Genomic DNA, 67870 nt, shown 5'->3' with positions numbered 1-67870 from the left:
GATCTTTGTTTTTTATTAGATGTCAAATAAACAGTAGAGTGAGCCTTAGGAGGATTTTAATGGTGGATATCCATTACAGGAAACAGTGTTGAATGAACTTTGACCATTGGGGGCCATAAAAGTTTTGGATCAAGCTGATCTTTGTTTTTTTCCATTCATCTGGGTCTATATGACCTAATCAACGGATTAGATGTCAAACAAACAGTAGAGTGAGCCTTAGGAGGATTTTAATGGTGGATATCCATTACAGGAAACAGTGTTGAATGAACTTTGACCATTGGGGGCCATAAAAGTTTTGGATCAAGCTGATCTTTGTTTTTTTCCATTCATCTGGGTCTGTATGACCTAATCAACAGATTAGATGTCAAATAAACAGTAGAGTGAGCCTTAGGAGGATTTTAATGGTGGATATCCAATCACTACTGTTTTACTGTGGTGTGGTCCACCTGAGATTTATATTCCTATAAATTTTGGTATCAAGCCTAAAATGATCTGTAAAAAGGGATGAATGGAATGGATTAAGAACATACATCATGGTGGGGCCCACAGAGCACTGACCATCAGCCACGGGGCTGGAGGCAGGGTGAGGAGCCAATCCATTCCCGTCTTATGTATATACAAATGCATGGCCCACCTAATGTACCAACCATCCTGATTGCCTCTCAGGTGGGGGTTACCAATCATCAGCTTAAAATTCATTTCCAATGGATTGTGGAGATCTGACCGTGCATAAGGTGGACACAATTTTAAAAAAAGAAAAAGAAAAAAGAAAGATGGTCCACTTATTAGGGAAGGGATGTTTATATGTTGAATGTGGACCGTTGGTTTGATGTGTTTAAACAAAAAAAGGTATATTTTTTTTTTTCATAGTGGTGAGAGTTGTCCACTTGATGGTGAGTCCAATGTGGTGATAGCACATGGGCATGTTGTTGAGGGGCAAGATGATCGAACGGTCAGATGTTCCCCATGAGAGAGGGGTGGTGTTGGGTGAGTGAGGAAGGGATGGGGCCGAGAGAGAGCACGCACCCAGCCGACAAATCCCGTTTGAATGGGAGAAGGTGGGGCTTTGTAAGGAAGGAAAGTAACATGTGTTTTTCTTTTCTTTTAACGTGGGAGATCCATCTCACTATCGAGGCAAAACAGTGTGGTGGGCCCCACCAATATCAGCTCTTTTACATCATGAGGATAGATTGACTCGCTCTGTTGACTAGTCTTTATTACTGAGTCGACTCGGATGGTTCTTTAGAAGATTGCAGTATTTGAAGATTTTGTAAAATAAATTTCTTTAAAAAAAATAAAAAAACTTTTTGAAATGAATAATATAAAATTTGCTTTCTAGTAAAATAACGTGTAAGGGTGTTTGGAAAAATGTTTTTAAAAAATGAAAATAATGAAAATGTTAAATAGTCAATGGTTAAGATGTATTGTTTAAAAATAGTGGACTAACTTTTCTTTTAAAAAATGATTTGTGCATGCTTTAGGAAAAGCATAACTATAGAAATCAAATAATATTTAATAGAATTAAGAGCTTCTTATGCAGCTTGGAAAGTATTTGGGTGAAAAAACACTTCACGGTTAAATGACATTTTACCTTCATTTGGCATTTATTCTTTTTGGTAGAATTAAGCACCAAGAAGTATGTGTTTTATCGGCCCAGTCCATTTATTTTTACAAATCATTTTAGAATATCAATCAAAAAATAAGGCAAATACAAATCTCATATTAGACTATAACATATGAAACAATAGTAATTGAACACCCACTATTAAATGCCTCAATGAGTTGGATGGCAAATAAATGTTACCGTGGGCTAAAGAAGTTTATAACTATGGGTGTTCAATTACCACTAGTTTCTTGTAGTATGGTCCACTTGAGATTTTAATCTGCCTCATTTTTAGATCATGCCTTCAAATGATTTGAAAAAAAAAAAATAACAATGTGAATAAAACACATACATCATAGTAGGGCTCACAAAGCTCTGCCTAAGTAGCTACGTTCACTATTATCAATGTCGGCACGCAATTAGTGTGGATTTTTCTTGGATAAAAGTCTTATAAAATTTTCACAACCTTCTCTTTTTTGTTCCCCTTTCTAAATTTTCTCCAAATGCTTTCCCTAAAACATAACTTTTGAAGAAAATATTATTCTCTCCTTTTAGTTTCCAAAACATTTCCTAAGTGAAAGGTGGAAATTTTTTAGTGGGGAAGGAACCAACAGTTTTATTGCTTCCATTGTGACTTAAGATCTCCATCATGTGACACCTTATTGGGGTGCATATTCAAAGATTCCAATAATCAAAGGCATACATGTCCTGAATTCTATGCTATACTGTTCATAGTGGAAAACATATATAGAAGATGCTTCTGACCATCGCTATGTGTTGATGAGTATAGAACCTACAAAAGAACTCTCGCAATGGCCCACATTTAACTTCTAAAATCAATGGTTGAGATCATCACTGAAGCATGATAATGAGACCATGGCTAATTTATGGTAGCACAAAAGGAGAATGAAATTTGAATCATGGTACTTGTAAAAAAAATTACTAAAGAAAAACAAAAAATGATATTAGTCCATCAACCGAAGGATCCTATGGTGGGTGAAAAAGGATAAAGATTGGAAACCCTAGAGGACTACAATGTTCATCCAACCGTTGGTGGAAAGGGTGGCCCCCACTTGAAAAGATATCAAACAAACATGGAGAACAGCTAAGTGAACTTGCTAGACTGCAGGCTTTGTAAGTGGACTGTATCATGCACGGAGATGAGGCCCATGTTTTCAGGATCCGAGCGGTATATCAGGTGGTCCCGACTGCATAGATGCCATGACCTGAAACTCAAGTCAGTATAAACATCAAATGGACCACACGAGTACAAAACAAATGAATATTTAAGAAAACTGACCGTTGATTCAAATTCCACATAGATTTGCAACCTAATTTTATAATCAGAAGAGCCTAATTTTGAGATATAGCATTTAAACGGTTCAGATCATGTGGTGAGAATCTCTATCCTTATGCACATGTGCCACATTTCCACGTGCGAGGCGAGTACACTCACATAATCAATTGTATTTTTATTCAGTTTTGTGGATTAATATGGTCTTTTTTTGGTAATATATGGGAATGAAACGGGCCCATGCCAGAAAAATGGCATGAAACTCAAATGTGATATGTTCAGCACCATACGGTGGGGCCCACTGAAAAGAAAAACAAAACCAATGATGCAGGTCTGGACATATCACCCATCACCGCATGTGCTGGTCCCTTCATATATATTTTTTGGGCCTACTCGATCACAACTAAAGCTTTTGATATGAGCCAAACGACAATGAGTCACTTACCTGAGTTTCCAACTAGCTGAGTTGACTCGTTGGGAAATACCTTGAAACGAAGGCCACTCCTCTACTCTATATTACAAACATGGTCGAGTGCATGATTGTGTGATGATCTGAGTTCCAAACATTTCATTGATCAAAGAACACTACCATATAAGGAGAATTGCTCATATCTACATGAGTTAGATTATAAGTTGCCGTCCACGTAGCAAATAACTTCTAACTTATTATATAGCATGACATCTAACCGTCCAATAAATTGACCTAGGAGGATCGCTTTGTGCAAAAATCAGTCCGGCTCATTCATCAGGTAGGCCCCACTACGAAAAATAATGTTTATTCATTGATAAAATAACAAAATATAAGTATGGTTCGCCTAAGTGAATAAGGTGATTTTCTTTACATGGTGGAGACAACATATTAGATGGTTTACATGTCACACACACACACACACACGTGACATGTTGGAAGTCATCAGTTTGGTGAACACGAACTAAAATTCATAGTTATCAAGGAATCTTAATATAGGGTGAAAATTAGGTTGTACGAGGGGGGACTCACCTAAGTGACTTGATGAGAAAATCAAGCTTGTCATGTCTCTGCGTGACAGAACCTTATTTTATGAGTTGACACGGGGAAATCCCTAGATGAATTTGTATCTGCAAGCTATGATCTTAATCATTTAAAAATGATGTATAAATTTATAATTTGGTTTACATTGCCTACTTAGTTGAGATTTTTAGGGGGTGTTTGTTTTTTCATTTATTATTGTAAATGGTGGTAAATAAGTAATGATGATATTTTTATGTTATTTGAAAAAGAGAGAGCACAAAATGACATTTTTTCAAAATTGATCTATATTTTTAATCGATGTTGTCCATCCATTTTACTAGCTCTTTCAAAAGTATAAATCTTAAAATGAAGTAGATTATAAGCTCAAGTGAACCACACCATAGGAAATAGCGTGTATAATGTCATCCATCATTAAAACCTAAAACCTTCTTAGGACTCACAATGATGATGATTGGTCATCCAACCTACTCATAGGGTCAGAAAGAAATGGATAAGGGAAAACACGAATATTAACTTCATCTAAAAATTCCGTCGCATCTAAAATGTTTTCAAAGGTATGTGTTCAATTCCCCATTTTTCAAGTGGTGTGGTTTACTTATGCTTTGGATCCTTTTCAATTTTTAGGCTCCTGGACTAAAATGAGCCAATTATAAAATGGATGAATGGCATGGATAAAACACATACATTATGTTGGCCTGTACAGATTTTCGTTTTTCCTCCTTGTATTATTGTTAAAACAAATAAAAAGACTGTTGCCGTTGAAGTCTTAGGGGCAACAAGCATTAATTCTTTATATAAATAATAATTACTTATTTATCATTATTTAGAATCATTTATTAGGGTAAATGGATAAACAATATATAAGCCCCCTTAGCCTATAGTTCATTTGAAGTCTTATAATAAATGAACGGTTTTGATTGACCTATGACCCATTTAAGATGCATGGAGTGCCATGTAAAGAGTGCTGCAGCACTAGTGCTCTTTAGGGCAACAATTGTGTTGGGTGACATCCTCTCCAAAAGACTAGCCCTCTCAAGCTAAGGGCATGCATGATGAGTGGATGGGGCTCTTTTCTTCACACAAGCTGATCCTGATGGTGGGGGATGGTTTACATGTCACACACACATGACATGTTGAAAGTTACCGGTTCAGTGTACAAAGTAATAATCGTAGTTATCAAGGAATCTTAATGTAAGTTGAAAATTAGGTTGTTCAAGGGGGGACTCACCAAAGTGACTTGATGAGAAAATCAGGCTTGTCATGTCTTGGTGTGATTGAACCTTATTTTCTAATTTGACTAGTGAAAATCCTTGATGAATTTGCTCTTACAAGTTATTATCTTAACCATTTAAAATCCGTGTATAAATTTATAATTTAGTGTATATTACCTATTTAATGCTTTTAAGGAATGTTTATTTTTTTCTTCTTTCAATCTTAAATACTGGTAAATAGATAATGATGACTTATTTATACTATTTGAAAGAGAATCAGTCGAAAGCCTTTTTTTTTTTTCTTCTTTTTAAAAATTGAATGGAGATTGTGTGTGTTAAACATGCAAGTCCCATCGTAATTTGTGTTTGATCGGTACCATCCATCCATTTTATGAGCTCTTTTAAGGGCATGAGCCTAAAAATAAAGTAGATTATAAGCTTAGGTGAACCACACCACGGGACATAGTATGTAGAATGACATCCATAGTTGAAATCTAAAACCTTCGTTCCATGTGACCCACCTGACCAGTGGATTGGGTTTGAGTTTTTTTTTGACCCATGGCCTAACATAGAGGAACATTGAGGGGAACACCTGATGGGCGAAGTAGATGCCACGTAGATAACACAACGAACCCACGAAGCTCGGTGGTGTACCTCCGCACAAGGACGTGGATTCAGTGGTTCCGTATGGGGGAACCGAGGTAAGCGGATCCGTGACTGTGGGGCCCACTGTGATATATGCGTTTTATATCCATGCCGTTAATCCATTTTTCGAGATCACATTAGGGCATGATCACAAAAAATTGAAGTAGATCCAATTCTCAAATAGACTACACCAAAGGAAGCAGTGGTGATTAAGAGCTTCTTGTGGGTGAAATATATTTTGGATCAAGCTTATATTCGTGTTTTCCTCCATCCAGGTCCGTATGATCTTATCACAGGTTGGATGGTAAATAAAGTTATACTGGGCCCAAGGAAGTTTTTAATGGTGGGCGTTCAATCAATCGCTGTTTTCCTGTGATTTGCTTCATTATTGAAACGGATGGACGGTGCAGATTAAAAAAAGATACATCACGGTGGTCCACAGTCAGGGATCCATTGACTTCGGTGTTTCCCTGGATCCACACAATCCTAGCAATTTGAATCCTAGTCTCACCACGTGAGCCTGTGCGCGTCAGACAGCGGATCCATGGCTCTGAAAATCAGATACTGATACAGTAATCAGGTCAGCCAAAAGCGTTCACTAGCACGGAGCATTAATTTCTACTTTATACCTAATTGCTTTCTATATGCATTTGTGGCCCATCAGATGAACGGATAGATCTGATTTCGGGCTTGGCACAAACAATCTTCACCAACGTAATGGACGGTTTAGATTGTGTACACAAGTGTGGAGCATATCTCTAGTGAGAAATGGCAAAGGCAATGGTCACCGACGTGATGAAAGGATTGAAAGCCCACCGTTGAGAACTTAGTGGTGGTCACGAAGGTTTGGATGAAACTGATATTATAACGCAGGGGAGGATGTGAGGTTGAGCATATCTTCATCTTTTTCTATGGATTCCTTACAAAGACTCTTCGTATCCACGGGGAAAAGGAATTAGAAACAAGCTATAACTACAACTCTCGCGTGGGTGCATCTGAAACCCAAGAGAAGAGTTATAATCAAATTAAAACTTAAATTTTATAGTAAAAATAAAATTAAAATAGGGAAACTATTGTAGATCTAGTGGTATATCACAAATTCTGCTTGTGCAACCCGGCATAGCGGGGTTGGGTGGCTAAAGTAGCTTGTTCTATACCAAAATTATATATTTTATGCTCGATAGCTCATTCCAGATTGCGAGATACGTCTGATTTAAGGTCTAACGGTCTGGATCACTTCTGTCGCCAACTGGGCCTTTATTGATCCATCTTGGCCATTTGTGACCTACTCTACATCATATTAGTATTTTTCCTTCATCAGGTCTATCTAACATTGTGAATAGGCTGGATGACAAAGTTACATCTATCGGCCTTAGAAAGGTTTGATAAGTGGATGTCATCATCCCCATTGTTTCCGTAGTTTGGTCCAATTGAGCTTTTGATATGCTTTGATCTTGGGTTCCCTAAGGTGACCTTAGAAAACTATTCAATTATCATTGATAAAACAAATCAGCATCCTATACTTGGCACAAGCAGTAAAATCTTCCTTTCCAACGGCTTGACTGGTCGTGACATCACAGGCGTTGTCAGCACTGCTGCACTAAATTGTGTGTGTGATGTTGTTGTCCAATTAGATTGCAACAAGCAAAATTTTTCTGCGGTGCAAGCAGAGGATCCAAATTATATTAAAACACATACATTGAGGTGGGCCCAAGGCATCCTTGCCTTTTTTCTTTATCCCAAGGCCAGGTCCACTGCAAAGGTGGGGGTAGTTTGGACTTAACTATAACAAGATATTTGGAGTTCACCTTAGACGTCTGAGTGAAATCCAATCCATCCATCATGTTCTTCTTCTCACCTTCCACATTACCCAAATTTTATGCCAATAAAAAATTCATGTGGGCCATCCCATGTAAAATCATGCACAAAACCTCTAAAACTGTGTTGTAGCTGGACTTAGTTTTGGAATTACCTAATTTTTTGAGTGTCCATTCATCCTGTTGGCGTACATATTATAAATTCAAATGGGGTGCAAGTGAAAAATCTGGTGGGACCTAAACACAACATAAAATAATCTGACTGGGCTTTTTCATCTTAACCGTTCCTTGTGTTTTGACCCAGATGAGTATGAGATTGCCTCATTTATATGCTCAAAGGAGAGCATTAGGGTTTTCACATGATGGACAGATTGGATGTAATGAAGACATCACATTGGATCCCACACTTAGCGTTGTAAATTATATGCTTGACCTACCTTGTCTTGTGGTAGGAAGCGTTTTGCAACTCAGTAGCTTATCATGCTAAGGCCCATTTTGTTAAATCTGAAGTATAAAGACCGAATTTGAAATCTCAAGTCTGAATCTGAAACCTACAAGTAAGAAGGAAAAAAAAAAAAAAAAACTTGTTTAATAATTATGGCTAGAGTTTGAAAATTAAATATTAAATTCAAAACAACCTATTTGTTAGCAAACATATGAAATGTCTAAAATATGTTAATTTAACACATTTGTCTTTATCTTCCGTTTGGAAATGTTTTACTTAGTTTTTATTAAATAAAAATAAAATTAATATATTTAATTCAAATAAACTAAAATACTCAATAGAAAACTAAAATATCATTATTCGTAAGGCTCTCAATCCACACACATGCGGATTGGGCAGGACGTGGATTTTTTGGAAAAACTTTAGGAGGAAGCTCTTGCGATAAGAACCAATGTAGCGCCCACCATAATGTTTTTGATAAATCCACCATTTTGTGAGTTCATTTTAAGGGAAGAAGCAAAAAATGAGCCGGATCCAATACTCAACTGGGCTGAAAAGTAAGCTCCGAGTGACTCACAGTGATGTATGCTTCACTGTTGATCCATTTTATCAGTTCATGATAGGAGATGAATAAAAAATCTTAGCATATCAAACCCGAGTAGATTACACGGATAATGCCATGCACCATTGAAACCTTCCTAGGGCCTGTGGTGATGTTTATTTGTACAGGCGTAAGGGGAAAACACGAATAATAGCTTGATTCAAAACTTCTCCAGCCTTTTAAGGGTGGACGTTCAATTCAAATTGTTGCCTGTGGTGCGGTCCACTTAAGCTTTTGATATGCTTCAATTTCAGGATCATGCCCTAAAATTACTTATAAAATTAATGGACAGCATGGATAAAACACATAAGGGCCGGCAATACACGATCCACTTCCCCCACAGGGGTTTCATTGATACTCTGGTTATTTGCGACCCTTGATATGCTGTCACTTTTAAATGAAAGCCACTACTGTCGTTCGCAAACCAAAACTCAGGTTAGCTGAACAGCTCTAACATCCGATTCTCATACGTTTGCTGAAATTCGGCCATTGAATATTTTCATTCTTAAAAAACCAATAAACATCCACCATTCTGATGATCATTATCAGATTATTAAATAAGCGTACGCTTTAGGGTATGGTAGTCCTAAACAGTTGGATATATCTTCAACCTTTTAATTAGAATTTATTAAATGCTATTTGCATAATTCTTAGGCATTTTACCAAGTACGGGTGTATCGTCCATGACACTCTCCCGAGTATTAAATGTTTTCTCCTTTTTCTCTCTCCTTTTTTTTTTTTTTGGCCTTTTTGATTTCCACAGTGGTCATGTCATTTCATAAGTACCTATTGTCAGATCTCATTATCACAATGGCTATAATTCTGCTGTAACTTAGGTATTTGGGACACCCCACATCCAAAATAGACCCACTAGATCAACAGCCTAGATCACCTGAAAGAATGGGCCCCATGGCAATCAACCCAGGCCTAGGCCAATAGGAATCTATACATATCTTCGTACCAGAATCATTTAAGTCTTGAAGAGTATGGTACACCATACTCATGCATGTCTCGACCGTTTGAATAGAATATAGTAGAATAATCACATGATCAGGTAATCCTACCCGTCCAGTCAAGAAGCATGGCCAATTGAATTGAGCTTCTCAACACTGTTTCCACCGACCAGCAGTTTATAACCGTCCAATCACTATAATAGCGAATCCGGTCCCACAAATCAATTCGAAATGTACAATTGTATATTTTATGCCACAGATACGATGTGAGTACTCAGGACAGAACTATGCCTGAGTAATATTCTGTTGGACCCTACGATAGATGGGCCAATACAAAAGATTCTTCCTTTACAAGAACTGATCAGATCACCTGCAGGCACTGTACCATAACCAGTACATCGCACTATCTTTCCTGCCAACAAGCCATTTCTGTAGGGCTTAAGTTCGGCCAAAGCTAATGGCCCACCATGAAGATCACCTGGTAAAACAGATCAGACTATTCTGCTCATCAACGTGGGCCATAATGTTATATCAATAGACAACCAACGGTCTAAATCAACATACAGGTGTAGGCCACTAGGTGAGCGAGATCTGCTTGATTTTGGAGAATGGCTATCTTCATGATGAGATCTATCGTTTTCATGGTGTTGATTTCATGGACAGGTGGTATATTCGCAGAAAAAATGACACCATGCCTCAAGTTGTGTTATAATTTCCGGGAGGTGGTCAGTTCTCCGTTGAAATATTGAACCTGTGGAATAAATGTAAATAAAGTGAACTTGGATCCTCTTCTGTGTTTGGATGCCTGTAGCTAAAATACATTGTAATCCAACAATTGTATTTGGAATTCTGTAATTGGTATTTTTTTAATAAATCAGTAATAATATTTTAAATTATTATATGTGACTTTTAACATAATAATTGTAATAAGCTCAGGGCCCGTTTGATTTTCCAAATAGCATGTAAATGCTGTGGGAATTAGTATTTATTACTCCTACACCTGGTTGAAAATGCACTTTCATTTTTGTTTCAAAAACCGAGTAAAAAAAAATGGTTTAGATTTTTGGGCCCTACATGATATATATGATATATTTATGCTGTCTATCAATTTCAGTGTAACATTTTGAGGCATGAGGTAAAAATTGAGCCTATTCCAACATTCAAGTGGCCCGCACTAAAGGAAACAGTGGCACCCATATGTTTTTAAGAGTAGATATTTGATTTTCTAAATCTTGTGGTGTGGTCCACTTGAACTTTCTATCACCCTTATTGTTTTGGTCAAGCCCTAAATTTAGCCGGCATAACAGATGGACGGTGTGGATAAGACATACATATCACGGTGGGCCTTACATATATTTGGCTGTCTTCATTTTAAAGCGCTAAAAAGTGAGTGTCAAATCAAGAATCGATAATAATACCGTGATTACACAGTGAAATAATTATTATCTATTCGCAACATATTTACCAAAGGTTTGAAAAATCAAATAGGCCCTCATTGAAATATATGCTTTAGTAAAAATTAAGGAAATTTTAAACTTTTGGTGGGCCATAAAAGTGGGCCTATGTTTTTTTAATCATTTGCATGGGATTCTCAACTTGTTTTAAGAGACTCTAATTCACATATTTTTACTGCATCCCATTTTATATTAATTCCAATTATCATTATTTACCATAAACCAGACTCCTTTTACCCATTTACATCCATTACAGCTATTCACAATCGTATACCACCAATCAAATGGCCCAGAATTTTGACTTGGGACAAACAGGTTAAAAAGACAAGAAGAAATGGTCCACCTTCAACTGAAAAGTGGCTCAACGTATTATAAATTATGTAGAAATTGTATTTTCTGATTACACATTGAATTACAAGTACGATCTGCTATATGTAGGAAAATTAGATAAGATAGTTGTTTAGAAGAGGTAGAGGAGGTTGAGGTTAAACAAGAGACGGTTGCGATTAGTTCAATTCATTTCATGGCAGGCTGCCGTGCTTTCGCCATCAATCATAGAATCAGTCCGGTCCAAGACTCGGACAACCTACCAACTAGTGAACCTTTTAAAGTAAAATCTTGCTTCGAAACTATAAATTCTCATGATCTGGCTTATACGAGTCTTGAAATGTCCTAACGGAGAATCTATTAATCTTGCATGACAAGTTTCATGAGTTAATTAGAAATTAAATATGCTCTGTGTGGGTCCATTTCTAATAATAGCATGTGGTCCAATCAAACCTCAGCATGTTAGGTCACCAGGGATATCTTGGGTGATTGCTTGCCATGGCCACGTATGATTAGGCAGATTCACTTGAACATTTTAAGTGGTAAGGAGTCCTGAATGGAAAATGCTTGCAAAAACTTGCCAAGGACCCAGTATGCCAAGGGAAATAGTTGAGATAGGAAGTCCCACCATTCAAATAATACAAATCACCATGGTGTGTGAATGCCATTTAATCCACTCATATGATGTACTACATAGGGAGAAATGGATTCTAGTGTAAGAATTCTATGAGGTTAGTCTTATTGATCAATGGTCTACATTGTCCTAAGGGTTCGATAATATGATTGGGTGTACTAGTGGACTCCAATAAGTTGTGATGTTTCTACGTAAGGGGTGAAACACTATGACCGTAATACACAGACATGTTTCTATGTAAGGGGTGAAACACTATAACCGTAATACACAACAGTAACCAAGTGGAATTAGGATTGTAAATTGTAAATTGGGGTAGAGCCTTTGGGAGAAGAGTTTTGATGAGTTTCATACTCCTTTACTATCTGCATTATAAATCAAGGTTGGGTCCCTAATCCAAAACAATCCAAAGAAGCTTCAGCCCCGTCACAACTTCTCTAAGAGTGTAAGGAGAGGTGTACTTTAGTATCTCATCTATAGCAACGGTATCCCAACGAGGCAAGTCATCAAGTCCTTCGTATCGCCATATCTAATGAACAGTGATATCTTTTGACAATTCCACGATCAGATCTCACATCTAGGACATTTCAAAACTCAATTGCAACAAAACACATGAACTTAGTGGTTTTATGAATGAGTTTACTTCGTTGCCTCTGATGTGATTCAATTAAATCTTTAATTTAAACTAATTTTCAAGATCCGTGGTGAAAATGTGATGTGCACCTGATGGACACCTTAGTTTTGATGCATTTATGTTCCAATCAACCATAAGTTAACACAATTAATACTTTTAGCACAGCCTTAAGAAAGTGAATGCAAATTTGGTGAATCTAAGTAACCACCGATCTAAGTGAATCTGTGACTATAGAGCCACCGTGATGTATGTGTTTTATATCTACATCGTGTATCTATTTTGCCTAATTATCCCAAAGTGTGAGCTGAAAGATGAAGCAAATCTAAATTTCCAACAGAACTTGGGATAGGAAATAGTTTTGATAAGGTCACGAAGACAAAAATATCAGCTTTATTCAAAACTTTTGTGGTTCCGAAGAAATTTCTAATGATAGACAGTTAATCACTTATTATTTTCAATGCTGTGGTTTGCTTACGATTTGAATATCTGTTGTTTATTTATTAGTATTATATTTTTTTGAGTTCGTGCTGGAAAATGAGATGGCAAAATAGGTGAATAGTGTGGATATAAAATACATAGAAATATAAGCTCCACGGTCATAGATCCACTTCTTATTAAAGGGAGGCTAGCACAGTCACTACTCGCTACCGAACCCCCTATTAGTACCTATAACCTTGTCCCTGTTCTCAGGCAAACCTTAGATGCTCTAGCAAAGCGTGATACATGATAAGCAGGCGCTCAGAAATTATGTAGAAATCGGAGGCATGGAATTTGATTAATTCAAATTAAACTGTTTAACTTATGGGTATAAGTTTAGATGTCTCATTAATAAATAAATAAAATTATTTAATATTTTATTATATGGATGATTAGATCTGAAAAGTATCCAATATTCTATTTTAACAACTGTCCGCCAATTGGAGGTTTCTAGCTTTATTTTGAGTTTATGTATCCCAAGCCTATAATTGCTTAGGGATCCGGTTCATCTGAAACATGGGCAGAAAACACTGTGAGCTACCTTGTTATAGGTGTAAAATTTACATCGTCCATCAAGTGAAAACGAGTAAGTTCACACGGTGTGGCCCACCTGAGTTTTGTATCAGGCTGATATATCTATTCTCTTTTCATCATGGTGGGTTGAACCTCATTAACGGGTTTGATTAAAGACACACACACCATGGTAGTCCCACGGACAAACAGACACGGATTAGGTACTATCCTAGCCAGGACCTAGCTAGAGATGGGAACCGGATTGGCTACTCCCCCTGCCACCAGCCAATGGCGGGTGGCCGGTGCTCCGTGGGCCTTACTATGATGTATGTATTTCATCCATGCCATCCATATATTTTTCTAAATCATTTTATTAAATGAGACAAGAATGAGGTATATCTCACTCTCAAGTGGACCACATTACACCAAACGTGTGTTGAATGAACGCTGATCGACGATAGAAGTGATCCGGACCGTCGGACCTTAGATCGGGCGTATCTCACAATCCGGAATGAGTTATCGGGCGTAAAATATATGATTTTGGGGTAGAACGAACTACTTTAGCCAACCAACCCCACTACGCTGGGTTGTGCAAGCCGGATTTGCGAAATACCCCTGGATCGACGATCTTTTCCCTGTTTTAATTTCGTTTTTACTATAAATAGTAAGTTTTAGTTTGATTATAACTCTTCATCCGTCGGGCTTTAGGAGTTGCGTCCAACGTGAAAAGAGCTTAGAATAATTAGGAGAACTGTTTGGTGAAGCCAAATAGGACACTTACTATTTTTGGCCGAAAACCTTATGCACTGGTAGACATCACGACTGTCTATAAATAGTAAGTTTACTATTTATAGTAAGTCATGGATTCTAGGAGTTTGAGTTGTAGTTTGATTATGATTTCTTTCCCATTGCTTGATACCCTTATTTAAAGGATTGTGAACTCGTTTTTAATTATTCATTAATCAATTTCGAATTTATTAGAATTTATTTCTATTTTCTCGCTTTCTTTACTCGTGGATTCGAGAAGTCTTTATAAGGAGTAAGTTCAGTGGATTCGGAATAGTTATCCTCTCGAGGAAGACAGTGCTTGACCTCACGTCCTCCCATGCCATCCATATATTTTTCTAAATCATTTTATTAAATGAGACAAGAATGAGGTATATCTCACTCTCAAGTGGACCACATTACACCAAACGTGTGTTGAATGAACGCTGATATTTGTTTTTTCCCTTCATCTGGGTCTGTATGATCTAATCAACAAGTTGGATGTCAAATAAAAAATGCAGTGGGCCTTAAGAGGATTTTAATGGTGGATATTAAATCACTATTGTTTTCCTGTAGTTTGGTCTACCTGAGATTTATTTCCCTCTAATTTTTGGGTTCAAGCTCTAAAATGATCTTTAAAAATGGATGAATGGCATGGATGAAATGCATACATCATGGTGGGGCCCACAGAGCACCGACCATCAGCCACCGGATGGTGTCACAGGGAGCAGCAAATCCGTTTCCCATGGCTCTGCGGGTCCCACCGTGGTTTATATGTTTTATCGACGTTGTCCATATATCTTAATAGATATTTTTAAGGAATTTGCTTAAAATGGAGACAGTTGTAAGCTTCGGGTGAACCACACCATAAGAAGCTGCGATTGAAAGCCTACCATTAAAAACTTCTTAGAAGCCACATACGTTTTTCCATGAAGCTGACATTTATGCTTTCCTGCATCCATGACTACGTAACCTCATGAACATGTTGGATGGAAAATAAACATAATGTGGGCCTGAGGAAGTATTCAACCGTAAGAGTTTAATCTCCAGCTGCTTCCTGTGGTGTGGTCCACTTGAAGCTTCGACCTGCCAAAATAGATGGACAGTGGGGATAAACACATATACATCAAGGTGGGCCCCACAGAGACCGTCCGTCTCTAGCGAGGTCCTTAGGGTAGTACCCAATCCTCATTCTTCTGCTTTCCCTACGACCTAACATCTAAGGGTATAACCTGATAGACAGAGTGGATATTAGATATAAAACACGGTATTGTGCGGAGGTTCCGGTCCACCGCCAAGTGCCTGCGTATCAAGTGCTATACGCAGCCCGAGTATTAAATGACTGCTCTTCACATAATTCCTCACTAGTGGTACGGCGACAAGTATGCGTCTGATGGAACCTCGAGAAGTTAACAATTAAAAAAAATTAAAAATTGAAAATTAAAAAAGAGACCCGAATAAATGAGAAAATGAAAATGGCGGAATTATTTGAGTGAGATTTGGATCAGACTCTATTAAAAGGGGGAGACACCGGCAGTCTGCGAAAGAGAGAGAAGGGAAGAAAAAAAACCCAAATAAACTCAAATTTCCGACTGTTTTCGCAACTCAAAATCCGAGAGAGAGAGAGAGGGTTTTTCTTTCCTTTTCTTTCGGTGCTTCAGACGCGTTTTCCCTCCTATAAAACCCGTTTCGGATTTCACGTCCTTTTCTACACAGTTCTCGAAATAGCAGCAGAGAACAGAGCAGCTACTTCGTTTCTCTCCCTCTCTCTCTCTATCGTCTCTTTCTTTTGTTTGCAGCATTTCAGCAAACGGAAACCGGGCGGTGCGGTTTTTTCGTTTTCCGTTACGAACTGTACCGGCAGTGAGCATTTGAGTGCTTTTTCGGCCGAGATTTATTGTAATATCGGCGCACTTAAAACGCCTGCTGTAGAATCTCTTGGATTGGATGAGTCTTTATCTTCACTCCCTCTTCTCCCAACGCTCTTCTATTTCTAGCTTCCGTTTCTCGTTTTTCTTGTCATAAAGCAAAAGGTGAGAGAGAGAGATTCATGCATTTGTATTGAGAGATTTCAGATCTTCGATACTTACAAGAACGAGAAGAAAAGTTTCTCTCTTCTTTTCTCTCAGGTGAGAGCAGTTGATTTCTCGTTTCTCTATCAGATCTTCTTCGTTTTCTTCCGTTTTTTGTATTTCTTTTTCTCTTTTGGGGTTCGGATCTGAGTTTTCGCTTTCGGTTCTCGAGTTTTCTTCGATTTTGTCTTTTTTACTGTCAGTTTTCTGTTTGAAGATCTTGACGGATTTTGACGTTCTGGAAGGGTTTTTTCTGCAGACCGACGTCAGAGATAACGGAAGGATGTTGCCGCAGAAGCAAGCGGAAGAATCGATTGTAAGCTACAACGAGACGGAGAATGAAGGAAAAGAGGAAGAGAAGGAAGACACGTCGATATTGAGCGTCAAAAGCTTTCTCTGGCATGGAGGCTCCGTTTACGACGCCTGGTTCAGCTGCGCTTCTAATCAAGTAAGCCAAAACAGAAATTTTCAAAAAGAAAAAGAATGAAATTGAAACTTCTCGATTTCTGCAAATTCTAATTTTTTTTTTCTTTTCTTTTGTTTTGGGAATTTTCGTTTTTGCAGGTGGCGCAGGTTCTTTTAACGTTGCCGTACTCCTTTTCTCAGCTGGGGATGCTTTCCGGAATCCTGCTGCAGCTCTTCTATGGAATCCTCGGGAGCTGGACGGCGTATCTCATTAGCGTACTCTACGTAGAGTACCGGAGCCGAAAGGAGAAAGAGAACGTTAGCTTCAAGAACCATGTCATTCAGGTATGTGTACCGTATCTGTACCGTATACATACTCCAAGTAAGAGAAGATACTATCATTTTCCCAAAATACCCAGAAAAATCACAGCCATTTCCTGCTTTGATCTAATCTTTACCGAAAGTCCAAGAAAGCATTAGCTTGAAAAACCAGCTTTTAAGATATTGAATTTTGGAGAAATTGCTGCATTTTTTAATGTATTTACGGAAATGCCCTTGTTGGATTGCAGTGGTTTGAAGTTCTGGATGGGTTGCTGGGGCCTTACTGGAAAGCAATGGGGCTGGCCTTCAACTGCACTTTCCTTCTCTTTGGGTCTGTCATTCAGCTCATAGCTTGCGCAAGGTGAGTTGGGTGAATTCAATACCGAAAATGAAAAAAACAATACCTTAGAAACGTTCTATCATATCTTTGGTTTTTTTTTTTTTTTCATTTCAATTCCTTTTTTGCAGCAACATATACTACATAAACGATCGTTTGGATAAGAGGACATGGACGTATATCTTCGGAGCATGCTGCGCTACTACTGTTTTCATACCGTCCTTCCACAACTACCGAATCTGGTCTTTTCTAGGTCTTGGGATGACGACGTATACGGCCTGGTACTTGACGATTGCAGCTCTAGTCCATGGCCAGGTATTGAATTAAAAAAGAAAAAAAAACCATTTGGGTGTCTCTCTTTTTTACTATTTTTCTTCTTGGGAATGGATATCTACACCCACCTTATTGATTCCCATACACCACAAAGATGGGGTGAATGGGTGGGGTCTTTTTCGTTTAACTGGAGTAGTGTAGCAGAAGATAGGAATGGGAAGCCATTCACACATCTCTTTTCTGATGTGCTGCTGTAACAGGTAGAAGGCGTTTCACACACGGCTCCTACAAAGCTGGTACTGTATTTTACTGGCGCCACCAATATCCTCTACACTTTCGGCGGACACGCTGTCACAGTGTAAGTATTTGGAAAGAGAAAAGGTTTACCCTGGCAGAGTGTGATGGTTTATAAGCAGGCACTTCGAAATTACTTTATTATCATTCAAGCCAAACCGTCCATATTACTCATACCAGTTTGATGTATTATGAACTAGAAAATTACGTTTGTTGGATTATCTAACCATCAGATTGGTGGGCACTTCTTGGACGGTTCGGATGAAAAATATACAATATGACTTGGTTTAACTTGAGCTGATATGTGCCACGTGTTCCATTTCCAAGTACTTGCGTATCACGCGTCACACGTTGTCAGAGTATTAAACAAGTCCACATCTGGAAATGAAACTGGGCCTTTTACTCGTTTACAGTGCCCTCTCCCTTCCTTTCTCTCTCTTGCTTTTTGTTGCCCATTTAGGTGGTAAAACGGAGAAAGTAATAATGGCTCAAAATCAAGCTTCCCCATCTGCTTATTACCTTTTTCATCTCCTAAAATTTACTCTGAAGTTGGGTCTATACTCGAGCTTTCAGTTCTTACAAGTGGGCCCATGTTTGCACGAGGGAGCATGCAACGGATTAGTGGTTGAGATCCATGTTTGCTTGAGGGAGCATGCAACGGATTAGTGGTTGAGATCTTCTTAGGTGCGGTGGTTGTTGCAACTGGACTCGGATTCCGTTACAAACCCACCACCGACGCCCGTTCTGGAAAAGCTGTGGGCCCACCATGATATATGGGTTTTATCCACGCGGTTCATCCATTTTGCCAGCTCATTTTAGGCCATGAGCCCAAAAATGAGTTAGATCCAAATCTCAGGTGGACCACACCACAGGAAACCGTGATGATTTCACTCCCACTATTAAAAACTTCTTGGGGGCCGCACAGGTTTCGGATCAAGTTGATATTTGTATTTTCCCATAAGCCCAGATCCGTGTGGTCCACCCGAGATTTGGATCTAACTCTTTTTTGGGATCATGCCCTAAAATGAACGGGCAAAATGGGTGGATGGCTAGGATAAAACACATACATCATACATCATGGTGGGCCCACAGACCTTTTCCAGCACCGACGTCGGTACTGGAGGGGTCACGACCGAATCCGAAGTCTGGACCAGATCCGTCCACCTTGGAAGACAACCCAGTGGCGTGGATTCCTGATCATGGGCCCCCTTTGTCATTAAACTCTAGTATAACGGGCAAAAGCTGCGCGTGGACTGGAGAATCGCATAATTCCGCACTCGTCATTTCGTTTTATTTTTTATTTTTAATTATTATAGCCTGAGAAAAACGATCATAACTCGTGAGTTACCCATTAACTCGCCCGGGTTTAGTCCGAGATTTTCAACGAAATAGCTGTCTCTGGCTGGCCTGTTTGGACTTTCTGACTGTATTAGTCAAACCAAAGTTCTTCCTTACTGTTGACTATGATAACTTTTACCAACGTGTAAACCAACAATGGAATCTACCTGCTGTAGCTAAAAGCTAACACTCAATCGCGCCAACCTGGCGCACGTGTATAAGATCTGGCCCGTTCGTCTTTCCAGAGGTTATTGTTCCTTTTGGACTTGGGATCGCTCGTTGGAGGAATATGGACTGTGAGAAAGAAATCACCTACGACCGTATTCAGCATACATATAGCCAGCCTGATGAGCGGACTGGATCTTATAACAGGGTGTCCACGTAGGTCCCCACCTAATCAACGGCGTAGATCTCGCACGTTCGCCACGTTCTTTTGATTCACCCCTTTCTGTAATTAATCATCGTCTCCGATTGGAGCGGGACTTGTTTAGTCTGTAAAAGTGAAATCCCGGCCGTCCGAGCTGTGTCATTTTATAAAGGAGGAACATGCGTTTTGAAAACGATATTTTGCAGGGAAATCATGCACGCGATGTGGAAGCCCCAGAAGTTCAAGTACATCTACCTGCTGGCCACACTGTACGTCTTCACACTAACGTTGCCGTCAGCGTCCGCCGTTTACTGGGCCTTTGGCGACCAGCTCCTCAACCACTCCAACGCCTTCTCTCTCCTTCCCAAGAACGCCTTCCGTGATGCCGCCGTTATTCTTATGCTCATCCATCAGGTCCGTGTTGTATACCAGATAAATGACCACCATGTGTCACGTCCTCAAGCGCCAAATAGAAACGCAACACATGAGATAACATGGCACATGCGTGTGGGATCCAGAACGTCCGATTGAGTCTTTCCCCATCCCCTGTCAATTTATCAGGTGGACCCACTCATATATGAGTGATTGGACTAAAGAAAAATTGAGAACCAGCCCTTTTGTATTAAAGGGGTAATGGCTGTGGATTCCCATGCGCGTGACCTTCTATGGGGCCCACCATGATGTACATACCCAATCGAAACCATGCGTAAGGGCTGTCACTTAACTTTCACAGCACAGCACAATGGTCGGGTCCAAAACTCGATTGGGCCACACCGCATAAACATTTACGTTTTGCGGCCCACATGAGTAATGAAATGACCTGATTTTTGTGGCGTCCATTCAATCTTCATCCAATCTAGCCTCTCCATCCCCATTGCGCTCATTGTTCCCAGTGGCGTGTGGCCACCTGATATCTGGGCCCCACATAGCTCGAACTTATGACAGCTCTCAAACGTCTTAAACCATATGATCGTTCTCTTACATTAGACGTGCATGGGCATGGTAAGAAGGGAACTATGAGGCATGGATATCATTCCACGTGTCATGCTGGCACGTGCCGTGCGATGATATGTTTGGCGCTTGAAGATCGGATGCAGGGTGATAATCGCTGTTTCTTGTGGTGTGGTCCACCTGAGGTTTGGATATACCTAATCCGCGTCCTTGCGCAGGAAATAATCATTCCTCGCCAAACAAAGGATGATGGTTTACTAAAATTACGATTCTGTCCTTGCAGTTCATCACGTTCGGGTTCGCATGCACCCCGCTGTATTTCGTGTGGGAGAAGGTGATAGGGGTGCACGACACGAAGAGCATATGTCTGCGTGCTATCGCCCGGCTGCCCGTGGTCATACCGATATGGTTCTTGGCCATCATCTTCCCCTTCTTCGGTCCCATCAACTCGGCCGTGGGAGCGCTCCTGGTTAGCTTCACTGTCTACATCATCCCCTCACTCGCGCATATCCTCACCTACAGAAAAGCCTCTGCACGTCAGGTAACTGTCAAATCCCTTCCTGCCTTTTCCTTCTACTACCCCTGCCGCTGCCCGTCCACAATGACCAAAATGCCCTCTCCTGTTCTAAAATACTTGGTTTTGGTTTTCCAATTATATAAGCGGGCTCCCGATGACGCGGCTATGGCTGGGGTTTCAACGTGGAATAGACCGTCGAAATTCCGGACTCGACGGTCTATTTCGCACTGACGCGAACGATTGCTGTATATCTCTTGATTGGCTGCTCAATGCCAGTGATTGGTGTTGTTTTAGGCATGGGCCATCTAGGTGCGTTTGATTAGGCCTGTGGTTCAGTGATCCTGACCATTGATCTGATGACCTCCCACGATGGATGTGCACAATCCCGGATGCTGAAGATCCAGGGCACTTGTATGCTTTTATTAATTTCATTGCACCTATTCAAGGGTGAGGAACGGTGCATATCCAAATGGTTCGAAATCCTTTGGATAGAATCAACAAATTCTGGGCACTAGTGGACCGTCTTTTAATGTGGTCTGACGCGTGTTGGGGGGGGCCACAACAGAATGAATGACCTGAGAGAAACCGGCGCAGCAACTAATTCCTTCGTGGAAGGGTGTTTTGGTCATTTGCCGGTCGGGTTCTCTGTCTTTTATTTGCAAGGCTGTTATCGTACAAGACGGGTAAATGGCCGCAAGTCGGCAACGTACTCAGCTTGGACGCTGGGGATGAGTTAGCCACTAGAAATTCCAAATAATAACGGGACCACCCTAACCAAGGGATTTGGATGGGGGACGACTAAAATAACATCGACAAATGTGAAATGACGAAAATAACCTCGGCACATGTCTATTTTCACTCGGACATCCCGAATAAGCAGGGTATTTTAGTCTTGAATGCGACGTATTTGTACGCGTAGCGAGTCTACTTATGTGTAAGAGTGATGGGTGGGCTCGCTAGGGTCTTCGAAATTCCTACGTCTTTCAGGGCTTATTTTGGAAATTTTTGGAAGATGCCTTTCTTTTCTTTTAAAATTTGCCAGAAGTAGAGATCAGGGAATTTGACTTTCGGGGAGATATTTACTGAAACTAAGCTCCAATCAATTAAAGCATCGCTTTTTTTGTACGAAGTCTTACCTTTTTCTACACCGTTTCTGTACCGCTTTTACGCATTCCACTTTAGTCTGGATATTTTTCAACCTTTGAAGGGTATTTTCGTCATTGAGTGCGTATTTCATGTTCAGATCTTTGATACTCTGGCTTTGTGATGACTGATGGGTGATACTCTGTTCTCATTGAGTCATGATCTACTACACACTACACACCTTTTCGGTATAAAATTACAGTGTAAACGATTTGCGTGGCTCCACCATGATTTTGTCCGTAACATACTGCTCCGCCCACGGCGCGGTTTCGGTGGCTCACATTGACGTATCTGCCTTAAATCCACACCGTCCAACCATTTTGACAGCTCAATTTAGTTCTTGATCCCAAAAATGAAGCTGACCCTAATATTAGACGCACCACGCCACAGGAAACAGTCCTGTTTGATCCTCACCATTAAAATCTTCTTGGACTCTATTGGAATGTTTATTTTCCTTCCAACCCCTTGATAAGGTGAGAAAGACAGATGAAGAGGCCACACAAATATCATCTTGATCGAAAGCTTTTGTGACCGGTCAGTTACCATTATTTCCTGTAATATGGTCTATCTGAGACTTATATACTAAAATGAGATTTTAATATGGATGGATGGCGTGTAGTCACACGCATCATAGCGGGCCACATGATCAGGGGTCCCACCTACCTCGGTGGATCCTAGATCTACCGAAGCCGTGCGTCTCTGACCATTATGCACGGGATCCCTTGTTTGACATTGGCGTGGTATGGGCTCACCTGCACCATAGATCGGCGTGATTTTTTAGCTGGTGTTGACGTCGTCCACACTCAATGTTGGGCCCACAGAGATCATTTGCAGCGTAATTTTGGGGAAAATGGTTGCAACTGATCATTTTTCCATCCAAATGGTAGGTTCTAATTTTAGATGTACCATAAAAGTTTTGGATCAAGCTGATCTTTGTTTTTACCCTATAATCTAGGTCTATATGACCTAATCAACAGATTGGATGTCAAATAAACAGTACAGTGGGCCTTTGGAGGATTTTAACGGTGGATATCCAATCACTATTGTTTTCCTATTGTGTGGTTCACCTGAGATTTATATCCCTCTAATTTTTTGCATCAACCGCTAGAATGATCCGTAAAAATGGATGAACGGAAGGGGTCCCACCTACCTCGGTGGATCCTAGATCTACCGAAGCCGTGCGTCTCTGACCATTATGCACGGGATCCCTTGTTTGACATTGGCGTGGTATGGGCTCACCTGCACCATAGATCGGCGTGATTTTTTAGCTGGTGTTGACGTCGTCCACACTCAATGTTGGGCCCACAGAGATCATTTGCAGCGTAATTTTGGGGAAAATGGTTGCAACTGATCATTTTTCCATCCAAATGGTAGGTTCTAATTTTAGATGTACCATGAATTAAAACATTACATTAGGCCTACTGGACCATCTAAATTTAAAATTGGTGGATGTTTTGTTTGGATGCCAGATAATAAGTTACTTTTTCTCTTACACCAGTAGATAAGCGACTTATTTGAAGTTTGGTTTTTGATAAATTCAGCTTTTTTTAATTTAAAGTTAATCACTTCATTTTAATGAGTAGAAATTAAGATAAGCTACTTAAGGAATAAGTAACTTATCTTAACTAATTTACTATTCCGACGTACCCTTATTTAATAAAGAGAGAAAATCCGTGATCTTATTACAGCAAACGTACTACAGTTTCGGTTTAATTTGAGTTGATGTATGTACGCCGCATGTGAATTTCTAAAAACCCGCGTATCATGTGCCGTACTCTACCAGCGTATTAAATTCCTCCTCATGTTTTTGTGGATAACGCTAGGGTATTTTCGTCATTGCGTGGCTAAAGTTATACATTCACTGTGGGACTTCCATATTCTGCGCAGCCACCTATCCCCTCTTCTTTCCGATTCCCACTTTTTGCCACGTGGAATTGGCTAGCAGCTGGCATACACCGAAGGCCACGCGCCACGCACGTGACAGTGAGGGAGGGTAGGGTAGCCCAAATTAAATGCTTGGGATTTTGAAATATTTGGCATGGTTGGGATGGTTCTTTCAGTTTGTTACGACCACTGAATGTGAAACGGCAGGAGTATTCGCTCGAGTGTACTTTGCAACTGGGACCCGCCTCACACGTGGAATGGAACACACGCGTGTGACACCTTTGCCCCTCATCAGGCAAGCCCAACCGTCTCGATTCCATATCTCAAAAGTATGGCCGTTCCGATCCTATAATCACAGTCTGTACACTTGTGTACGGACTAAAACGGTGAAGATCAATTGACCACTGGTAGATTGACCAATGTTAATCGGGTGGGCCGGATATTTGACATGTGGCATCTACAGAGTAGTTATTACCCGATGACCGGCTCCGATGTCATACTCATGTCCCTTGCGTCCACGTGCGAGGGAATGCACTGGAGCGTGTGCAATTTGAATTTCTCGTACTGAATAGTGTCGTAGACGACATGTATGCCTGGAATGAAAAGGCCATCAAAATTGTAAAAAGCAGTTTGATTGAGTCGGATCGATTCAGACCCGATCAAAATGGAAAAAGCAGATTTGATTAAGTTCAATCAAATCTGACCGAACTCGGGTAGTCGGAGCAATTTGGACCCAACTCGGGTCTCATTCCGGGTTGACTCAATCAAAAGAGAAAACGCAGGTTGGATCCAGTCGGATCAATTCGGACCCATCTCGGGTCTCGTTCCGAGTCGATGCGGAACCTGTTTGATTCCACTAGGCATGACACATGTTTTTGCTTATACATTGCAGAATGCGGCAGAGAAGCCTCCGTTCTTCCTCCCAAGCTGGACAGCCATGTTCGTGGTGAACGCATTCGTGGTTGTGTGGGTCTTCATCGTCGGATTCGGGTTCGGAGGGTGGGCCAGCATGACCAACTTCGTGAGGCAAGTGGACACGTTCGGGCTCTTCGCCAAGTGCTACCAGTGTGCCAAACCTGCACCCACACCAGCTCAACACCATTGATTCGGGTCCGGGTCGAACTGGGCCCGACCCTAGTCAAATAACCCAAACAACACAGAAAAATTCAAATCATCAAAGGCCCACCTTTCTCTTGTATGATATAGTGATAATATGTATACATGGGGAGGTAGAGCTTCCCCACTTGTGGTGTGTGTGCTATCTTTTGCTTTCCTTTTACCGAGTGGAGATCGTACGGTGATGATTCCTTTTGCTACCAAAGCATGTGGTAATTAATGGTGTAGGTTCTTACTTTGTGTCCTTCTCTCTCTCTCTCCCCCCTTATGTTTTTAATTTCTTCTTCTTTTTTCATGTTTTGTTTTAAGTACAAACGTTCGTTGTTCTAACGTGCCTGTCATTATTGCAAGCATGTTTCCAAGTCTTATAAAATACGCAAAGGATAGGTGGTTGGAGGGGGTGGGTCCTGGGGTGGTGGGGCCACATGGTGAGCATCCGACGGTTGAGGTGGATGGTTTTTTTTTTTTAGTAGGGCTTTTGACTGGATTCCCGAGGGTGTCTTGTCTTCACATGGGGTGCACGTTCGGGCGCCAAACAGTCACGTGAGTGTAGCCCCAACCATGGGTTTTCCTTGTTTTATCTATATATCTTTTGTAGACATTGAAGGATATATGTAGTTTATCTTTGAAGATTCCTTTATATATTTCTCCCTTTTTCACTTTCTCATGTAACTTCGTTTGTTTTCTTTTCTTTTTTAAAAACCATTCTCTCATTGAATTAAGAAGGCCAGATGAGAAAGTGAAGATATGAGGGTAAGAAGAAAGCATTTTCCAGAATCAATGAACGTGGAGAACTCTTTAAGAAAATAAATAAGGCAATCACATGTTCAAGATGCCCATATGCATGAATCTGTGAAATGTGGAAATTCTGTTTTTAATTGCTAAAGCAAGCATGTGTGTGTGTGTGAATTGAAATTCCAACATTGGACTTCGCTTTGTGGACGTCCAAGAGTTTTACACGTTAGATTCTGCAATATTTGGTTTTTTATGTAGAAAAGTGTTTCTAGGTAAATAAAATTGTGTGGCTAAGACATCAACTGTTTTCCATATTGAAAGTGAGTATTTACACCACAGTGGACTTGGGAGTAGAAAATCCTACCAACATCTTCACATATATATATATATATAGGTCGAGCTGTGTGGGCCCCACCGTGATGAGTGCATCAATGCATGCAAGATGGATTGAATGTCCGGCTTCCATCATAGTAGGTTCTACACGGTTTGGAAGGTTTCTAATGGTTGCATGCCATCCCAACTATTCCTTATCATGTGCTCATTTTGGTGTGTGCTTTTTGGGGCCTTAGGAGTAATGTACCCGAAGTGATGGATGGATTAGATGTATAATACATATCACGGTGAGCTCCATGAATAATGCTTGTATGGGCTCTACCATGCATAATGTCTTTGCAAGACTGATCTCTTTACCTATCTTATAATACAATATTTTACAGAAAAAAAATAGCCTGCGTAATATAAAATTTACATTTGGTGCCCTTTTAAAAAGGTTCGATAAGCTACTCCATTAATTTAAGAAATTATCATTGGAGTACCTTTAAATTAGATTTCTTAACGGAAGTTTGTATTGGTTGAATGGGCAAAGTGTTTAGGCCTCACCATGATGTCTATATGAAATCTGTTGAACAAATAAGTGTGTTACCCAATGTTTGGCCTAGACAAAAGATTTAGCTCTATTAGTGATTTAGGTGCTCTTCAGTTATATAAGAATTTTCCTCATTCTGTCATTATTTATAAATATCTTTCCATGTAAATAATCAAAACCAATAATATTGTATTCTGCATGCGGATTTGCTGTATCTCTCTTGCAAATTGGTCTGATCATTAGTAGAATTGCAAATTGGTTTTATCATTAGTAGAATACGAATATCGCCTTAAAGATAAAGGTATTGTAATGCGCATTAAGCCTATCTTTAAGTGATTCATTCTCTATTTTCCACCTTCAATCATAACACATTCTTGCATTATGATCCCACGTAAAATGTAGGAACTTATCTTTCAAGTATTTGTTGTGTACTTTTATTAGAGTGTGGAAGGACAGTTATTTAGCCATGCAGCCTACATTGCTCAACTCGATCTCAGTTAACATCCGTGCATGTGGTACGTGTAAAATATGATCTGTGGGGCCCATCAGCGGATGGGATGCACCTGAAAATACAATTGGATTATTAAAAGAAGTCCAACTAACGGTTAAAGAGCAACGGCCAAAAAATCCTCACTGTTCAGCATTCCAAATAAACGGTCAGAATCTCGTACATGCGTACCATGTGGTATCCAGGGCTCGATATGTTAGCGTTTGGCATTAGATAGATCATGTTCCATTGGAGTTGTTTGGCCGTCGTGGCCCACTTGATGAGATGGTCCAATTATCTGAACCGTTTATTATCCCGTAATCAAGCTTCAGTTGTGATCCTGACCTTTGATTTATTTAGATTTGAATGCAAGCCATCGAAAATTTTCATTTCAATGTTCTAAATTCATCTGCAGACACAGATGGTCACAATCATGATCGGCATGCATAGCACAGAGGCCACCACATGGACGGGTCCGATCATTTGACAATCAGCCTGTGGGCCCCATTGTACGGTGTCACCAGCTAGTGGACCCTGAGTAGCTCCTATTGAAGGTGGGGAAAAGTAAAAATCCTCCAAAGAAGACACGTGGCAACAATGTGGTGCGAGAGGGAAGCAAGTCAACTAATTTCTCGACCGTCCACTTATACGTGTGCCCCATTTAGCTAGTCGTTTAAAAGTGGCCACGTCAGCAACCGCTTATGGGCATGATTTCAGGAACCTGGTAAGCTACCACACAAAGGTGGAATCCAGCTTTCTGGTATAGCACCCAATCCCTTCATTATTGTTATTCTCTGTAGATAGATGTCTGCTATTGTAATCCGCGGACTACCTAAATGAATTCATAGTCCGCTAGTTGGACCATGCATATAGATGATCCCAACCATTTGAGAGGTGGGAACCACTCCTCCAGATAAAATCATTGACTTGTCAACGTTTTACACTCAAGTCCATTTTTTTAAGTGTTAGGATCATATCCTTGGAAAACCATGGCCTATCTAATGTGGGCCTTTCCTCCTGAAGTGGGTCTTATGGTAATTCATATGGCCTATCCGGCCTACTTGATTTCACTAAATGTAGACACATGGGTGGTGAAATGATGTGGCGAAATTTAATTGATGGGATTATATATTTCGGTGGGGCGAGCCTTTTAAAAGGTTTTTCGGCTTAGTACTTATTCAAACCATTTCTGACAGCGTACAACCCCATCAATCAAATCTCACCCTATCATTTCAATGTTGAGATGGGTGGCAAGCTACTCACCACCCAATCCATGTCTCATTTCTTTAGGTGTCCTGAATACTTGTGCACATGGCAATAAGAGGCTTGTGTGTATGACATCCAACACATCAATTTAGTAAGAAAGATAAGGATTAATAAGTTTGATTAAGCAGATCACCTCTACTAGCTTTAGCTTTTGTTGAAAGAAAAATATTCCTTTCGAAATGACCGATACGACTATTGACACCGTCAGTATGCCCTAAGCCAATTAAGGCAAGTGTAAGGAAGTGGCCCTCTCACATGCAAGCAGAAGCGGTACTAAGAAAGTCATACGCTATTCCTAGGGCTACCATGTGAATTTGAAAGTTTTAAAATAATTTTGTTATACCTAACACATACACTCTAGACTCTGTTTTGATGAAAGTATTCTTGGATTAGGCCTATGTAACCATTAGGTGGGTCACACCATAGAACCCACAAGATGAATTAACCTGATTTTTGGGGAATCCAACTTACACATTTCTTGTGGGCCCTCGCCTCGAACAAATAATTACTTTAATGTTATTGGATCTGTGACTAATCTAAAGGTTAATATTGTCCTCTCAAGAAGAACATGGTTCATCCATGGTGGGACAATATGAACTAATGGTCTTGAATTGATGAACCATGGGCCCCATGTTTCTTTCTTTCTTTCTTGTATCTTGCACGTTAGCTTTTAGCCAATAAGGATAGTGTTCAAAGTTCAAACCGGTATTTATGTGTCCTTATGTTGTATTTTTTATAGTAATTAAATAGGGTCAAAACAGCCATTATCTTTGCTTTAGGACTTAATAGAAAACTCCCTTTGATGGGACCAAAAGAGAGTTTTTGTGGGTTGGTCTTTGTAGCTTTCTTGATGTAAGGTGGGATTTGATTGTCCATGTGGATTTTGTTATCCTCATAGGATTTGATAAGATTTCTAACTTGTAGTGATTTGTTGTGACATGGATTGGGAAAGAGAGAACATGTAATTTTCTCACCTAATTTTCATGTGACACTTTTCTACTATAATATTGCTTTTGTTGTATGTTTTCTTTCATGGGTATCAAGAAATGCAGTCTTTACAACAATTTCACCTTGTGTGGGCCATCATGAATGGTGATCGGGGCAGTTGATTTGCTAGGTCATCATGCTGATGAGCAATAGTCTAAAAATGGATCTGAAAATGAACTCCTCGGGCCTACAAACGATATTAGTTGAAATGACTGTGATTTTTGGGATGTGACCCATCCTTGGGGTGATTGATGGGGTTGATTAGTATTGATGTTTGCACAATTCATTGAACTTCTGTAGTGTGGGTTGGTAATGGAGTAATAGCATTTCTCAAATAAGTGACAATCCTTGTCCATGACTTTTCCATCGTCCTTTTCATTTGTTTGGTAGGTGATGTTGACCCTCTTGAAGTAGACCAATATCAGAAAATTTGAATCGAGTAGCTTAATAAATTGGATGTGGTGGTAGCGGTGGGTCATGAGCTACTCAGGAAAGTTTAGGTGATCTATATATAAAATGAAAGTTATATCCAAGAGAGGATGATTAGGATGAAATAAGATTTATACATTTTAATTTTAATTGACTACTTTAACTAATATAACACCTCAACTAAAATGCCTAAATAAGGTGATGCAGGGATGAACGTGATGAGGTCGATCACCGTCTTCCTCAAGGATAACTATTCTGAATCCACAGGGCTATTCTGCACTCCTCACAGAGACTACTCCTCACTCAAACTTCTCGAATACACGAGGAAAAAAAGTTAGAAAAATAAAAATAAATTTTATAAAATTTGTAATTTAATTGATCAATGAATAAACCAGTTCACAACCTTTTACATAGGGATACTAAGCAATGGGAGAGATTTCAAAATCAAACTACAACTAAAACTCCTAAAATTCGTAACTTACTATTTATAAACAGTCGTGATTTCTAATACTACCCAAGGTTTTCGGCCAAAAACAGTAAGTCTCATATTTTGCTTCACCATGCTGTTCTCCTAATTATTCTAAGCACTTTTCATGTTGGGTGCAACTCTTAAAGTCCAACAGATGAAGAGTTATAGTCAAACTAAAACTTAATATTTATGGTAAAAACAAAATTAAAATAGGAAAGCAACAACCATAGATATGATGGTATTTCGCAAATCCGGCTTGTGCATCCTGGCGTAGCGGGATTGGGTGGCTAAAGTAGCTCATTCTACCTCAAAATCAAATATTTTACGTCCGATAACTAATTTTGAATTGCGAGATATACCTGATTTAAGGTCTAATGGTCTGGATCACTTCTGTCATCAACCGGGCCATTTCTGATCCATCCATGAAACTATCCGCGACCTGCTCTACATCATAAAGGGTCCATCATTGATGTTCATAGCTTCAAAATGAATTGAACGGATAATCTCACCATGCTCAATTGGTAGTGATCAGATGGACGGTTACAATGAAGGACATAGCCAACATTTTAAATTCAGTTTTAAAAAAATGCCACTAATGAGAGTAGGGGCCATGCTCCATCTAGAGCAGGTTCAATTATTTGGATGGTCTTGATTGAGGTACATGTAAGCCATGTATAAAAGTGTTTGCCTGTACATATATAAATCATAAAACTCAACCAGCCAGAGTATCAAGTAAATCTCTGACTAGATAATTCTATAGTTAATGTGGAATAATTGCAACCCCCACATGCAAATCTCCGTTATAGAGCAACTCTCATATCTCACTATACTCAGTGGAAACGTCTCAGGTGGGGTAGTATATGGGCCACTAAATACGGTGGGCCATGGCAAATCATATCCAAGTCCCATACGACATGAGTCGGGCCGGCCCATTATGATCATGCCCGGCTGTAGACATATCAAGCCTGGGTCCAGCTCAATTAACTTTCGGACCTAAAACTCAGGCCAATGTTCAACCCGGCCCAAGCTGTACTCAACTGGTGCTCAGGCCTAGTCGGCTACCCTAGCCAATTTCTTAGTTGATGTAGAGTGGGTCACGGATAGTTTCATGGCCAAGATGTCTCAGAAAAGGCATGATCGACAACAAAAGTGATCCAGACCGTAGACCTTAAATCGGGCATATCTCGTAATCCGGAATGATTTATTCGATCGTACCCTATGTGATTTTGGGATAGGACGAGCTACCTTAGCCACCCAATCTGATAGTCGGGTTGCAAGCTGGATTTGTGAAATACCATGGGATTGACATTTGAATCCTTGTTTTAATTCCGTTTTTATTATAAATAGTAAGTTTTAGTTTGATTACAACTCTTCATTCGTTGAGCTTTAGGAGTTGCGCAACATGAAAAGTGCTTAGAATAGTTAGGAGAACGGTGAAGCCAAATAGGACACTTAATATTTTTGGCCAAAATCTTTGTGCACTGGTAGACATTACAATCGTCTATAAATAGTAAGTTGCGAATTATAAGAGTTTTAGTTGTAATTTGATTATGAAATTCCTCTCATTACTTAGTACCTCGATTTAAAGGGTTGTGAACTTGTTTATTTCAATCAATCAATTAAATTATGAATTTTATAGAATTTATTTTCTATTTTCCTTGCTTTTTTCTCATGGATGCAATAAGTCTCTCTAAGGAGTCCAAAGAAACTTCATGGATTTAGAGTAACTATTCTTGGGGAAGATGATGATAGACCACATCACATTCATCCCTGTGTCAATAGCCTATGTCCAAGTGCATGGTTTTAAGAATCAAAATGAATCCCATCTGACCCAAGTCGGCTCAGATGACTCTGACTCTGACAGGAGCCGGTTCGACAATCCGAGTGCCCCCGACTCAGGTGAGTCTGCACTCAGTCCCTGATTGAATGAGCTGGTCTGAGTCACCGAGTCATTTAACCAGGGTCAGTAGTGGTCAGTCAAGCCCTTTTGGTATATTTAATTATAATAATAGCTGGTGGAGTCATGGGCCAGGCACGTTGGACTCATCAACCTGACTACACTGTAGGAATAGGTGTGTGAAATCACGTGCCCATGACTATCTTCTAATACGTTCAATTCAAAGGTATGAACTGTATAAGCTTGGATGGATCTTATTAAACACCCAAACACCAAATTGTCCATTTGAGCTTTGCTAATCCCACACGCTTCCATATGGCTTCCCACCTATATCCTTCATTACCACGTGTAGCTAGCAAATGGAATCTTAATAGAACCAGACAGTTTTTTATTATAATAATTATTATAAAATCCATACATGGGCATCCTGATTTTTAGGCAAGGGCATCTACACAGTAGGCCACATGATGGACGGCTTGGATCTTGCATACAATCCCAATAAATGGTCTGCCTTGTGCATACTTTTGGGCTTAAATACCTATTTTAATCACATGAAAAATAACATGTGAAACCATCTAGAAGGCCTATTTGAAAATCTGCGTGTACAGGAAATAACAGTCTTCTCTATATATAGAAAACTGCTAAAGTGTAGTGGCACTCATTTGAATTATGGGTCTGTTACCCTTTAAAATGTCTTTTTTAATAAAAGAAATCCCAGCTAATAACCTTCCATGGAAGAGTTGGATTCAATCAAATCACAATTTTAAATTAATTAATTAAAAAGATAATTGAGCTTTAATCATAGTCATTTGAGAGCATAGATCTTAATTCTTTAGAAATACTGTTTAATAAAGCAAGTTGATTTGTTACCCTTGATATGTTGGTTGGCCCCACATATAAAAATAAAACAATTTTTTTTTTGTCTATTTTTATGTAGTGGGTCTCTCTCAAATCTGCCCATGATTCTTTATCCATGCACAGTTTCTCAATTATGGCTCAAAAATTCACATCCATCAACGCCTTAAAAAGGTGCCGAACGAATATATATGGATAAGATTTGCAATAATTTCAATCCAACGGCCCAATTTCCATTGGACATAGAATCAATGGATAATCTAATTGATTTGATTTTTGGGTTTTGGCCCATTGAGAGTGGGGCCCACTGCATCAGAAATAAGGCTTAAAGTTAAACCAGTACATATATCCATCAATGAAACTTACTCTGGCGATGGGACATGGTCTTGGCAGTGACGATTACAGAGAAACTTTGCTACTCTGGCAACCTGTGGTGAATGATGCACAGGTACTTTAAAATTCCTTTTAAAATCTATACTTATTTGATTATCTAATTATCAGATTAGTGAACATTTATTGGATGGTTGAAAATAAAATAGATGGACTGAACTTGTTTCCATAAACAAGCGTCGACTACTTAGAGGCTAGGCTTGTTTTAGTGATTTGATTTTTTGATCATGACTTATGCAACCCACAATCTAGGCGGTTTAAAATAAGTGAATATAATGTGATTTCTAATTTTCAGCGTATCAAGTGATGTAGCCAGAGTATTAAAAAACACCCTGATTTTAAATCATTGATCACTGTACTCATGATCATCTGTGTCACGAATAGGGTGCAAGTTATAGCTTTTTCTTAGGTGACTTTGACTACGTAGATCCAATCCACGTGTCAAAATCCCATTGGAGATTACTTTTTGGGAGGCCCAAGGACTGATCTCTTCATGCCACGTGGTCAACGTGATATGAAACATTTGACACGTGTAGCTTTTGGGTGTGGTCTTGATTGTAAAAGCTTCTTCTAAAGTTGAAACCACTCAACAAAGGCATCATGAGAGTTTGGATAAGCTAAATTTCCTTCTTTTAATTAAAATAAAATCATAAATTTAAGTGGGGCCCATGTGATGTGATTTTGTGGTGGGCCCCACCACCTTACTATCTTTAGATGGAAAGGATTTGAAAAGCCATTGGATATCAATGGCAAGGAAACATGGTTGGAAATGACAAGTGGGCCTTTTTGGGACACGTGTACATGGCCCATGGGCTAAAATATCCTAAGATTGGAAGAACCTAGTCACTAGCTTTTTGGGCCTTTTTCAGATGAATGTGAACTGTTGTTGAATTTCTGTTCTTGGCTGTCAAGCTGTGGTCCACCAATTGAAAGGTTAGAATTCATCCATCAAAAAGATTTTTTCGGTACGGTCAATCCACAGTGGGCCACAACAGATGGACTGTCTGGATTACCCAACCATCGGTGGTGATTTTCAAATTGAGAATACCAGTAGACTGTGCACAGCTGCACCACAAAAAGGAAATATCATACGCTGCTCGGCATTCATTGATCCAATCCATTGATATGATGACTCCAGCTCTGGATGGCATATCTACCAAAAATCTACAAGATGGAAAGATCCCATCTCTTAAATTGGTCTCCCAAAATAAATGATTACAAATGACAATACATTAACGGTCATTATTAAACACAGAAATAACCAAATATTGAATGAATTTCGGTGCATGTGGTATCCACCTTATCTCTAGTGGAGCGTATTATAACCCATTTTTCATAAAATAGATCTAGTGTATCCACATCGAATATCTGGACCGTCCATTAGTTCGACTCCACCCTTCAACTGGTAACTTGAAAAAACTAATGCTGATCGGAAGATCCAAACTGTTCATTCATGTAATGCAAAAATGGACAGACAAGATCATTCGTAGAAGATAGTTGTAGTCAAGGATGTCTAGGACCATCTAATTGCTGTGATTTTTGCATACTAAGCAGAAGACGAGTGGAGTGGACCTAATGGACGGTCAAAATAGGTGATCTGAGGACCAACGAGTACCAATACGACTGTGTATGGAAAGGTTCTGGTATACCCTACTACATTAGATCATTTCTCACCCACATGCACTTTATTATGGTACATGTGTGGCCCATCAGATGAGTAAACTCTGCGAGTTTCACCGTTAAGTGTCTCATCCACACCCTCCATCCGTTTTACCAGCTTATTTTATGGCATAATCCTAAAATTGAAGCATATTCAAAGTTCAAGTGGACCACATCACAGTAAACCGTCTAAATTGAATGCCCACCGTTGAAAACGTATTGGGGGCCCTAGGAAGATTTGATTTTCCTTCATCCAAATCTCTGTGAAATTATAAACAGGTTTGATTACAAATAAACATCACTGTGGGCCCCAGGAAGATTTGAACGGTGGACGTCACTATCCCCACTGTTTCCTGTCGTGTGGTCCTCTTGAGTTTTGGATGTACCTTAAGTTTGTTATCAAGCAGTAAATTGAACTGGAAAAACGGATGGACGGCGTGGATATGACACATACATTCATCTGGGCCCCCCAGAGTTTACTCAGTAAGCTGGCCATTATCCACACGAAAGTTTTCACACTCGTGTGGGACATTTCAACCATGCATAAGGTGGACCACACTGCACAGAAAAACCAATCTAATCCACTCAACAGGTGGGCCACCGACGTTCAATACGGAGGACGGTTGATAATAGCTAGCCAATGGCCTACCTTTCATTCGCATGTGGCCCACCGGATGAGTGGCACAGGATGATTGTGAGCCATTTCAATTTCTTGGTGGAGCCCACCTGATACACGGATCTGAAACACGTGCCAACTTGGCACGTGCGCTGCCTTGTAAAGTGCATGTGACAGTGGGTGCGCTTAAACCTTTGGAAACTCCTTTGGAATCCTTGATCGCTTTATTCTTTTGGACGAAAGCAAAAGAAGGAAATCATCAGCCACTTTCAAAAGAGGAAATCCTCACCATTCACACGTGAGCACACGTGTATAGGACAAGAACCTTTCATCAGGTGGACCATACTGTTTAGATCTTCCCACCTAAAAACCAAGTAGTTTCTCTTATCCAGTGGCCTATACAGTATAAATAAGTAGAATATGGGTAGAGAATTTTGTTACAGCCGTTGATTATTTTTATTTTTATTTATTTATTTTGTACACTGTGGTCCACCTGAGTGAAAGTGAAACAGCCTAATTTTGGGCTACAAGATCCAAATACTTTGGCCCGCCTGTTGGAAAGCCATCATCCTGCACACGTGTGCCATATTTGCATGTGAATGGGCTGGCCTTTGCACGTACTACTCACGTGTCTCTCTCTATCCTATGTTTTGGTTTTTTAGGGTAGGCTTTTTTAAGAAACAAAAAGAAGAAAACCATTTGCCGCTTTCTCTCATGATAGGCCAATTATCTTTCACTTTTATTTATTATTATTATTTTTTTCTATTTTTCTTTTTTCCTTTTCTGTTACTGGATCTTTATTGACTCATGGAATCTGTGGCCAACGTGGAATAAGTGACAACCTGGCATTTTCGTACAAGGTTGAGTCCATTCATCAAGTGGACCCCACCATGATAGATTATTAATAGGTGAGTCCAGATGAGACAATTCAAGGCAACTTAAAATTACAAAACAAAATATTAATATAGAGTTTTGATTGTGGGACCCTCAAATATTAGGGTTGTAGAAGCTTAGTTCAATTCAAGCTGGATTGGGTTGAACCATCTGGAGCCCAGTTCAATTACAATTCAATCTGTAGGTCTGGGGTCAGACCTTTGATTCAGGCCAAAATTCTTGCACCATTTCATAAACAGGTAGGCTTGGATAAAGGTCGGGTGATCTTGGTCCGGCCTGAACCCAACCCATTTCACCCCTGGCTGTAGATGGTTGCTAATCCTTTTATAAGAAATAGGGCTGTCAATGGGCTGGGTTCTAGCCGAGATAAGCTCTGTCCATGGCCAGCCCCAAAAGTAAAGCCCAGGTCCATCAACAACAGGCCTGTTATAAGCCAAAACAATGAGGCCCGAGCTCTTCCACACTCTTTATTTATGTGTGCCCGATCATGAATGAAGTTGACAAAAATGCACTTGAAAACTTAAATGGGACTGGCTAGCAGGTTCTTAGATAATGTCCAGCAACATTAATAAATGGGCTTAAATTTTAGGCCTAGGTTCTGAACCTCAGGCCTTGTATTTCAGCTCACGCACGAGCCAAGCACGAAATCCCGACAGGTTAGCCCACCCCATCAAGAGCACTAACATTAATCTCCACTGCACACATGGAAATTGTCATGGACGGACCACGTTCCAATAGTAGTTGTAACTGGATGATTGTTGATCTTTTCATCCTTTTATTTATTTATTTTCCATTTAACCATCCATTGTAAACTATAATTCATAGAATTGCAAAGGACCATGCTATGTATCGAGTACGGAGATCAGAGGAATTGTAAAGGACCATGCTATGCATCGAGTATGGAGATAGATAAACTCAACAAATGACATACCTGATTGGGACATCATTGTTATAGGCTTGATGCCGTAGTATTTCACATCTTACACCTTTAGAGAAGCACTGTGGAGATAAAAACTTCAATTGTGTGTAGGTTTGGGGACCCAACCTTGCTTATATCGAAACTCCTCACTTCTATTTGACAATCCTAATCCAACTAGAATTATGTGAGCATGACATAGTTGTAGCACACCACCCCTTACACAATTTTAGATGTATCACAATTGAGTGGGGTCCACTGGTACACCCGATCACACTATCCAACCCTTAGAGAGATCCATACCGTTGATCAATAAAGTCCACCTTATAGAATTCTTACATCCACACCCAACTGATTCCATTGCCAAGATAGATCAATAGTCCTTAATGTCTTTGGTCTGTTACTTTTTTGGCCCACCAAATCAACGGCCTTGATAATCTAGGTGATTACCAGTCAGGCTACCCCACATATACTCTGGGCATTTCTAGGCCTGATACAGCACGGATTTGGCAATTTTTAAACGGTTTCAAACCTGAGTTTAGACCCACTTATGACTGTCATCAACAGGACTTCACCCAATACAAGGCCCAGTCCATTTTTTAGGCCCAGAAATAATGGGCATGCTGTGATGTCCTTGGCCCAGATAGCGCCCTCGCATTTACAGCCCTAGTGAAATCTGTCTCACTTTTAGGTCTGTCAATGAGCAACTGGACCCAATGGATTGACCATGTGAATGCCTTTATGTCATGTAGGCACTACTCAACCCAAGGTCCAAAGACCTGATGGGTACCTGAAATCCAATGGGTCCCGGCTCCAGGTCCTAAAAAGCATGACCTGGATCATAAGGACCGAACCCCCATTAGACGAGGTCTTGGAAATCTAGGACCCAGCCCAAACGTAATCCAATGACGTCCCTACATTCACTTTGTGGAATCTATGGAAGAAACGTGAACTAAGGGTCAGATGTGCTAATATTGCACATATGTGGGACATCCAAGCCAATATAAAAGTACTTCTCATCTGGTACCCACACATTAGTGGACCTTGGTGCAATTTTTGTAAACATCTCCAAATAGGACCCGTCTGATGAGTGGATTGACCATATGCCTTCTGCAGGGCCCACCTGATTTTTGTTTGGATCTTGCATATATGGCCATATTTGAACTGAGCCTTTATCTACTTGGGCCTCCAATGGTTCTATTTGTTCCCTTAAAGGTGGATCGCAGGCACCCAACTAAGGATGCCATCAATCTCCACCATACAGTTGTCTTTTGCAGGGTGATCAGGACCGACCAGTTGGCAGGTCCATGGGAGAATATTCATAACAGTCGGTGGATCCTGACATCAGGTGGGATGTGTATTGTCCATCATGTTAGGTAAACCGTGTATTATGTGAGCCCACTTTGATGTGGACCATTCATCTTGTGGAGCCCCACCTTCAATATGGGTCGTGGATCATGTGACTCCAGCCTTGATGTCAACCTTTCATCATGTGGGTCCCACCTATGACGTGGACCATCCTTTAGGTAGGGCCCACTTGATGTGAATCGTGCACCATGTGGGACCACACATTGACGTGGGTCATCATGTGGGACCCTCTTTTGACGTTAACCGTTCATTAAGTGGACCTCACCTTCTATATGAGTAGCCCACCATAGAGAGAGAGAGAGACTATAATGAGGAGAAGATGAGAATTACTTGTAAAATACATGGACATGAGCAATTGCAAAAGAAATAAAATTTGGGCCAAAAGTCATATGGTCGCGGCCCATCATTAGTTTCTTCCACTGATAATAACTGCAATCATCTCTGCGCATGCAACTGACCGCTTAACGGTTCCTCTATTGTTTTCTCTTTTGTTCTGATTTTCGGTTCCTTGCCCAATGTATGCTTTTGCAACCAAAGCATACCAGCAGAGATTAATAAGGCTTAGTACCGCAAACATGAAGTAATACCTATCTAGACGGCTGACATCAATTTCTTTTGCGAACCAACCATGCCGTCCTCCAACTTTGCTCATCTGATCAGTTAAAACCATGGCGATTGCACTCAAGATGCTTCCCATTCCTTCCACACTCTCTGAGAATGCGGGTCCACACTTCCATATCGTCTCTGGAACCTGACTAATGAACAAATCATCGATCCCATCGCCAACCAATCCTTCCATGCCGCCCAACAACAAAAACTGAGGAATCAGCCAGAAGATCGTCATCCTCAATTTCTTTTGCACCATAACTTTCAACCTTCTATTCTCTATCGAAGATGCGGTAAGGCAACACAATACAGACAGGAACAACCCAGCTCCGATCCTTACCTTTGGTGGGATTCCATGATCCAGTCGTGTGAGCTTATTTAATAGTGGAAGACATGCTTTGGTGATGACTAGCTTCGAGAAGCCACCAACAGCTAAGAGGAATGTAACAGGGATGCGAAAGCGAGGACTGAAGTTAGCATCTAGAGTACTAGCTTGCTCAATAAAGAAGGTTTTCCCCATGGACAATACCATTCCGTACATGATGAAGGTAGCCCAAATGGGGAACAAGCGTAGGAAGAGCTTAGTTTCTTCGATTTCTGTTTGGGTGCAAACCCTCCATTTACTTTCTTCCTTTGCCTCTGTTTTATCAAAGCAAGTTCTCAATTGTTCATCATCTATTAGACCACCCTTTATTTCTTCATCCTTCTCAACACCGCAGTTTTCCTCAGGATTTCCACTCTGCTGCATGTGTATGTCTCCTTGGTTGTTACTGTGATTCTGATCTCTCCTACTGTAGGTAATGTCAGGATTTCCATCTACATCATGCTTCTCCATTCCTCCATCATCACTCATATTGGCAATGCCACCGTGGATTAGAGTATCATCTACAGGCAAATCTAGGTGTCTCTTCTTTACCATGGCCACTACAACATGGAACATGTATGTAAAGGGGCTCCCAACCGGCACATCTCTATAGTAGAATAAGGTGCCCAACACAAGCACAAGAAACGCCACCAACATCAACATGAAGGAAATTTTCCCCAAACCAGACCTCTGTAAAAGGAAGGTCACGAGAAGCATGCCGGCCACAGAGCCAATCAGAGAGCCCATGTACCACCAGGCTATTGAGTGGTGCTTAGCTTTGTACTTATCTTTGATATGTTCCTCGAACTGATCACTTCCAAACTTTCTTAAGGTATGCTCTAGCCCACCCTCCCCCATTGCTATTAGCACCAATGCAACATAGAAAAGGATATATTTCTTTGGAGGGTGTCCATAGAGTATAGAGTCTGACAGCGTGAAAATGAACAATCCCTACAGGGAGATACCTAGGGTCAGATGAGTTTCCCATTGATCACAGTTAAAATCATTTATGAGATGGTTTATAGGAGAAGCGAACTTACGTAGAAATAAAGGGCCACGGACATAAGGACCACAAAGTAACGGCTGAGATAAGCATCTGCGATGAAGGATCCGATGATGGCCATGAAAGATGTGAATCCCTCTTTCATGTTTATGATTGCTGCTGCAATTACCAAGCTATTGATCTGAAGCTCGTCAGTAATGAACGTCATCAAGCTCCCTACAATTGCATACTCAGCTAGGCTGCTACTGATAACCACACCTGCCATCAACATTATTTTTTTAAGACACAATAAACAGAGGAGATCAAATCATCAAACCATTTGAATGAGGAAAAAAAAAAGAAGGTATATTGACACCGTACCACGGTATAGTGTAATGGTTCGTTTCGAACACGTATTGCGTGGAAACGGATTTGCTACTCCCCCGCCACCAGCCAATGGCTGATGGTCGGTGCTCTGTGGGCCCCAACATGATTTATGTGTTTCATCCATGCCATCCATCTATTTTTATAGATCAATTTATTTTATGACACCAAAAACGAGGTACATACCAATCTCAAATGGACCACATTACAGGAAACAATGTTGATTGAGGGTGACATTAAAAACATTTTGAGGGCCATAAAAGTTTTGTATCAAGCTGATCTTTGTTTTTTTTTCCGTTCATCTAGGTCTGTATGACCTAATCAACAGATTGGATGTCAAATAAACAGTACAGTGGGCCTTAGGAGGATTTTAATAATTGATATCCAATCACTACTGCTTTTCCTGTAGTATGGTCCACTTAAGATTTATATCCTTCTAATTTTTGATATCAAGAATTAAAATGATCTGTAAAAATGGATGAACGGAATGGATGAAACACATACATCATAGTGGGGCCCACAGAGCACTGACGATCAGCCAGCGGGCTGATGGCAGGGGAGTAGCCAATCGGTTCCCGTTTCCAACCCGTGTTGCATCCTTAGAATGACCTCAACCGCATTTTTACCGGAAGTGGATTGCGTCCGACGCATGGTTCACTAGAGCGTTGGATTTGCCTCATTTTTGGGCCCGTGTTCTAGCATGATATGAGAAAAGGGATGGACGGCGTGGATAAGCAGATACATCATGGTGGGCCCGCACACAGATCTGGTTGGACAATTAAAGGTCGGACAGGGTAGGACGCAATCCGCTTCCATTACTACCATATGAGAGACAATTGAGGATCCTTACTCTTAAATATTAGCACTTGCACTTAAAGGTGGACCACACACGGCATCTCTACCATGTAATGGGCTTGGACGGCTTCGATTACAAATTTGAGCAACTAGTGGGGATCACATCAAAGTGATGGTATACAAAATAATTTGGCACATAGTACCATATTTATTATAAAAAGAGAATTTTCCTACTGAACGACCCATACATGGCCACGAACCTTTTTAAGCCCTTTGACCTTCCAAGAATAAGGCCCGGATGTACGGACAGCTTTTCTCGGGTCGAAAATGCCCCTGCTTTTCCTTCCGGAAGCGGATCGGCTGGTGGACGAAGACGAGCGCTGACGCTCCTCGAACTCCGAGTTGTACGAACGGTTCAAAAGATATCAAAGTTACATGGGCCCCACAGTTATGTGTTTATTATATCCACAACGTTCCTCCGTATTTCGAGATCATTTCGGATCAGTATCAAAAGAAAAAAAAAAAAATCATATCCAAAGATCAACTGGACCACACAACAAAGTGCAGTGAGAAAATTGACTTTCATCGTTACAAATTTTGTAGGGCCCACCATAACATTTATTTTCCATCCAATCTATTCATAACGTCCCAAAGACTTGAATGAAGGGGAAAAACAAATTTCATAATGACCCAAAACTTCTGTAACCCCTAAAAGGGTTTCAATGGTAGACGTTCAATACTCCACTATCTTTTACCGTGTGGTTCACTTGATAGCTAAATCTGTCTACGGTTTGTATATAACACATACCTCATAATGGGACCCACCAAAAGCGGTGGGGATTACATTTTTTTTTTTTTAATTTCATGGAGAACTTTTTTCCCCCCCTACATTTTTCTCTAATACATATTTATATAAATATGAATATGTAATCATTTTTTTCCCCTTTTTTATTCATTTCTTTCTTTATTCATTTAAGTAGCAAATCTTCTAAACCAAAATGAGTTACTCACGTACCATATATGATTTTGGGGTAGGAGAAGCTACTTTAGCCAACCAACCTTATTATTTTCCAAGATTCCATCAGGTCGAGGGTTGAAAATTCATTTCATTCACTTCGCGGTCAATTTCAATTAGTTCACGGTCAATTCCCTTCACTTCACAGTCAATTTCATGCATTTCATAGTCAATTTCCTTCACTTCATGGTCAATTCCATGCATTTCACAATCATTCCCAATGATTCCCCTTCACTTCATGGTCAATTCCATTAATGTCACGGTCAATTCCCTTCACTTCACGATTAATTTCATGCATTTCGCAATCAATTCGCTTCACTTCATGGTCATTTCACTTCACTTCACGGTCAATGCCATGCATTTCATGGTTAATTTCCTTCACTTCACGGTCAATTCCGGCGATTCCCCTTTACTTTACGATCAATTCCATGTATTTCACGGTCAATTCCCTTTACTTCACGGTCAATTCAATACATTTCATGGTCAATTCGCTTCACTTCACGGTCATTTCCATGCATTTCACTATCAATTCACTTCACTTCATGGTTAATTCCATGCATGTCACAGTCAATTCCCTTCACATCATGATCAATTACATGCATTTCACAATCAATACCGACGATTCCCCTTCACTTTATGGTCAATTCCATGCATTTCACAGTCAATTTCCTTTACTTCATGGTGAATTCCCTTCACTTCAAGGTCAATTTCATGCATTTCATAGTCAATTCCCTTCACTTCACGGTCAATTCTCTTCACACGGTTAATTCTATGCATTTCACGGTCAAATCTGACGATTCCCCTTCAATTCACGATCAATTCCATGCATTTCATTGTCAATTCCCTTCACTTCACAGTCAATTCCATGCATTTCACAGTCAACTCCATTGACTTCACGGTCAATTCCATGCATTTCACGATCAATTCCCTTCATTTCACGGTCAATTCCATGCATTTCACGGTTAATTCCCTTCACTTACATGATATCACTATCGGAAAGTGCAGGTGTTTAATGTCATATTTGTGGATTTAATGATACTAAACCTTATAAGAATACCTTTAAGGAAATTAGGCCTCAGGGGAACGGAGCGATGAATTCAATGTTAGGATCGGTTAAACATGATATCATGATGGGGCCCAAATAACTTTTAAGGGGAATGGGGTCGACCCCATCTACACCCGGTCGACCCCGTATTGCTGGCAGCAAGTCGGGGTCGACCGGGCCTAGATGGGGTCAACCCCGTTCGGCTGAAAGTTGTTTGGCCTGCACTTCTTTTTTATACCGAGACCCATTGAAAGCAATTGGCATGAAGGTTAATGCAGATGATGTATGTGAGATAATTTTAGAGGGTCTAATGTTAAATTCTTGGAATCATCGTATATTAAGAATCTATAGTTTCCTCAACAAGTTTAGGTGGAAACCAAAATCATAGGATAAATCTATAACTCAGGTATGACCCAAAGAGCTTTGAGGGGGAACGGGGTCGACTCCATCTGGACCCGGTCGACATTGTCTTACTGGTAGCAATTCGGGGTCGACCCCATCTGGACTCGGTTGATCCCGTCTTACTGGTAGCAATTTGGGGTCGACCTTAACTCGCTGTCCCACCCTAGTTGGCTTTTGAAATTTTCTGTTGTCCTCACTTTTTTTTGCAATAAATTCCTAGGCTTTTGCATCTGTCACTACCATTCAATAAACCTAACGTGAAATTCGACGAGCCTAATATGAAATTCATCAAGCCGAACATGAAATTCACAATATTAACATCTTCTATAGTGATTAACTATATGGGTTTAAAGTTTTCAAGTTTGAGTTGAGAAGAATGTCGGGGCAGCCCAATCGAACTAAAACTTAATATCTATAGTAAAAATGAAAATAAAATAGGCTTTCAGCCATTGATCTAATGGAATCTCATAAATCTACTAGGTTGGTTAGCTAAATCAACTTCTCATACCCCAAAATCATATATGATATGTCAAAAAACTTATTCTAGTTTGCAACATACAACTGTCTTAAGGTTTGACAGACATGCAGCAAGTCGAGGTCGACCCCGACTGGACCTGGCTACCAGACAGATGGGGTCGACTGGGTCACAGATAGTTGGGGTCGACCCCGACTTGCTGATTGTCTGTCAAACTTTAAAACAGTCGTATATTGCAAATTGGAATGAGTTTTTCGACATATCATATATGATTTTGGGGTAGGAGAAGTTGATTTAGCCAACCAACCTAGCAGATTTATAATATTCCATCAGATCGATGGCTGAAAGCCTATTTTATTTTTGTTTTTACTATAGATATTAAGTTCTAGTTCGATTAGGTTGCCCCGGCATTCTTCTCAATTCAAACTTGAAAACTTTAAACTCATATAGTTAATCACTATAGAAGATGTTAATATTGTGAATTTCATGTTTGGCTCAGAGAATTTCATGTTAGGCTCATTGAATTTCATGTTAGGCTAGTTGAATTTCATGTTAGGTTCTTTGAATTTCATGTTCGGCTTGGTGAATTTCATATTAGGCTCGTTGAATTTTATATTAGGCTCATTGAATTTGACCATGAAGTGACTAAAATTGACTGTGAAGTGATTGAAAATGATCGCGAAGCAAGTGAAACTGACTGCGAAGTGAGTGAACTTAACCGATAAGTGAGTGAAATTTACCGCGAAGTGATTGAAATTCACCGTGAAGTGAGTGAACTTGACCATGAAATGCATGGAATTGACCATGAAGTGAAGGGAATTGACCGTGAAATGAATGAAAATTACCATGAAGTGAAGGGGATTGACCGTGAAATGCATGGAATTGACCATGAAGTGAAGGGGAATCACCGAAAATGACCATGAAATGCATGGAATTGACTGTGAAGGGAATTGACCGTGAAATGCATGGAATTGACCGTGAAGTGAAGGGGAATCGCCGGAATTGACCATGAAATGCATGGAATTGATTGTGAAGTGAAGGGGAATAGCCGGAATTGACCGTGAAATGCATGGAATTGACAGTGAAGTGAAGCGAATTGATCGTGAAATAAACGAAATTAACCGTGAAGTGGAGGGAATTGACCGTGAAATGAATGGAAATGACCGTGAAGTGAAGGGAATTGACCGTGAAATGCATGGAATTGACCGTGAAGTGAAGGGGAATCACCGTAATTGATTGTGAAATGAATGAAAATGACTGTGAAGTGAAGGAAATTGACCGTGAAATGTATGGAATTAACCATGAAGTGAAGGGAATTGACCATGAAATGAATGGAAATGACATTGAAGTGAAGGGAATTGATCGTGAAATGCATGGAATTAACCGTGAAGTGAATGGGAATCGCCGGAATTTACCATGAAATGCATGGAATTGACCATGAAGTGAAGGGAATTGACCGCGAAATGCATGGAATTCACCGTGAAGTGAAGGGAAATGACCATGAAATGAATTGAGTTGACCGTGAAGTGAAGGGGAATTGCCAGAATTGACCGTGAAATGAATGGAATTGACCATGAAGTGAAGGGAATTGACCGTGACATGCACGGAATTGACCGTGAAGTGAAGGGAATTGACCGTGAAGTGAATTGAATTGATCGTGAAGTGAAGAAAAATCACCGGAATTGACCATGAAATGCATGGAATTGACCGTGAAATGAAGGGAATTAACCATGAAATGAATTGAATTGACCGTGAAGTTCAGGTAATTGACCATAAAATGAATTGAATTGACTGTGAAGTGAAGGGGAATCTCCGGAATTGACCGTGAAATGCATGGAATTGACTGTGAAGTGAAGGGAATTGACCGTGAAATGAATTGAATTGACCGTGAAGTGAAGGGAATTGACCGTGAAATGAATTAAATTGACCGTGAAGTGAAGGAGAATCGCCGGAATTGACCGTGAAATGCGTGGAATTAACGGTGAAATGAAAGGAATTGACCGTGAAGTGATTGAAATTGACCGCGAAGTGAATGAAATTGACCGCGAAGTGAATGAAATTGATCGTGAACTGATTGAAATTGATCATGAAGCGAATGAAATGGATTTTCGACCATCGACTTGATGGAATCTTGGAAAATAACTAGGTTAGTTGGCTAAAGTAGCTTCTCCTACCCCAAAATCATATATGGTACGTCAAGTAACTAATTTTGGTTTAGAAGATATTCTTGTTAAATGAAAAAAGAAAGAAATGAAAAGAGAGAGAGAGAGAGAGAGAGAGAGAGAGAGAGAGAGAAATTTATATGCTTATATATAAATATTTATATAAATATGTATTAGAGAAAAATGTAAGTAGAATAAAGTTCCCCATGTATTAAAAAAAAATGTGCATAGACTGCCGCAAAAATACGATTACGGCTACGGTTATAATCCGTAGCCAACCCTAGCTTTCAATAATCACATTTCTGAAAAAGCAGGGGCATTTTGTTCCAGTAAATGTGCGTCCATACAACTGGGGCTTATTCTTGGCAGCTACAAATAAGTGGGCTTAAAAAGGTTCGTGGGCCATGAATGGGTTGTACAGTAGGAAATTTCTCTTATAAAAAAGGTGAAAACATGAGAAACTTCTCCTTAGGATGGGTAAGTCAAGAAATGAAGAAAATGTTGTACGTACACACTCATGGAGAGAGAGAGAGAGAGAGAGAGAGCGAGAGAGAGAGAGAGACTTTGTTGTTCATGCTTTGATGTCATCGGATTTCAAACTCCGATTTCATTGACCCACGATTCGATTCCTCAACAATAAAAAAACAAGAGAGCAGGCTAAGAATAGAGACAGCAGGCTTCGATATTATCGATCCTCCCATGATGTCATCGGATTTCAAATGTCAATGATATCGATACCTAGTTCGATTCATCGATCTTTTATAAAAGATTTTCCTATAAGCTCGCTGGACACTCCATTGTCTGAATTCGAAGATATCGACCTAGATTCAATATGATCGATATTTGAATATCGATATTATTGAAGGAGTCTCAAGTCCTCAAATCAAAAGAGGATTTTGCTAAAAAGCTTGCTAGACAGTTTGGTCCAAAATCGATAACATCGAAGGTCCATCGATATCATCGGAGTTTGAATTCCAAGGATATCGAGACTTCCTTCGAGTCATCGATAAATGTATGATTTTCCTTAGAAACTTGCTGGACAAATAGACCAGGATTCGATTATATCTAGCCGTCTCAATAATCTTAGAATTTGAATGTCGATGATATCGATTGTTCCATGGATTCATCAATAATTTTATCCAGAGATCAAGTTGGTTGCTAGACACAAGTAGTCCTCAATTCAATGATATCGATTGCATTCCGAGGACATCGATGACTTGTGTCCGATCTCATCGAGGTTATCTCGATATATCGATAAAAGCTGAAAACTTAGAGATTTTCCTGATTTGCAAAATAGTTTTCATACTTTAAACCTTATGTTATTTTGTCCATTTTTAAGGGTTTGGTGTTTTAGGACATGGGATGTGAGGCTAAGTTTACCTTTAACGAGTTTGAAGTACACATTCAATTAAGGCAGACGCTTGAATGATCTTCCTATGGGGCTCACTTGACTTGTTGACTCAACACTCACGCTAATTGAAAAATCAGTACACTTTCAACTCGGTTTAAGAATAGGAAATGAAAGGAAGAAGGGGAGCCATCTGCCGCCAACTCCAAAAGAAAGAAGGAAGACAACCAAAATTGGAGTCAACATACCAACTGACATTCAGAAAGTCGCTTCCATTGGTGCAGCACTCTATTGAATACCAAGTCGGAGCAGATACTTAGGGAAGTTGAGATGAGCAAGGGAACCTGATGACCAAGCTAAACTAGTCAACCAATCTCAGTAATAAGGCTCATCGGCCAACCCCAACCTCGACCTTAGGTACTAAAGGACGTATTGACTAGAAGACATGGATGTATTACGAGGGACGTATTGACTATAAGACAAGGATAATCTCTTACCTCACCCACGGAACGCCGAGCACTTGAAGATATACTACTCATGAAAAAATTCGACAAGTTAAACAAATATGCTCGACTAGATGGTATCCAAAAAGGTCCATAATGTGACAAAACACACTCAAAAGCAACATTCCATGCAATTTCATGAATTTGGTGCAACCAATGTATCATTACCTAAGAATTGAAAAACTAATGGTCGAGAGGAAAAGATATACGTGAATTTTGTCATTTAAACAACTGAGTGTAAATGAGATTAATTAGAAAAATTAGGAAGGGCTGGCAAAAAACAAGAAAAGTAGGTAAGAAGTCTGTGAAATGGGATGGATGGGTGTTTGGTATTTATCCCATGAAATTATTTGGTAAAGGCCTTTTCTTTTCTTTTATTTTTTGAGAAAGGTGATAGCCTAACTTTGTTGACCAAGAAGTCTATGTTTAGAAACACCAAAATATCGTGATTAATCAGTCCAATTTAGTACAACTTTTCATGAAATTTGGTGCAACTAAACAAACCCAGAAGCCACAATTTCATGAATTTTGATTTAACCAAAGCGTCCTTGCCTATGAACATAAATACCAACATCAGCGAGCGGCAAAGGGTTAAAAATGATACATATAAACTTTGAAAAGTTGTTGTAATAGAAGTGTTGGCATTACTACCTGTGATGAAGGTGCTAACAAGCCAGGCATGACGGTATTTCCTGGTCCTGGTCATCCAATAGCATGTCCACTTTCTGATCCTCTGCATCATTTCAACGGCCAGGATGTCTCAAAGCTTCAACTGCCATGTAACATACAAAGCAAAAAAAAATGTTTAAGGAAATCACTAAAAATGGAAATGATATTCTAAAAACTCATAAAGAAAACATACAACAAATTCTCCACCTTTTCTTCTTTGGGACTCTTCTTTCTCGCTGAAAGAACACTTAATTAATAAAAAGGAGTAAGCTCTCAAGAGGTATTATTATAGAATGATCCAAGGTCAAGGTTTGTACCATGCACCTGGGTTCTAAGTTTGTACAAGTGGGACCTATGGTTCAATGATCCAAACTGTATATCAGATGGACCCTTCACTATGTATCCCCTAGATTGGAAAATTTTAGCCATCGAATATTCTGTGTGCTTTTTGGTTGAGTGTGGACCATTGATGTTCTTTTTTTTCTTTTTTTTCTATAACTGATTCAGTAGACACTAATTGAAATTTTTAGACTTTCTAATCTGGGAGATTTTTGGTGAATGGACAAAAGGTTTGGATCATTGGAACATGGGTCCACTTGTACAAACCCAGCCTCATGTACAAATGGTGTGTGGAGCAAGTAAATCTTCAATCACGTGTGGAGAAAACAAATTACTAAGAAATTTCTTAGAAATTGGTGGGATATGTGTTGTCTCGCTCAAAGCCACACCTTTAGTCAAGACAAGGCAGTTAATGCTCCTGTGGTGGTTGATGAGAGGTAGGCACTTAGAAACTACTTAGAAATTGCATACATTGCCATACAAGTCTTTCAAATTAAACTGTCAGTGCTGGGATGTATTATTAACCAAAAACTAAGATTATTTGATTATCTGATTACAGGGTTGATGGATGACTGGACATTAATTAGATGGTTAAAACAAAAACAGGAAATTTTGATGGTCTTGTTCCAGCAAACAAGTGCCTAAGAATAAGAGGTTAAAATTATTTACAATATTTGATTTTGGGTTCATGACTTCGGCTTATTTGGATTGTATATTACTTTGCATTAAGCTTTTTATATCTTAAAAGTAATTTATTTTGGTTTCTACTTATTTAGCAGTTAAGTATGTTTGATAAATAATGTAATTATTAGCCTTACCCACATCACATAAATAGTTTGCTTGGTACACACTTAATATCCGTTGCCCATCATGTGGTGCCAATCTTTGATGTGTACCATTTATATATGTTGGGCCCACCTTGGCCCTGTCTTCAATGTGAATCATTCATCATATATATGGGGCCTACCTTCAATGTGGACCATTCACCTTGTGAAGTCCACCTTCGATGTGTTTTATCCATCATGTGGGGCCCACCTTGGATATGGATCATTCATCGTGTAGGGCCCAACTTTGAAGTGAGCCGCCCATTATGCTAAGCCCATCTTGGATGTGAATCATTATATCATTAGAGGCCGACCTTCTACGCCCTCGTGTGGAGCTTACCTTGATGTGGATCATCTATCATGTGGGGCCCACCATTAATGTTATTTTCCATCATATGAGGCCCAACTTCAATATCCACCACCCATCATGTTGAGCCCACCTTTACATGGATGACTCGCCTTGGATGTGGGTCTTTCATTAGTTGGGGCCAACCTACGATGTGAACTGTCCTCATGTGAGGCCTAACTTGATATGGGTCATCTATCACATGGGGCCCACCTTTAATATTGACTGCCCATCATGTGAAGCCCACCTTTAATGTGGATCATCTATTATGTAGGGCCTACCTTGGATGTGGCTCATTCATCATTAGGGGCCAATCTTTGATGTGGATTGTCTATTACATGATGCCCACCTAAATGTGGGTCATCCATCATGTGGGGTCCACCATCAACGTGATTGCCCATCATGTGGGGCCCACCTTCAAAGTGGGTAGTCCATCATACGGGACCCGTCTTCGATGTTGATCATTTATCATTAGGGGCTAACCGTTGATATGGACCATCCATTATGTGAAGCCCACCTTAATGTGGGTCATCCATCATGTGGGGCCTACCTTCATTGTCCACCACCCATCTTGTGGAGCCCACCTTTGATGTGGACCGTCAATTGTGTGAGTCTTATTTTTAATGTGGGTTGTCCATCATTCAAGGCTCGCCTTGTATGTGGGCCATTCACGTTAAGGGCCAACCTTTGATGGGGAACGTCCGTTACATTGGGCCCACCTTAATGTAGGTCATTCATCATGTGGGCCCACCATCAATGTTAATTATCCATCATGTGGGGCCCACTTTCAATGTCCACTACCCATCATGTGGAGCTCACCTTTGGGGTGAACCATCAATCGTGTGGACCCTACCTTTGAAGTGGGTCATCCATCATGTGTAGCCCACCTTGGATGTGGGTCATTTATCATTAGTGGGGCCAACCTTTAATGTGGACCGTCCATTATGGGAGGCCCACCTTGATGTGGGTCATCCATCATATGGAGCCCACCCTCAATGTTCGTTGCCCATCTTATGAAACCCACCTTTGATGTGGACCATCCGTCATGTGGCTCCTACCTATAATGTGGGTTGTCTATCATGTGGGGCTTACCTTGGATGTGAGTCATTCATCATTTTGGATGTGAGCCATTCATCATTAGGGGTTGAAGTTTAATGTGGACCGCATATTTCGTGGGTCCCACCTAAGAGCTGGGCATGGGACAACTCAACTTGTCCAATTCGTTCAAACTCAACTTTATTTGAACCGAGTGTGTGAATTGATCTGAAACGAGTAGACTTCGTCCGATCTGAACTCAAGCCGAGTTGAGTTTGGGTCACCCGATAACTCGACTCGACCCGAAATCCAACTTGGTACCGAATCGTCTCGATCCGAAACTTGACTCATATATATATATATATATATATATATATATATATATATATATATATATATATATATATATATATATATATATATAAAGAAAACTTAAATATGGCGTTTCATATCTAAGATGTCGTGTTGCTGATGGAGAGGTTGCAATTCTGGCAAGTGCACCTAGATTTTGAGTTGTAACTTCAACCCGTGGATACCCGCTACACCCGATTCAACTCGGTGCCGACTTGACCCAACTCGGTACTTGCGACCAGGTTGGACTCGGTCTAGATTAGTCCAAGCTAGACCCGAACTTGGATTTGGTCAGGCATGCTGGCCTCAGTACCGAGTTGGGTCCAGTTCGAGTTAGATCTATTTTCAAAACTGGATCAAATCGGGTCAGCCCTAACTCAGTCCGACTCGATTCGATGTCAGCTCTACATCTTCATGTGGGTCATCTGTCACATAGGCCCACCATTAGTGTTAACTGTTCATCATGGAAGACCCACCTTCAATGTCCATTATCCATAATGTGGAGCCCACCTTTAATGTAGACCATCCATTTGTGTGGGCCCCACCTTCGATGTGGATTGTCCATCATGTGGAGCCACATTTGATATGGACTATCCATTACATGGTAAGAGAGTAGAAAAGTGTGTGCAATCATGCTCACTTGCGCACCTTCTTACGTGAGCACCCATACGCACCTTTGCACATGTGTCATCGGCACAAAATCTGAACAGTCCATATGATATGGCACCCCATGAAACCTCCAGGGCCTAACTTTCAACCTAATCCAAAACTTTGGTGGGCCATAGAAAAGAGAGGGAGGCAAATCAAGGGAGGTAACTATTTCCTTTTGCCATGGCCTACCAGAGTTTTGCATCATGTTGAAAGTTGGGCCCTATGATTTTAGAAAGTGTTGAATCACGTGGACAGTTCAAATTTTGCGTTCACATCACATATCAAAAGGTGCTCACGAGTTCTCAGGAGAACTAGTGCGTAGCTGAGTATTTCAATATATATATATATAGAGAGAGAGAGAGAGAGAGAGAGAGTTCAAATTTTACGTTCACATCACATATCAAAAAGTGCTCACCAGTAATGACTGCTATGGAAAAATTGACCCGTGAATATATATATATATATATATATATATATATATAGAGAGAGAGAGAGAGAGAGAGAGAGAGAGAGAGAGAGGAATGCTAACCTGCGCACTTTTGCACACCTGTCTTAGGCAAAGAATTCGAATGGTCCACGTGATGCAACACCCCTTAAAACCTCACATGCCCAACTTTTAGCCAGATCCAAAACACTAGTGGGCCATGGTAAAGTGAAGTGCAAATCAAGGGATAAATTTGTCTCCTTTTGCTGTGGCCCACTTGGGTTTTGCATAGGGCTGAAAGTTGGGCGTGTTAGGTTTCAAGGGGTGCCGCATTACATGGACCATTTAGATTATGTGCCTAATATGTGTGCAAAGGTGCACTGGTGATCATTCTTATATATATATATATATATATATATATATATATATATATATATATATATATATATATATATATATATATATATATAGAGCAATGGTCTCCTATGAACCGTACCGCATGAGACTTCATGCGCACTAACGCCAGCTTACTTAGACAGTAGGTTAGGGTGGACCCCACTGTGATTCCTTTGTGACATCCATTCCAACCATTATCTGCCTTGTTAAAATTCATGCACAGTAATGAAAAATTTATACGTATGTACTATTGATGTGACCACACCACATGAAAATGTAGTTATTGAACGCCCACCATTAAAAGAATTTTAAGGGCTACAAAAGTTTTAGAATAAGCTGATATTTGTGTTTCCCTTCATCCAAGTCTGTATGACATAATCAACAAGTTGGATATCAAATAAACGTTATAGTGGACCCTAGGAAGTTTTTAATGGTCGGCGTTTAATCACCATTGTTTTCTGTGGTGTGGTCCACCTTAGATTGGATCTAATTCATTTTTTGAGCTCATGTCATATAATGAGCTAGCAAAGTGGATAGACTTAGATAAAACATGGATCATTGTGCGGGCCACAAGCTAGCACAACCAATAACAAGGTCTGTACTGGTGAAATTGGATTTCGTACTGAGTTACTCAGTACACTCTTATTTTACTAAGTAAACTCATTTGGGACCACCTTGAATGTATGTAGTCTATCCATACCGTCCATCCATTTTTTTCATCTAATTTAAGGGGTTGAGCCCAAAATTGAAGCATATCCAAAGATCAGGTGGATCATACCATAGGAAACGGTGGGGATAATGATTTCCACTGTTGAAATCTTTCTACAACCCACAATGATGTTTATTTGTCATCCAACCTGATAGTAAGATCTTAAGGACATGAATGAAGGGAAAAAAACAATTATAAGCTTGATCCAAAACTTACGTGGCCCTTTACAATTTATAATAGTAGACGTTCACATGCATAATGGAATCCAGTCCTGCTAGTCCTGCCATCCTATGTCAATAGGATGTGTTGGGGATGCCCACCTCGATGTGTATGTGAAATTCACTCCAGCCATGAGGTGGGTGATAAAAAATTATCAGTAGCTATCAAACATCAGCATGATTCGTAATTTAGGTAGGGCACATTAATGGAAATAGTGTGGGAGGATGCTTACCATCCAAATTAATTCACTTGTTGTAGCCCACATAAATTATATATGTGCCTAATTTTTTATAACCATGTATGAATATTCATGAGACAGGTAATGGTTGGAGTGCATCACGGTGGGTCCCTTTAAAAATTCAACGGTAAGTATTCCCTTCTCCCACTTTTTCCAATATTGTGGCCCACCTAAATCATGAGTCTAACTGGGTTTTGAATTATGTGGCTAAATTTTCATTACAGACCTTGTCGTCATAGTGGATTTCACAAAATTATTGTGTTGGGCCTACCCCTAGCTTACAAGCTAGTAAGCTGGCCTCGATTTGCATGAAGTCTCTTATGGCTTATGTGAATGCCTTAGTGCGCACGAAATCTCGTGCGATACTGTTCGTAGGTGACCACTGCTCTCTCTCTCTCTCTCTCTCTCTCTCTCTCTCTCTCTCTCTATATATATATATATATATATATATATATATATATGGAAAAGGTACTATGCGCCCGACCTCACAAGACCGTCCCATAAGGTCGAGTTGTGTGGGCCCCACCGTGATGCGTTTCGAACATCTACCCCATCAATCAAATGCACCATTCCATCGTGGGCCTAGGTCTCAAAAATCAAGTCAATCCGTGACTTGTGTGGGCCACACCACATACAGAAGTGGGGAGGGGCCGTGCACCATTAAAACATTCATAATCATTTTTTGGGCCCACCGAGATGTGGTTTGCAAATCCAGCCCATCCATTATGTGTGTCCCACTTGGATGAGGGTTCAGACCAAGTTTCAGCAGCATTTAAAACTCAGGTGGGCCCCACCAAGTGCTTTTATATATTATTGGCATGTCTTCACATGATTTTAGATGGTATGGCCCACCTGAGTTCCGTATATGGCTGATTTTTGGGATATCTCATAATTTAAAGGGGACCCATCAAATGCACGGTGTTGATGGTCGACACGCATCACGGTGGGGCCCACACAGCTCGACCTCACGGGAGCTTATCGTGAGGTTGAGCGCATAGTACCTTTTCCCATATATATATATGGATAGAGAGGAACGTTCACTTTCTTATGTGAGCACCCATGCATACCTTTGCACAGTCCAGATGATGTGGCAACCCCTGAAACTCTATGGGCCTAATTTTCAGCTTGATCCAAAGCTCTAGTGGGCCATAACAAAGAGAAATACAAATCAAGGGAGGAAACTGTTTCCTTTTGTCATGGTCCACAAGAGTTTTAGATCATGCTGAAAGTTGAGCTTGTAAGGTTTCAAGGGGTGCTACATCACGTGGACCGTTCAGATTTTGTGCCTAAGACACGTGTGCAAAGGTGCACATGAGTGCTCATGTAAGAAGGGGCATAGGTGAGCATTCCTCTCTCTCTATATATAGGCATGCTCACCTATGCACACATGTCATGGGCTCAAAATCCGAACGGTCCATGTGATGCGGCACCCCATGAAATCCCCAAGGACCAAATTTCACCCTGATCTAAAACTCCAGTGGGCTATAGGAAAGAGGGCAAATCAAGAAAGGAAGCTATTTTCTTTTTCCAATGCCCACCAAAGTTTTGGATTATGGTAAAAGTTGGGCTCCAAGGGTTTCATGGAGTATTGCATCACGTGGATCATTTGGATTTTGGGCTCACATAACGTGTGATGAGTTTTCAAAAGAACCAAAGAAAAGTAATATTTTTGTTGCCGTTAAAAAAAATCGATTTATGAGTGTTCCAAAAAACCCTTAATGACAATGGCTACACAAGGTTTATATCATGCTAATTTTTGTATCTCCCTTCATTGTGGTGATTCACGCTTGGTGAATTACTGTTGCCTAACACACAAACCAACAAACCTATGGTTAACCATTTTCTATTGTTCTTTCTGTTTAGCCCACCTGCGTTGAGGATCTGATTAACGTTTGGCCCCAGGTCGTAGAATCCAAGAGAGCAAGTGATGGATGGAATAGGCTTCACATGAACATTGAGGTGGCCCTAATTGATTTTTTTATTTATTTTTATTTTTTTAAGACTATTTGCATCTTAGGAAAAACGAACAAGATTTCATCTACTCTAGTTTGTTGGAAAAATGCAATAGCTACCTCTCAAAATTTGCTAATTTTACAGGCATATACAGTTGTGCAGATCACACTCCGGGAAACATGCCAGATAGATGCATGCTGGATATGATCTTTCAATAAGGTTGAAAATTACTTTAGAGCTTCTTCTTACAAAATTGGACAATTTCACTTTTCATATAAGTTACAAAGTGCTTTTTAAGTCGATAGTTAAATTTTTTATCCTTATTTTATCCATGCTGTCTATCCATTTTACTGACTCATATTTTGGGCTCATGTCATTTTAGGGCATTAGTTAAAAATTGAGGCATAACCTAATCCAAGGTAGACTATGTGTCATTTAAACTAGGGTAATTAAATGCCTACAATAAAACTTTCCTAGAGCCCACGGAATATTTATTATCACACTAGGCCATGCTGACTTGGATGAAAGAAAAACACAAATATCAGTTAAAATCCTCGTGAAAATTTTAATAGTGAGTGTCCAATCACTACTTATTTTTCTCAGGTGCTGTCTACTTGAAATATTGATTTACATCATTTTTAAGTTAGGCTCAAAAATGAATTGCTAAAATGGATAGATGATATAAATAAAACACATGTACTATGGGAGAGTATTCACTCGGTGAAGGGGTAACTTTTCTAACCACGTCTGCAACAACACTTGGGTCAATCAAGTCACATCACATGAGTCGTGGTGCTCATCTATCCTCATCCTCCAACGTGCCTTGGCTGTGACCCAAAACCAGCCATGTGGTTGAGACCTGACTTGGGCCCACTTTGATGCATGGATTGTACATCCTTGTCGTCTATCTATTTTTTCAGTTTATTTTAGGGCATGGTAAAAAAGAAAAATGTGATGCAAATATTAGGTGGACTACACAGCAGGAAAAAGTGGTCATTGAATACTTGCCATTAAAAACTTTATAGGATCCATCATAATGTTTATTTGTCATCCAACCAGTTGATAAGGTCACACAGACCTGAATGTTGGGAAAACACAAATATGAGCTTGATCCAAAACTTTTGTGGCCCACAAAAGGTCTTTAATGGTCATTGACCACTATTTCCTGTGGTGTGGTCGACCTGAAATTTGTATCTGCTTCAATTTTTAGAACATGCACGAAAATAAGCTGGCAAAACGGACGGTCGGCGTGGATATGCAATGCATGCATCGAGGCGGATCCAAGGTCAGGGTCCCACCCACACTGCTGGTTCCGTGTCCTCGCATCCCTGTCTTCTCTTCTCCTCGCTATACCACCAGGGCAAAAGCTCAAGAAGTGAAATTTCCAACATCTTCTGCAGATTTTCCACTGCATTTTCTATTGCCATGGCTCCAAGAGGAAGATCCAGGAAGGTCTGTACAAATTCTCTTTTCATTCGTTGAATCTCTCTCTCTCTCTCTCTCTCTCTCTCTCTCTCTCTCTCTCTCTCTCTCTCAATCCTTCAAAAACCAATGCAGGTGGGGATGAAACGAATCGACGCTGCCATCGATGCTTTACTTCCGTTGGGATTTTCCAAGGAATTGATTCGCAAGACAGTAGATTCCCTTTTGAAGGTGAGACTCTCTTCTTTAGATTTATTGCATCTCTCTCTCTCTCTCTAAATTGAATTGAATTGAAGAAACGGGCGTTTGGATTTTTGTAGGTATACGAGGGAGATTCTGGTTGGGTTTTCATCGAGGAGGCGTCTTACAAGCTCGTAATCGAGTCAATTTTGGAAGAGCAAGAAAAGGGTTTGGTTGAGGTTTGTCTTCATATCTTATTTTTTCTATTAATTATTTTATTTTTCTGTAGATGCTGTTTGAGAAAATGTGTGAGAATTTCACGATCCAGATGGGTTTTTTTTTTTCATTTTGGGCGTGTTTGGATTTGAAAAGAAAATTCATTTACCCTCTAAAACCCTATGATGTGACTTTTTTAAACCCTAGTTATTATTACACTTTTACTTAGGTATGTTTGTTTCATTGTCTACAATGGCAATTACATGTAAATGGAAAATGATTACTTTTGATCTTTGTTTGGAGAGAGATGAAATTCACGAGGTAAATATGCCTTGAAAAATGGAATCGCATCGCACCGATTGGCTTTGTAAAATTTGTGGGTCCCACCATGATTTATATGTTTGATCTATGCCGTCCATCTGTTTTGCCACCTCATTTTAGGGCATGAGCCCAAAAATCGTAAGCTCAATTGGACCGCTCCGCAGGAAACAAGGGGATGATAACGTTCACTGTTAAAAGCGGAAATTTGTGCAGGGCCCACAGTGATGTGTATCTGTCATCCACCGTGTTCAAAAGGGAAGAGAGATGCAGATGAACCATAAACACAAATATCAGCTTGATCCAAAACTTTTGTGGCCCCCAAGAAGTTTTCAATGATTCTCAAGTGCTTCATGTAATGGAATGATGTGGTTTCCCATCCTTTCTTACACGGGTTCTTTCCTCCTTTTAAACATGGAGGGATGGCCAATTAAAATTCACATCAAAATTAATTGCATAGATTCTGAAATTTATGTACCAATTTTAGACACCAAAATTCCACAATTACTAAGTTCTCGATAGATAGCAGAGTCCATTACAAATCACGCTACATGTGCAACAAATTCCAGCAATTAATTCATTGGGAAAGAGCAACACATGCTCGTGAGGAACAGGATTCTTGTAGCTAACCCAATTAGTTGGGTTAAGGCTTAGATGATGATAAGAATAACACAGGTATAGCCTTTTATAGCAAACAGCTCATAGAGTTGCTGGTTTGATACTAAAAAATCAATATTGGAGCTAGAAGCCTGTTGGATGATACAAAGCTTTCCCTAAGTATCTCTAGGAATATTTAAAAGAAAGTAAAGAGAGATCCTATTGGCTAACTAAGAAACTTTGCCACATTTTAACACTGAGCCAAGAGCCATTAAACAGTCCATGATAGAATAAAGATGTAGCTTAGCAAAGAGTGGAAAGCCACTAAAACCATAAGGTAACACACATATATCTGTTCTTTTCAGTTTAACCTATGATATATTAGCTCATTACTAGGGTCATCATGCATTGTAGAAAGAGGGAAAAAACCCATTAATATGTATTGCCTCTGATTGAGTGACTTGTGTGCATGTAACCACCACTTTCGCACCTTATCTGCATGGTAGTATTTTGGGTGTTCGACAACTTGGACACAATACAGACTTCAGTAATTTAATTTTCTTGTTCAACCTGGCCAAGCTGATGAAATTGTCCACTTATTTATACTGGTTATTATAGTGCACCCCTTGATCACATTATATATTTTTTCCCACCATGTACGGTCTCTCAGTTATTGTAGTCAATGATATTTTCTTTTCTTAATCATTAAAAAGGTTTCTCAATGACCTCCATGTCTTCAAAAAAGCCATGCCATTAGACAAGGCTTTGTTTAGCTGCTCATCCATGTTCTACTATTATTAGGAAAAAGAATCTTGTGAAGATGGAAGCAATGCTCCTTTGACAGGCGAAGTTGTTAGTGTTGGAGCAACAAGTACGGATCCTGTGATTACAGGACATGTTACTGAGAAAGGTGAGTCCTCAGCAGCTGTGACCACATGCGAAGCTGCTGGGGTCATCCCAACAAACACAGATCCTGCAGTTATGAGGCAGTTAGCTGAGATTGCCGAGGCTTTTCCAGCTGTTGTGACCACATGTGAAGCTGCTGGGGTTGTCCCAACAAGCGCGGATCCCACAGTTATGAGGCAGATAACAGAGACTGGTGAGGCTTTTCTTTTCTTTTTTTCATGAAATAATAACCTCCTTAATACCTATATGTTCTAGATGAGGGCCTGAGTCTTGAATTAGCATAAATCCAACTTACTAGTTGGTCAAGTTTTCTTTAGTTTGAAAAAAAAAATACAATGAAGAAGAAGAAGAAGAAGAAGCTAATGCTGCAGTCTTATTTTGGCAGCTCTGTATTCTTTGACTGCTTAGATCAGGTTTTCTTAGTGGTCATTAAGATGCATGGGAAAGGGTGACTTATTGAGTTTATTTTATTCTATTTTATTTTATTGCAGAAATTACCATTTCTCATATCGAGTGCCTTTCTCTGTGGATTCTCTTTGTGCATTTTACCCTGATTTTGGTTTCCTTGCTGAAAGGATGGAAATTCCATGGAAACACAACCCTCACATGGCTACAATCTCTTGCAGCCGCACCTCTTAATACTACCTTTTCCACAGATCACTCTCTCTGTCTCTTTGCCTCTTACAAAGCGCAATCCCCCCTCCCCCCTCACAGAACCTTTCTGTCTTGCTCTCACATAACTGGTGTATAGTGTGCGAAGATATTGGTTTGGATTACCAAACCATGGACTTGATCCCATGGAGCAGCTAATGAGTACGGTAGCCTCATTTTTGGGCCATGAAAATATCACGTTGGGCCCACTTGATGAATGCCTTGATCTCACACACACGTGCCATGTTTGAATGGGTGCCAAATTTTACTGCTTCAGTCTTTCCCAACTTTCTGAGAAGAGTTATGGAAACTTGTCCAAACATGAACCCATCTTTTCATGGAATTCCAAACTTGTTATCAAATGTGACAAAGAGAATCGCTTTCCAGGGATTGTCTTTCCAAGAAAGGTTTTCTTTCGATGGATTATGATCCCATGCATCCAAATGACCACCTTGATTTTGGAAGAAAAATAAATCATTACCTAAACTCAACCAAAGTCTTGATTGAGTTGAGTTGACTCAACGAGTACCAACTGAGTTTTAAAGTGTTAGTTTGGACACATGGTGCCTGCTCTTTTTGTCCTCTGATGATCCATACCCTTCATTGCGTTCTTGTGCTTTTGTTTCTACATAACTAACTGTTATCTGCCTGAGAAAAGAAGCAGGTTGAAGTATGTTACACTTGATGAAAAAAACTGCTAATTTTCAGAAAATGCTGCGCTGAATCTGAAAATTTTCTTGTGCTAGGTCCACTGGAAGATGTAGGTTGGAAAGACATCTCATGTGACAAAAAGTCGCTTGGCAATGACGATGAAGCTGGGCTGAGTTGCTCCAAACACATTAGGAGTCCTTCCTGCCCAAGAAGGAAACCCTGTTACGGGTGGATATCTGACAATGAAAGTGAAGAGGAAGATGCACCCATTGAAAATGAGTTTCCTCAGGAACCCAGAATTATCCAGTGCATGGGTGATTTGGGCCAAGGGAGAAAGCGGAGAAGTCGCTGGGATGTGACACCAGACAGTATGTAGGTTTCCCTTTAACTTTTGAATTGTAACTTTTCTCCACTTAGAACCTCTGTTTCTGTCTCATTTCTATCTTCAACAGTCGTACTTTCTCAATTGAACTGTCAATCTTCTTTTAACTTTCGAATTGTAACTTTTATCTACTTAGAACCTCTGTTTCTGTCTTATATCTATCTTCAGCAGTCATACTTTCTCAATGGAACTGTCAATTCTTCTTTTAACTTCTGAATCGTAACTTTTCTCCACTTAGAACCTCTGTTTCTGTCTTATATCTATCTTCGACAGCCATACTTTCTCAATGGAACTGTCAAATCTAAGTGAAAAAGTGGTTACATGGAAGTTGCTCTCAATCTACTGAAAAAATGGTCCTCTCAATCTCCTCATTTCTTTTTTCTAATTTTTTTTAATGTAATATTAGCCATGACCATGGTGTTAGAAAATGTGATATAGGTCATTGCAACAGTAGTGCCCCCAAAAGAGTTGTGTTGTATAACACTATAACAGTATATATGACAGCAGCTCTATGATAAGGAAAGCTCAATCTTTTACCCCTAGGAACATTATAACAAATGATGCATTATATCATAGTAGATGTTAAAACATTTACAACGATATAACAAATGTTAAATATTATAAAAGGTGTATCCCCCTGCTATAACAGCCAATAGGTTACCTGCACCGGTTCATCCATCTCAACAGCCATGTTACAACAACTGCCATTTGCAGAGGTAAGGAAACTTTCCATTTAAAGTAACATCCATAATTAGGTTCATCTAGTGTCAATTTCGACCGTTGTGACTGCTCTCTGTGTTTTGAGACGATCCATCTTCTAAGTTTTGTACTTTAGGCTTTCTATGTTTTATCCCTCCCTTCCTCTCTTGTGAAACACCTGCTATAACAGCCAATAGGTTACATGCACTGGTTCATCCATCTCGAGAGCCATGTTACAACAACTGCCATTTGCAGAGGTTCTTTCCATTTAAAGTAACATGCATAATTAGGTTCATCTAGTGTCAATTTTGACCATTTTGACTGCCCTCTGTGTTTTGAGATGATCCATCTTTTTAAGACAACTCATCTTCTCAGTTTCAGGTAAGTTTCCCATTTTGTATTAGGTTCTTTATGATTTCTCTATCAACCCATTTTGTGTATTAGGTTCTTTATGTTTTTTTTTTTTTGGTGCCCTCTTTCAGTCTGATGTGGTTCCTCAAATTGTTTCATATGCAATTGTGCAGTTATTTTCTCTTCACTTTGTCTTCAAGCATGAGCTTGTTGATTTGAAACTTCCCTCTTATTGGAGAAAATTGTGAACTTCTCAACCTATATTTGTTGTTGGGTGGTTATTTGCAGGCACGAGCTGTTCCATAAAACTCCTAACCATTGTGTGAGAAACTTCATTTAGCATATTGAGGTAATTGCAACTTTATCTTGTCCACAATATTCATTTTCTTGGGTACAAGATCCTAACTGCTTATCTGATGACCTCCACCATGGACATGCCAGGATCCAAAAACAGACTGATTGGACAATCTGAACCATTCGATCAGGACAGGACCCAGAATTGGCTTGTTGTAAATTTTCTCTCTCAAATCGAGAGATTAGGATCAATCCATTTTGGGGAATGGCCAAATAGTGGCACGGGGCTTGCCAGATGAGCATTCTGTATGTGTAACAATAAGGTGTGCAATAAGCCACCTGCAAGTAGCATTCCTTCATCTATGTGCTTGATAATCTTTCATTATTCTGGGGGAATTCTTTGCTTAAAATTTCATGATTTACCTGAACTCCAGTCTTTGCTCTTTAGTAGGATGGTCTTCTTTGCTTTTAGTTACCTTCCATGACGATTCGCTTATCCTCTTTTCATGTACTCTTCTCTTGCCATTTGAAATTTGTTTGAAAATTGCGGCCTTTGTTTTCATGCTCAATTTCTTGGTTATGGTCGTACTATGCTGCTCTCATGTTTGTCGTGGGCCACCCTTCTGTGTTGACCTTCCGATGATCCAGTGGTCTAGTATGCTATATGCTGCTCTTCGGATTGTGGCTGATGGTGCTGCTTGTTGGATCATCCTGCTAATTCTGTTAGTCCTGCTGCTGCTTTTTTTTTTTTTGTTTCTGGCAAAATGTTTTTTGTACAGCATTGTAGGACTAGTAGCTTTGGGCTCATTGGATTGTGTTGGCTTGCTCTTAATGGGACTGTAAGGCTTCTTTTGGGTGGTTGGATTGTAGTGGGGTTTTGAACTGGTTGGGATAGGCCTGTCCAGCCGGTCCTATTCAAACTCTTGATTTTACTGGAACCAGGCCAGGCCCATTGAGGGCCCTAGGCTTCATCATGTACTTGTTTTCATTTAATCAACAAAGGCTTTGTTTGATCTACCTCGGGAGGAGGGAAAGAAGATGTTAATTTGATTTGTATGTTTAAGTTACTGTTTGCATGTCCCTAAATCACCATTTGATCCAAAGATGTCATTTTTTGGGAGCTTGTTTAATGCAAACCCCAAGAGAGGATGCAAATAGATTTAAAAGAAGAGAATAAGAAAGAGATTGTGAGAGAGACAGGCTTTTTCTCTTCATACAACATGCAGCCCACCTTTTTAATAGTTGTAGAATTGGAATGTGGGCTCCACTATGGGACTGATCATGCCCTTATATTTCCCCCATCAAAAGATCCTGGTCATCCAATGATAAATAGACAGTCAAAACCAGTGGCCCCCACTTGTAGAGCCAAATAAGATGGATAGGATGGCTGGTGAGAGAGGTGACTGTGGGACCCACCATGCGCACTATTTGGATAAGCACAGTGCAGGCATGAGCTGTTCCATGAAACTCCTAACCATTGTGTGAGAAATTTTGTTTAGCATATTGAAGTAATTGCAAACTTTATCTTGTCTGCAATATTCATTTTATTGAGGTACAAGATCTCAACTGCTTCTTTGATGATCTCCACCATGGACAGGCCAAGATAAAAAAAGCAGACTGATTGGATGATCCAGACCATTTGATCAGAACAGGACCCAACAATTCGCTGTTGTACAATTTCTCTCTGAAATTGAGAGATTAGGATCAGTGTTTCAAATAGCGCCCGTAGCGTAGTGGTAGCATACGCTACGTAGCGTAGCGTGGCTGTAGCACTACGTAGCGTCCCAAATAGCGTAAATCCCCTGTAACGTATGCTACGGGGGTCGTAGCGTACGCTACAGTTATGTAGCGTGTAGCGTCCGTAGCGTAAGCTACAATGTATTTTTTTACTGTTTTATTTTTTAATTCTTTTTTACACGTTTTCTTTGTTTCTAATGTTGAGGAATGTAACACTTGCATTGTACTTAATACTTTTAACTTATAGGATTTTTATTTCTTTTCATAATTGTGACTTGTGGTTTCAATTAGACATTATTAATTAAAGTGGTTTGCTTAGAAAGTTGTTGATGTGATAATTATTTAATTTGGCTTATATATGTGGATTGGCTTTTGATAAATGATAACTAATAACTTTTTTGAACATGCTTATAATTTATAAAATGAATCATCTTTTAGCCATATATATATATATATATATATATATATATATATATATATATATATATATATATATATATTATATTTGTCCTATTTTTAAATTAAAAAATAGAAGTATCGTGTAGCTTACACTACACGTTACGTATTTACGCTACACGCTATAGAGGGCTGAGCGCTACGCATCACGCTACCGCTATTTAAAACACTGATTAGGATAGACCTCATTTTGGGCCATGGCCAAATGGTAGCATGGGGCTTGCCAGATTAGCCTTCTGTATCTTATACATGTTTACCATGCGTCTCTACAGGGATTTATGTGTAACAATAAGGTGTGTGATAAGTCACCTGCAATTAGCATTCCTTCATCTATGTGCCTGATAATCTTTCATTTATTCTGAGGGAATTTTTGCTTAAAATTTCATTGCCTGAACTCCAGTCTTCTCTTAGGATGGGATTCTTTGCTTCTAGTTACTGTCATTGATGATACTCTTGTCCTCTTTTTCATGTACTCTTCTTTTGCCATTTGAAAATTGAGGCCTTCATTTTCATACTCAATTTCTCTGCTATGGTCAGTGCTATGCAGCTCTCGTGTTTGTTGCGGACCACCCTTCTCTGTTGACCTTCTGATGATCCAGCGGTCTTGAAGCTGCTCTTTGGATTGTTGCTGATGGCGCTGCTTGTTGGATCATCCTGCTAATTCTGTTAGTCGTGCTTTTTCCTTCTTCTTTTTTTTCTTCTTCTTTTTTCTGGTAAAGTGTTTTTTGTACAGCATTGTAGGACTTTGTAGCTTTGAGCTCATTGGCTTGTGTGGCCTTGCTGTTAATGGGACTGTAAGGCTTCTTTAGTGTAGTTGGATTGTGTTGGGTTTTGAACAGGTTGGGATGGGCCTGTCAGGCTGGCCCTGTCCAAACTTTTGATTTTGGTTGAACCAGGCCAGGCCCATTGATGGCCCTAGGCTTCTTCATGTACTTGTTTTCATTTAATCAACAAAAGCTTTGTTTTTACGTCAGAAGGGAAAGAAAATGTCCATTTGATTTGTATGTTTAAGGTACTGTTTGCATGTCCCTAAATCACCATTTGATCTGACGATGTCATTTTTGGGAGCTTGTTTAATGCAATCTCTAAAAGAGGATGCAAATAGATTTAAAAGAACTAGGAGAAGAAGAAAGAAAGAAAGAAAGATTATGAGAAAGAACCCAACAATCCTTTAGTTGAATGTCAGAGGTTATGAAAAACTGCCACTTTAAATTTTCTACCAAAAACCCAATAAAGAAATCCGAAAATTAATTGTTTATTCAATAATCATAATAATAATGCGTTACAATTCTATAACGTGGCTTATATGGGCTTAAAAAAAAAAAAACTACCAATAATAGAAAATGACTAAAATGCCCCTGAATCCCTCGAATGATATTATATCATACGTGCCTTATGTAAATGGATCCATACTCACCTAAATGGCTTTGGAATTGCATGATCTTAATCTTACTCACTAGGTTATCAAATAGGATGAATTACATATCATTCAATCATCATTTGGTATCTCCAATGTGACCCACCGGGGAAGTGATAAAAAGT

General features: G+C 39.9%; 3 protein-coding genes and 1 long non-coding RNA gene across 15 annotated transcripts; 2 read left to right on the top strand and 2 right to left on the bottom strand.

The window, feature by feature from the left end:
• Nucleotides 1–15855: 15855 nt before the first annotated feature.
• Nucleotides 15856–25644, top strand: LOC131252596 (auxin transporter-like protein 2). 2 transcript variants are annotated; one of them, XM_058253215.1, is made up of 9 exons: nt 15856–16511; nt 16700–16902; nt 17019–17204; nt 17429–17541; nt 17649–17832; nt 18051–18148; nt 19996–20203; nt 21024–21281; nt 25177–25644. In XM_058253215.1, exons 2-9 carry the CDS (start codon nt 16738–16740, stop codon nt 25387–25389), a joined length of 1425 nt encoding a protein of 474 aa, XP_058109198.1. In that variant the 5' UTR covers nt 15856–16511; nt 16700–16737; the 3' UTR covers nt 25390–25644. The 2 variants fall into 2 exon arrangements, with proteins under 2 accessions (XP_058109198.1, XP_058109197.1); XM_058253214.1 differs by having other exon boundaries at nt 15857–16511; nt 16714–16902.
• A 13907-nt stretch (nt 25645–39551) lies between these two features.
• LOC131252595 (protein NRT1/ PTR FAMILY 5.7-like) lies at nt 39552–41085 on the bottom strand. Its single transcript, XM_058253213.1, has 2 exons — nt 40660–41085; nt 39552–40581 (listed from the first exon to the last, which is right to left on the bottom strand). The coding sequence occupies exons 1-2, from the start codon at nt 41059–41061 to the stop codon at nt 39640–39642; spliced, it is 1344 nt and encodes a 447-aa protein (XP_058109196.1). The 5' UTR covers nt 41062–41085; the 3' UTR covers nt 39552–39639.
• Nucleotides 41086–41195: 110 nt separating this feature from the next.
• Nucleotides 41196–52681, bottom strand: LOC131252594 (uncharacterized). 2 transcript variants are annotated; one of them, XR_009174568.1, is made up of 3 exons: nt 50177–51151; nt 49966–50086; nt 41196–41464 (listed from the first exon to the last, which is right to left on the bottom strand). It is a non-coding gene; the product is annotated as an uncharacterized LOC131252594 (long non-coding RNA). The 2 variants fall into 2 exon arrangements; XR_009174569.1 differs by having other exon boundaries at nt 49966–52681.
• A 6019-nt stretch (nt 52682–58700) lies between these two features.
• On the top strand, nt 58701–67339 carry LOC131252593 (uncharacterized). 10 transcript variants are annotated; one of them, XR_009174565.1, is made up of 9 exons: nt 58706–58920; nt 59026–59121; nt 59211–59309; nt 61003–61300; nt 62505–62777; nt 64130–64190; nt 65733–65842; nt 66511–66621; nt 66866–67339. XR_009174565.1 is itself a non-coding variant. In XM_058253211.1 (7 exons), the coding sequence occupies exons 1-6, from the start codon at nt 58729–58731 to the stop codon at nt 64165–64167; spliced, it is 996 nt and encodes a 331-aa protein (XP_058109194.1). In that variant the 5' UTR covers nt 58706–58728; the 3' UTR covers nt 64168–64190; nt 66866–67339. The 10 variants fall into 10 exon arrangements, 5 of the variants coding, with proteins under 5 accessions (XP_058109195.1, XP_058109194.1, XP_058109190.1 ...); XR_009174563.1 differs by having other exon boundaries at nt 58707–58920; nt 62505–62781; XR_009174567.1 differs by lacking the exon at nt 62505–62777 and having other exon boundaries at nt 58701–58920.
• Nucleotides 67340–67870: the final 531 nt, after the last annotated feature.

Source organism: Magnolia sinica, chromosome 8, assembly GCF_029962835.1.
Source record: "Magnolia sinica isolate HGM2019 chromosome 8, MsV1, whole genome shotgun sequence".
Lineage (NCBI taxonomy): Eukaryota > Viridiplantae > Streptophyta > Magnoliopsida > Magnoliales > Magnoliaceae > Magnolia > Magnolia sinica.
Note: the sequence above shows the minus strand (reverse complement) of the source record. Positions and strands in the feature narration are given on the sequence as shown.

Bases quoted from the DNA above. Each gene is read 5' to 3' on its own strand.
- LOC131252596 (XM_058253215.1), top strand. From the start codon at position 16,738: ATGTTGCCGCAGAAGCAAGCGGAAGAATCGATTGTAAGCTACAACGAG. The intron at 17,205-17,428 runs GTATGTGTACCG...GTTGGATTGCAG, and splicing joins TCAAGAACCATGTCATTCAG to TGGTTTGAAGTTCTGGATGG. The intron at 17,833-18,050 runs GTATTGAATTAA...CTGCTGTAACAG, and splicing joins CAGCTCTAGTCCATGGCCAG to GTAGAAGGCGTTTCACACAC.
- LOC131252595 (XM_058253213.1), bottom strand. From the start codon at position 41,061: ATGGGGGAGGGTGGGCTAGAGCATACCTTAAGAAAGTTTGGAAGTGAT. The intron at 40,582-40,659 runs GTAGATGGAAAT...ATACACATGCAG, and splicing joins GAGGAATGGAGAAGCATGAT to CAGAGTGGAAATCCTGAGGA.
- LOC131252593 (XM_058253207.1), top strand. From the start codon at position 58,729: ATGCATGCATCGAGGCGGATCCAAGGTCAGGGTCCCACCCACACTGCT. The intron at 59,122-59,210 runs GTGAGACTCTCT...GGATTTTTGTAG, and splicing joins CAGTAGATTCCCTTTTGAAG to GTATACGAGGGAGATTCTGG. The intron at 62,778-66,865 runs GTATGTAGGTTT...TGCTATGGTCAG, and splicing joins CTGGGATGTGACACCAGACA to TGCTATGCAGCTCTCGTGTT.